At 35.7% G+C, this 72,089-nt stretch overlaps 1 protein-coding gene and 1 long non-coding RNA gene across 2 annotated transcripts; one reads left to right on the top strand and one right to left on the bottom strand.

Annotated features, from left to right (window-relative positions):
* The first annotated feature begins 21,306 nt into the window (after nucleotides 1-21,306).
* Nucleotides 21,307-56,316, top strand: LOC119087294. Its single transcript, XR_005090716.1, has 4 exons — nucleotides 21,307-21,394; nucleotides 23,966-24,042; nucleotides 51,998-52,123; nucleotides 56,240-56,316. It is a non-coding gene; the product is annotated as an uncharacterized LOC119087294 (long non-coding RNA).
* LOC114685243 (probable alcohol sulfotransferase) lies at nucleotides 43,247-70,018 on the bottom strand. The gene is made up of 6 exons (XM_028859828.2): nucleotides 69,797-70,018; nucleotides 68,511-68,719; nucleotides 66,786-66,912; nucleotides 58,156-58,250; nucleotides 47,637-47,814; nucleotides 43,247-43,382 (listed from the first exon to the last, which is right to left on the bottom strand). The coding sequence occupies exons 1-6, from the start codon at nucleotides 69,927-69,929 to the stop codon at nucleotides 43,270-43,272; spliced, it is 855 nt and encodes a 284-aa protein (XP_028715661.1). The 5' UTR covers nucleotides 69,930-70,018; the 3' UTR covers nucleotides 43,247-43,269.
* Between the last annotated feature and the right edge of the window lie 2,071 nt (nucleotides 70,019-72,089).

Raw genomic sequence — 72,089 nt, 5'->3', positions numbered from 1 at the left:
CACATAATTAGAATTAATTTTAAAAGGTGTTTTAAAAGTTGCTTGCATAGTTTGTAGAACTTTTACAAGTAAACCCTAAAAGGCAGAAAGAACAATTGAATTGTGCTTGGATAATTGAGATATGAAACTCTGTTAGGCTGTATAGAATGATTGAAGGATGTCTAGTGAGAAGGAGAAATAATCTGGACATTAAAAAATGTAGATCCAGTGTCTATGCTGTTAGATTGTTTAGTGGATATGTTGGTATAAAAGATGGTTGACATTACTTACACAGAGGTACAAGTCTGTTCCCATATTTTCAAAGCATAAGAATTGTTCTCCACAGAATAACTATTAGTTCTACTTTATTGACTGTGTAGTCCTATTTAAGCAGATGGTAAAATCATGTGAATAAAGAAGTGAGAGCATATTTTCAATCAACATGTACCTATCTATGTGTCTGTTTCACATTTTCTAGGCACAACTGGGAACTGGAAGAATCACTTTACAGTAGCCCAAGCTGAAGCCTTTGATAAAGTATTCTAGGAGAAAATGCCTTGTTTCTCTCCAGGGCTGTTTCCATGGAAATAAATCCTTAAAACTTCATAATCTTACATGAGCACTGATGTTTATTGAATTGTGTAGCTTTTTTCTAAAATGTATTAGTAGTAATAGTAGCAGTAGTACTAGTAGCCATAATAGTATAGTTGTGGTGGTTGTTTTATGTATGTGTGTGTGTTTGTGTGTATGTGTGTGTACATGTACATTTTTGTGAGTAGTACTTTTAGGGATGAGAAAAATGCATTGGCTCCCATGAAGTTGACATTAAGTGTGCTGTAAGCTCCTTTCTTTGCATCCTAGGAACTAAATTCAAGTTTTTTTGTAAGGGTAGTATACATAGCCAATTAAGTCCAATGTGCTTCACAGAATTGCAGTTTAAAATAACACTTGTAATATCTGAAATGTAAAACATACTACAGAAATTTGTAGATAATTTTTGGCCTGTGATATTTGGGTGAAAAATAAATAAATTATATTTACAGACATTCAAACCTAATTTAACTAGTCTATCGTAGAAGATCTTTAAAACTTACATTTCTGCTCACAATTGTGTATTTGTATTTCAGTTTTTTCCTTCATTTTCTGTCAATTTTTACTGTGTGTATACAATAATGGGTTTCATTATAAAACTGTTTCATACAGGCACATCATTGTCATTTTCTCAGTATTGCTCCTCTACTGCCAAGTGCCATACATCCACTCATGTTAGTACTTTCTCCTCCCACACAGCGCCTCTCAGCCTGGGGGTCCTATAGACACTTATATTTAAACATGGATGTTCAGAATGGAGAAATGATGCAATGTTTTCTTTCCTTTTTGTGAATATAGGGAAGTTATTTATTTTAGGTATGATGGATAATATACCTAGGGGCATCTAGAAGAGTCCAGAGCAGAGAGAGAAAGTGGTAGACAGATCATGGCCAGCAGAATAGGTCAGGCCGCTAAGTGGGGATCAAGAAAGCAAGACTAAAACAGAATAAGGTGAGAAAGAGTGGCCAAGAAGATCAAGAGAGCCAAGAGTGGGCATTGTCAAATTGACTGTTTTATATACAAATGAGAGGCTAGGGAATAGAAGTCTATGACCTGGATAAGTTCAGGATAGGGACTGGGGTGAGAAGAGTGAGAAGAGCAGAGAGGAGCCAGGATACTGGATACTTGTGTGAACTCTGTAACAGTATTTGCCATGAGAGCATGGAGGCCAGCACCACAGTTTGGTATGCTAACAGGCACCAATTTAGCCATTTATCCTAAGAATTATTTTGACCCTGATATCCCAGACTGTTTTTTTTTTTTTGGTGATGAAGGCCAATATAATCTGTTCTGTAACTGTTTCTTGGCTAAAATTACGTTGGTGTTGTCAGGACCTTGGATGTTTGGAGTGCTTATCAAAGATTGGAAGGAAGGAGTTGAGTTAAGGTTGAAGACATCTGTTTTGATATCCAGGTTTACAGGGACAACCTGGGGCAGGCAAAATACAGAGAGCTTTAGAGCAGTATGAAAATTCTGGTTATAGCCAGAGGCTAAGGCCAGTTTGGAATTCCATCAGAAATGTCAAGTTTATATGGTTTACGGAAAGTGTGGGGTAGCTGATTTTAATTTGGAGCAGTTTATTTTTTAAATAATTAGAAATCTGACGGGATAGATATAGACTAAAAAAATAAAGCTAATGAGCATAGTAGAAAAACTTTTTTTCTTGGGTATATGCTTGAAACTTCCAGATCTATAGGTAATTGGGTTTGCAAGTTGTCTGAAGACTAAGGGTATCAGAGGTAGATAGCTAGATGGATAGATAGGTAGATAGATAGATCCCAATGTTAGGAATTGACAGTAGGTAAGTAGGGAAATTTCTGCTGTTGATTGACAGGAGTACTTATCTAGAGTATGAGTTGTGACAGATAGATCCAAGATGTTAATCCTTGAAGCATACATGAATTTCTTAAATTTACACAGGGAGATAAAAATTTTGGATATATTAACATTGCTGCTGATTATAATCTGTACTCAAATTATCACTGTTGAAAAAACAGTTAACAGGTGTGTAACACAAATTTCTAAATTGTCTTATTTATATAAAAAGAGACAAATATTGAGGTAAAAGCTGAAAGATCAGAAAAACAGAACAAGCCAGCAACATTTTTACCTGTACAAAATCCTCAGCCTCAAGAGGGAGACTTCTTCTTTACTCAGGCCTTATATACCCGTTTTCTGCCCTGGCCTCTTACTTCCTAGGATTAAAGGATTGTATGCTTCCCAAATAAAGGCATGAGATCTCAAGTTTTGGGAATAAAAATGTGTCCCACCACACCTGGCTCTTTTCCCAGTGTGGACTTGAAGTCACAGAAACCCTGACAGATCTATGTCTCCTGAGAGAGAGGATTAAGTCTGTGTGCCATCACTATCTGATCTCTATGTCTAATCTAGTGACTGATTCTGTCCTCTGATCCCCAGGTAAGTTTTATTGGGGTATGCAATGTATAACCACATTTCCCCTTTTTGTCTAAAACAATAAAAGATTATTTCTCAAGTTCTTTTTTAAGTAGACTCTCAGGCTGCATCATCTCAGCTAGCCAACTTGAAATTGTCCTGAGCAGTTTGTAGTCCAAAGCTGATCTTTGGGTGGTTATTATTGTCTTATTGGTATTATCCTCCTGATGGAATCCTTGTTGTGGGCCCCCATCATCATTTCTGGAGACTTCAAAATCACAGTTATGTATGGTCATGGTATTCTGCAGAAAACTGATGGAGACTCATACCTGGAAACATGTACAGGCAGGTAAATGATGCCTTTTTTTCTGGCATTAGTTAATACCCTATCACCACTAATATCATGTCAAAAGTTTAAAATGTACATATACACATATATATGTACAAACACACAAACTATATATAGTTATATATATATATATATATATATATATATATATATATAGTTATATATTAAGAAAAGTTTTAAACAGTCAAAATAAAACCAAGGATTTATGAGATTAGTGGCATTAGAATATTCCCTTATTTTTTCCCTATCCCGGCAGTGACGGGCAGAGGCAGGGCAGGTAGGCCCGGCAGCAGCAGCCCGGCAGATGTAGACAGGCCCAACAGAGGCAGGCAGGACCGGCAATGGCAGACAAGCATGGCATGGAGGCAGGCTAGCCAAGCAGGCAGCGGCTGAAACACACTTGCAATAAAGACAAGAAACAGAGCTATTACTCACTGAAGAGGTAGTGAAAACAAGCTCTTAATCAAGAGCTTGGAACAGGGATGCCTTTAATCCCAACATCCAGGGAAGAAGCTATCTCCGTGGGATGGAACCAGAACAAATCTGAGCACTCCGTCTGAGGCCAACCCAGGGCCCACCTGCTGATCCTGCGAAACCCAAAAACTTGGAGGTGTTGGTGAGACTACGCTGCTCAGCTGAAATCCATCTGGGAGAGGATTCAGATCCCTACACTTTGAAATCTGAAGAAACAAGATCAGCTGAGGAATCGATGAATGAACAAACCATGACCTGGGAACACAGAAGAAAGCGCTGCCCAGCCACTGAACGAGATCACCAGAATCATACGTATATACTTCACTGACTGAGATGAACTGCTCCTAAAGAAACAGCTGAACAGCACCAATTTAACCAAGAACTCCTAGTGAACCAAGACTAAAAATTAGAACAAGAGAGACACTCTTAGACACAGATACCAACTGCACCAAGCAGAGGAAGAGATGAGTAGATGCCAGTGCAAAAATAAGGGAACAACATAAAGACCTATATGGCAACATCAGAACCTAATGATTCTACACCTGCAAGACCTGAACATACCAAGACAGAAGAAACAGAAGCAATCAATCCTAAAAATGACTTTAAGAAGATGATAGAGACCCTTAAAGAAGAAATAAAACATTCCCTTAAAGAGGAAATAAAAAACTCCCTTAAATGGAAGAAAAAATGAACAAAAAAATGGAAAGAAATCAAAGAAAGCCAAGAAAAAGCAATTAAACAGATGAAAGAAACATTCCAAGATCTGAAAAATGAATTTGAGAAAATAAAGGAAACACATGCTGAGGGAATTCTGGAAATAGAAATCCTGACTAAACGAAAGGACACTACAGAAACAAGCATAACCAACCGATTGCAAGAGATGGAACAGATAATCTCTGACACTGAAGACACAATAGAGAAAATAGATTCGTCAGTCAAAGAAAACACTAATGACAAAAAAGTTATAACAAAAAACGTCCAAGAAATTTGGGACACCATGAAAAGACCAAACTTAAGAATAATAGGGATAGAAGAAGGAGAAGAATAACAACGCAAAGGCACAGAAATATATAATCAACAAAATCATGGAAGAAAATTTTCCTAACCTAAAGAAAGAAATACCTATGAAGATACAAGAAGATTACAGAACACCAAATAGGCTTGATCCAAAAAAAGTCCCCTTGCCACATAACAATCCAAACACTAAACACACAAAACAAAGAAAACATATTAAGAGCTGCAAAGGAAAAAGACCAAGTAACGTATAAAGGCAAACCCATCAGAATAACACCAGACTTCTCAATAGAGACTATGAAAGCTAGAAGGTCATGGACAAATCTTATGCAGACACTGAGAGACCACGGATGCCAACCCAGACTATTATACCCAGCAAAACTCTCAATCACCATAGGTGGAGTAAACAAAATATTCCAGGATAAAACCAGATTTAATCAATACCTGTCCACAAACCCAGCCCTACAGAAAGCATTAGAAGGGAAAATCCAACCCAAAGAAGATAAACACATCCATGAAAAATCAAGCAATAGAAAATCTCACACCAACATGCACCAAAGAAAGACAACACAATACAACCACAAAAATTAACAGGAATTAACAATCACTGGTCATTAACATCCATCAATATCAATGGTCTCAACTCACCTATAAAAAACACAGGCTAATGGAATGGATAAGAAAACAGGACCCATCCATTTGCTGCATACAAGAATCACACCTTAACTTCAAAGACACACACTACCTCTGAGTAAAGGGCTAGGGAAAGGCTTTCCAAGCAAATGGACCTAAGAAACAAGCTGGTGTAGCTATCCTAATATCTAATAAAATAGACTTCAAACTAAAATCAATCAAAAGAGATCAAGAAGGGCAATACATACTCATCACAGGAAAGATCCACCAATATGAAGTCTTGAATTTAAACATTTATGCCCCAAATACAAAAGCACCCACATTCATAAAAGAAATACTACTAAAGTTTAAAACGCACACCAAACCCCACACATTAGCAGTGGGAGATTTTAACACACCACTCTCACCAAAAGGCAGATCTACCAGACTGAAACTTAACAAAGAAATAAAGAACCTAACATATGTTATGACTCAAATGGATTTAATAGGTATCTACAGAACATTCCATCCTAACACAAAAGAAAATACCTTCTTCTCAGCACCCCATGGAACCTTCTCAAAAATTGACCACATGCTTGGCCTCAAAACAAATCTCAACAGATACAAAAAAAGTTGGAATAACCTCCTTTATCTTATAAGACCATCATGCCTTAAAGTTAGACCTCAACAACAACAAAAGTTATAGAAAACCCAGAAACTCATGGAAACTGAATAATGCCCACCTGAAACATCAATGGGTCAAGGAAAAAATAAAGAAAGAAATTAATTTCCTAGAATTCAATGAAAATTAATGTACAACATACCCAAACTTATGGGACACTATGAAAGCAGTGCTAAGAGGAAAATTCATAGCTCTAAATGCACACATAAAGAAGATGGAGCAATCCCATACCAATGAATTAACAGAACAAATGAAAGCTCTAAAACAAAAAGAAACAAACTCACCCAGGATAAATAGACACCAGGAAATAATCAAATTGAGGGCAGAACAATACAAAAAATCAATGAAATAGAAAACAAGAGAACAATACAAAAAAATCAATGAGACAAAGAGTTGGTTCTTTGAAAAAATCAACAAGATAGTCAAACCCCTAGCCAAATTAACCAAAAGGCAAAGAGAGAGCACCCAAATTCACAAAATCAGAAATTAAAAGGGAGACATAACAACAGACAACGAGGAAATCCAGAGAATCGTCAGATCATACTTCAAAAAACTGTACTCAACAAAAATGGAAAACCAGGAAGAAATGGACAATTTTCTGGATAAATACCATTTATCAAAATTAAATCAAGACCTGATAAAACATTTAAATAGACCAATAACCCCTAAAGAAATAGAAACAGTTATCAAAATCTCCCAAGCAAAAAAAGCCCAGGACCAGATGGTTTCAGTGCAGAATTCTACCAGACTTTCAAAAAGAAGAACTAATACCAATACTCTTCAATGTGTTCCACACAATAGAAACAGAAGGAACACTAACAAACTCTTTTTAGGAGGCTACAATCACCCTGACACCCAAACCACACAAAGATGCATCAAAGAAACAGAACTACAGACCAATCTCCCTCATGAACATTGATGCAAAAATACTCAACAAAATGTTGGCAAACCGAATCCAAGAATACATCAAAACAATCATCCATCACGATCAAGTAGGATTCATCCAAGGGATGCAAGGATGGTTCAACATACGAAAATCAGTCAATGTAATACATCATATAAACAAACTGAAAGAAAAAAACCACATGATCATCTTCTTAGATACTGAAAAAGCCTTTGACAAAATCCAACACCCATTCATGATAAAGGTCTTAGAAAGATCAGGAATACAAGGAACATTCCTAAACTTAATAAAGGCAATTTATAGAAAGCTAACAGCAAAGATCAAATTAAATGGAGAGAAACTCAAAGTGATACCACTAAATTCAGGAAAAAGACAAGGCTGTCCACTCTCCCCATATTTATTCAATATAGTACTAGAGGTTCTAGATAGAGCAAAAAGAAAACAAAAGGATATCAAAGGGATACAAATTGGCAAGGAAGAAGTCAAACTTTCAGTATTTGCAGATGATATGATAATATACATAAGTGACCCCAAAAACTCTACCAGGGAACTCCTACAGCTGATAAACTCCTTCAGTAAAGTGGCAGGATATAAGATCAAATCAAAAAAATCAGTAGCCCTCCTATACACAAATGATAAAAGGGTTGAGAAAGAAGTCACAGAAACAACACCCTTTACAATAGCCACAAATAATATAAAATACCTTGGGATAACACTAACTAAACAAGTGAAAGACCTTTTTGATAAGAACTTTAAATCTCTAAAAAAAATTGAAGAAGATATTAGAAAATGGAAGGATCTCCCATGCTCATGGATAGGTAGGATTAACATAGTAAAGCATCTTCAACAAATGGTGCTGGCATTACTGGATGTCAATATGTAAAAGATTACAAATAGATTCATATCTGTCATCATGCACAAAAATCAAGTCCAAATGCATCAGAGACCTGAACATAAATCCAGTTACACTAAACTTAATAGAAAAGAAAGTAGGAAGTACTCTTGAACACATTGGCACTGGAGACCACTTCCTAAATATAACACCAACAGCACAGACCCTGAGTACAACAATTAATAAATGGGACCTCTCAAAATTGAGAAGCTTTTGGCAGGGCAAAAGACACAGTCAATAAGACAAAAAGACAGATAACAGTATGGGAATAGATCTTCACCAACCCCACACCTGACAGAGGATTGATCTCCACAGTATATAAAGAACTCAAGAAACTAGACATCAAAATACTAAATAGTCCAATTAAAAAATGGACTAAAGAGCTAAACAGAGAATTCACAAAACAAGAATCACAAATGGCTGAAAGACATTAAAAGAAATGCTCAACTACTTTAATCATCAGAGAAATGCAAAACAACACGACTCTGAGATACCACCTTACACCTGTCAGAATGGCTATGATCAAAATACCAATGACAGTCAATGTTGGAGAGGATGTGGAGCAAAGGGAACACTTCTCCACAGTTGGGGGGAATGCAAGCTTGTACAACCACTGTGGAAATCAGTATGGCGGTTTCCCAGAATATTAGGAATCGAACTACCTCAAGACCCAGCCATCCCACTCTTGGGCATACACCCAAGGAATGCTGATTCATACCATAAAGATACATGCTCAGCTATGTTCATAGCAGCACTATTTGCAATAGCCAGAACCTGGAAACAACCTAGATGCCCATCAATGGAAGAATGGATGAAAAAAATGTGGTACATATACACAATGGAGTACTACTCAGCAGAGAAAAACAATGAAAGCATGAAATTTGCAGGCAAATGGATGGAACTAGGAAAAATTATCCTGAGTGAGGTAACCCAAACCCAGAAAGACAGTCCTGTTATGTACTCACTCATAAGTGGATACTAGATATAAAATAAAGAACAATCAGACTACAACCCACAGAACCATGGAGGCTATTTATATAGCATGGAGGTCCCTAGGACGAATATGGCTTATAATAAATTTCAGTTTTACTCAATTACTGAGCAAAATTCAATGAAACATCTCACTATTTAGATAAGAATACATACTCTATCAAGCTGATAATAGAAAAATTAATTAATTAATTAATTTTGAATAGTAAAAAATAAATAAAAATAAAAGAAAAATTTGAAATATTAAACAAACAAACATTTTATGAAAGTTAAAAAAAGGGAGAACTAGCAACTCATCATTCCTCTCCACATTCTATTCTTTCCCTTGTTTTATATATTTTAAATAATTTTTCTGTGTATTCTCTGGAGTTTATTGGTGGATTCTGCTGGAGGATCCGATGCAGATAACCACTGGAGGGCTCCTGTTGCAAATCACTCTCTGGATCGCTGGAAGGATCTTTCTATTAGCACATGGAGGAGACCTGATCTAGTATTGGTGTGGCCCTGGAGTTTGGTTTATGTATTTCCTCAGGACAATGAGGTTCCTCTTTGGATTCCTGAGCACTGAACGTGCCCTGTGGCTGCTGTTGAAGCCCAACATGACAGAGAACTAATGGGTCTTCATGAAAAAAATATACCCTTCTGATGCCAATGGAGATTGAGAGCCCAATATGGCCAGCTTTCGCAAGAATTAATGTAAGCCTAGGAACTGTAGCCATGAGATTGGGTTCCCCAGAAGAGCTGCCAGCTAAAGTCATGCTGGGATCAAGAAAAATGGGCCATGGCATTTTGTGTTCCTGGAGTTGTATCCATGCCAGTGGATGTCCACACAATCCAGAAGAGAAATTGACATTGCTGCTGCTGCTGTGGCTATTATAGCAATGGCGAACACTGCTGCTACTGTTTCTGGGATTACCATTTCATAATTGCTTACTACAGCTAGCAGAGTGGAGACCCTGTCAACAAAAGTAGCTACCACAGTTAGTTAATCTTTCATTCAATTGGGCATGATAAATTTAATTCAGTAGTTATATACATCTCGATTGGTTTTGAAAATTATAAATTTATAAACTCAAGTTCCAGTTGCTTTTGGGATACTATCTTACAAGGACTCCAACATACAGCATGGCTCATTAAGGAAGGGAATGCCTCAGTTGCCTTTAGCCTACTGGATATGGGTGAGATAGGACCTCTGTTGGTCTTTTCTGTATCAAACCACAGATTGCAAGCCCAGTGCCACTTTGAGATCTTTGGCAGCAATTAACCATGCAGCTCACACATGATTGAGCAGGTATGATAATGAGTATTCAGAGACAGGTAATGCCTGGGGGCACTCACCAACCTACAACAGAGCACCTGTGTGGCCTTGGCAGGTGTCTCCATGACAGGTAAGGTGACCTGCTGATGTCCCACGCAACCAAAGTCTGAAGCTGATTTTTTAATAAAAGGGGGACCTGCAGGTGCCCTGGCCCCCGTTTTGGGTAACTGTTGCCTTGCTTGCAGACCTTGACCTTGATATCCTCCCAATGCCAATTCCCTGCCAGGTTCCACCTTCCTGAATGCTTAAGGGAAGTTCCTTGTCTATGTATCCTGAATAATGGGCGTTAACAGCTTGCAAGATTGTAAAACATCAGTAGCTATCTTCTGCCCTCCACGGTCCTCCCATTATGCTGTAAGCCTGTATTTAACCTTTTATGTCCTTCAAGAAATGACTTTTGACATTTAAAATTAAAATATACATATATGTGTGTGTATATATATATATATATATATATATATATATATATATATAATTGAATGAATACTGTGATAGCAACCTATGAATACCACAAATATGATTAATATCATGACTGTAAGTAATGAATATCATGAGTGTAATTTAAAAAATAAATAAGTAAATGAAAATTAAAAAAATTAAAAACTTATGTGGAAAAAATCTCTGACTTGATTTGGAAAGGAAAATTGAGGCTTCGTCAATTAGCAGGAATAGACCCAGCAGAAATTGTTGTACCTTTAACTAAGGAGGACATTGAAAAATTGTGGAGAGAAAGTGAACCTTGGAAAAAATCTTGCAGTAATTTTTGGGAGAAATTAACAGCAAATATCCTAAAATTGATAGAATTAATCTTATAAAGAGAACTGATTGGATCTTGCCTAGAATTATATGGGAAAAACCCATATCTGGAGTTCGTACATTTTATACAGATGACAACAAACAAGGAAAGGCAGGTTACAAATCAGAAAATTTAAGTAAAGTGGTTCAAAGTCCTTATAATTCAATTCAAAAATTGGAATTGCAAGCTATTCTGTTGGTATTAATGGATTTTTCAGAACCTCTCAACATAGTAACTGACTCTCAGTATGTTGAAAGAGTAGTATTACATATTGAGACTGCAGAATTTATCCCTGATGCTTCAGAATTAACTTCACTATTTATTCAATTACAAGATACAATCAGGAAAAGGAGTCATCCTTTATATGTAACTCACATTCAATCCCATACTTGTCTGCCAGGCCCTCTAGCACAAAGCAATGATGAGATTGATAAATTATTGATAGGAAATGTGCTGGAGGCTTCAGAATTTCATAAAAAAAATCATGTCAATAGTAAAGGTTTTAAAAAGGATTTTTCCATAACCTGGCAACAAGCCAAAGAAATAATAAAGAAATGTCCTACTTGTTCCTTCTACAGTCAAACGCCATTACCAGTACTGGTACAAGTAACAATTAATCGGAAAATAACTTGCCAAAAAGAAACATCCCCAAAATTAGTCTTGGGGAAAGGTTTTTGTTTTTGTCTTTTAGGAGAATGAAGGTTAAGGAATCTGAAGAACACTGGACAAATGAGACAACTGAAGAAAAGGGACAAATCATCTATCCCAGGAAACAGAGTGAAACAGCGTATGGGTATATATTATCTAAAAAAAATTTTGTCTTCCTAAAAGTTTGTTTCTGCTTTTCTCTAAAGATTTAACAATATTGTTATTCTAATAGTCCCAGTTCAATTAAAATTTAAAGCTGACTTTGGAGTTAGAGAATGGCTCTCTCCTTCTTTAACCTCAAGCATGTTGATAAAAGGAAAATGCAAACTCCCTGTATCATGCCAGAAGAAAAGAGCCATCTTCTGATATGGGACCGAAGAAAAGCCAAATTAATTAGGGATCTATTCCATTACTAATCTCAACTCTTTGATTCTATTCTGATTCTTTAAACTTTTCTTAAATTATAAATTTTATGTCAAAATTTACTATATATGTACATATATATATATATACATTTTAAACTTTCTTAAGATATGAAATGTCATATAGAGTACTAACTAATTCTAGAAAAAAGGCTTCAATTAGCTGCATATATATGTCTTTGTGTTCGAGTCTCTTATCAGTTTTCTGCAGGAAATCACGGCCAGGCCTAACATCAACTGAAGTCTCCTGAAAGAAGATGGGGGCCCACAACAACAACAATTCCACGTGGACAATAATAATAATATAATATATTATTAATATATATTAATATAATAATAATAATAATATCACTAAGCTGACAAACATCATCTTAAGATCAGCTTTGAACTCTAAGGTGCTCAGAGCAATTTTGAGATGACTAGCTGAGATCATCCTTTCTCAAAGACTACTTGAATAAGGACTTGAGATAAACCCTGAACCTTGGCATTATACACAGACTGGATAATGAAGTACCTTTCCTAGAATTTGACAATTAGCCTAAAATTTTTCTTTCAGGATTAAGATAACTTCGCCCATACCCAGCAGGAAGCAATTTTAAGAATACGATGCCCACATTCCCAAAGAAGTGGTGTGGGGCTGGTGGTTTTTTGGTCTTTTTAATGGGTTTTGGGTCTGGAATAATTTTCATTGTTTAGGTAGATTGGTTACAAGTTGTTGTGAAGGGTTAGGAAAAAGGCTAAGCAAAGGAGATTAGATTTAAGGTTTTTTTTTTTTTAAAGAAAGAAAGAAAAGGAAAGAAAGAAAGGAAAAGACAATTACTAGTTTTAAATACTTTACATTGGATTGGATTGTTTTATATTGTATACAAAGTTGAAATTGATATTGTTAGAAAATGCTATATGTATATTTCTAATTGTATTTATAACATTTATTTAACAATGTAAAGCAATTTTCTGATCTTTGAATGTTATTATTACCAACTATTAGGATATAAGGAAATGAAAGTTAGTAGTTAGACATTACAATAGAACTTGTAGTCATATTAGATATGTTTTAAAAATTGAGCACATATATTTTAGATAGACAGGTCATCTTCAAACCCTTAAGAGATCTACAGAATATGGCATTTAAAATGTTTTAATAACTTAGAAATTTTTTTTTGTTTGAGACATGTCAGCTCCTTGCAGTACCAATCTACTTCATAGAAAATATGGGCATTGAAGAAACTGCATATGGAGTTAAAATTCATTATGGCAAAAGTTAGCCACTGGACAACAAAGTATCCTCAAATCAACAGGACAAAATGGACAGACAGAACACGAAACAAAGGCCTACTGATTCTTGCCCAAACAAGTGTGGATATGGCTTTATCCAAAGGCATCTTCTGAGGCCAGGACAATATGGCACCATGCCTGAAGTGGCCTTCGCAATTCAGCAAAGGTGCAGTGCCCTTTTCTTTGAAGGCAGCTGAACAGGCAGTGGCCTGATGGCTTCTGATGTGCAATGGAACAGCAGCTGAAACAGTTATTCCTGAAGAGTAACTAAGCTCACGCCTCTCAATAGTAGAATGGCATTTAATAGAGCGATATGGAGAAGAAGGGGATGCTGAGATGAAGCCATATATACACAGTCAAGAAGAATGGACAGCTGAATTAAAAAACTATCAACAATTTTCAGAATTTAAAATCCTGAATCATGACATGACACTAGTGGAGTTCAGGTGTTTCTGGTACACGGACTGCTCTCACACAATGTGAGGTTGAACTGTTGACCTTGTATACATCCTACCTCACAATGAGTCTGTCAGATATGCTAAGCCTATGGACTGAAGATGATGCCCCAACACTGCAGAGAAACCTCAGGTGACTGTCCAGGCAGCTGGCTATCTCTGTCAACTCAATGTTTTTTTGGAAGTTGCTTGCATGTACTTCCTGATTTTATTTTTGTTCACAAATGAGTCTGTCAGATACGCTATACCTATAGGCTGAAGATGATGCCCCAACACTGCGGAGAAAACTTACATGACTGTCCAAACAGCTGGCTGTTTCTGTCAACTCACAATTATTTGGAAGTTACTTGCATGTACCTCCTGATTTAATTTTTGTTTGCTAATATTATTTCCTTCTTGGGTCTCTGAGGGAGTTGAAGCTTAGTTAGTTATAGTTGAAGATTAGGTAATTATAGTTGAAGGTTAGTTAGTTATAGTTGATTAATTAGGATAGAAAACGAATTAGATACATTTTGGACTTGCCAAAATAGGATAGATAATGAAATTATTTTCTCTGAATTTATCAAATACAAATGCACTAGACATTGTTTAGGTATTTATTACTTGTGTATATTGTGTATAGTTATTGTACTTTTGTATATATATTTTCTTTTGTTAGTTATAACCTTTTGCTTTTTTTCTTTTTATTAAAATAGAAAGGGGGAAATATGATGGTATTTTATTTTTTTACTGAAATATGATATTTATTGTATGTTAATAAATAAAGTTGCCCATGGGTCAGAGCTATTAGAGCCATAGCAAGAGTGTGGCGGTGGTGGTGAACGCCTTTAATCCCAGCACTTGGTAGACAGAGCTAGGTAGATATCTGTGTGTTCAAGGATACAGCCAGCATTGGAGACACACGCCTTTAACCTCAATCCCAATCATAGAAGACCTGGAATTCTCTACAGACAGGCCGTGATGAGGCAGTCATGTGTTTGGGTTTACAACTAATGAGAAGGCAGAACAGAAAAACTATATAAAGACAAACACACAGGAAGTAGCTCTTTTTCGGAGAGGTCTATTGGCTAGCTGCAGCAGGCAGGTAAGTCTCTTAGCTCTGATCTCTTGGCTTTTTCCTTTGCATTGGTTCTGTGTTTCTTATTTAATAAGACAGTTGGTTACATCTACAAACACACACACACATACACACATACGTGTGTATGTGTGTGTATGTGTGTATGTGTGTGTGTACATGTGAAATCAAGTGTGCAGGTGGATACCAACGACAACTTACAGCAATGTATTCTCTCTTTTCATCATGTGTGTTTAGGTGATCAAGTTAGACAGCAAATAGCTTTTCTTGCTGGATCATTAAACTACTCTTTGTAATATTCTTGATTTTGATTATAAAGTATCTTATTGAGTAGTTTTGTATCTGTGTTCATCATGTATCTTTGCTTGTAATTTTCTTTTTTGTTGAATATTTGTCTACTTTATGTTTCAAGATGATACTTCATAAATGTACTTTGGTGATGTGTCTATTTTTCCTTCTTTTTTTTGGTTTTTCAAGACAGGGTTTCTCTGTGTAACTTTGTGCCTTTCCTGGAACTCACTTGGTAGCCCAGGCTGGCCTCGAACTCACAGAGATCCGCCTGGCTCTGCCTCCCGAGTGTTGGGATTAAAGACGTGCGCCACCACTGCCCGGTACTTTTCCTTCTTTTATGGAACAGATCAACAAGCTTTGGTCAGATTCTCCAAAGGTCTAGGAAATTCCATCTTTCTGATTTATTTTAATTTGGTGGTTGATTTTAGTACTTCTGGAAACTCATTGCTCATTATTGGTTCTCTATGAATTGACCACCATGTACCCCAATCCCACTAATTTGCCAGGTCTTCCATACCTGCTCCCCATGCTTGTAACCTCCCCCCCAATAAAATAAAAAATGAAAATATTTGTTTTAACAAGAAAGGAAAGTTGAATATTGTTCTTTACTGAATAAGAGATCAGGAAAGCGGAAGTTCTCCCATGCTCATGGATCTGTATGATAAACATAGTAAAAATGATCATCTTACCAAATACAAGCTACAGATTCAATATTATTCCCATCAAACTTCCAACATAATTGTTAAGAGAACTTGAAAGAACAATACTCAATTTTATATGGAAAAATTAAAGATGCATAATGGCTAAAACAATCCTGTACAAAAACAGGACATCGAGAGGCATCACCATCTCTGATTTCAAGCACTAGTACAGAGATGTAGTAGTAAAAATTATATGATATTTAAAAAAAAAAAACCCAGAAAGGTGGATCAGTGTAACTTAACCAAAGATGAAGACATAAATCCAAAAAACTATGGACACCTGATCTTCAACAATTAAGCAAAGATTATACAATGGAAAAAGAAAGCAAATGATGGTAGTCTAACTGGATATCAGCTTTTAGAAGAATGCAAATCAATCCATAGTTATCACTTTTCACAGAACTCAAGTCTTATTATATATAAGACCACAACATGAATCCAGATACACTGAATCTGATAGAAGAAAATGGGAAATAGCCTTGAATGACACAGGAGACAAATTCTTAAACAGAACACTGATAGCACATTCACTGAGATAACAAAAAATGGGACCTCATGAAACTGAAAATCTTTTATAAAGCAAAGGACACCATCAATAGGGACAAAATGGCTGCCCGAAGATTAGAAAAATATTTTCAACAACTCTGCATCTGACATAGGGTTAATATTCAAAATATATAAAAGAACTCAAAAACCTTGACACCAAGAAACTAAATAATCCAGTTTAAAAATGGAGTACAGATTTAAATAGAGAAGTCTCCACAGAGGAAAACAAAATGGCTAGGAAACACTTATAGAAATGTTCAACATCCTTAGCCAACAGGGGAATGCAAATGCAAATGACTCTGCAATTCTTTCCTAACCTGTCAGAATGTCTAAGCACAAAACTCAAGTAACAGCTCTAACTAGAATATTTTTGTGTTTGCTTGTTTCTTGTAGTTGTTTAGGCCTAATTAAACACATGAGACATATTATTTATAAACTGTATGGCCCAATGGCTCAGGCTTTTTGTTAGTTATTTTTATATCTTAAATTAACCCATTTTTAAAATTAATTTATAAGTTGTTATGTGGCTGGTGGCTTTCTGGTATCTTAACTTTTTTTTTTTTTTTTTTTTACGGTGGATGGCAGGATTATTTTGTTTTAGTCTTTTACCTTTAGAATTTTTTTTTGTCTGGCCAATATTTTTTGTTTGGCTACTGGCCAATTAGTATTTTATTCATTAAGCAATCAGAGCAACACATTTATACCATAGAGAATATTTTACAGTATTTTTTAAAGGGAGGTTTTAACTTTTACATAGTAAAATTATATATAATAAATAATTATCAAGTATGAATTATAGTTATATTAGCTAGGCTATTTGTATTTGGTCAAATGAAATAAATATTTTATCTATATTATATTTGTGAGTCTAAAGTTTAATATCTAACCTCTTATCATAACTATGGAAAATTATAAGTATCTAGTCTTTAACTATATCAAAGACCTTAGAAGTTCTTAATATTACCTGAGATACAGGTGAAGGACATAAGTAACTTTCAGGAGTCTTGTGAGAGTAGACAGAGGCAGCTGGCAGCCTGGAAAGTCATCCAAATTTCCTTTGTAATGTTGGGGCATCTGTCTTTAGTCCACAGGCCTAGAGTTTCTGTGTTTTTCTTTTTTTCTTTTCTTCTTTCCTTTTTAGTCTTGTAGAATGTCTGTGTCTGGCAGGTTTCATTTTTGTGTGTGTGTATGGGTGTGAAGCAGGAACTTGAAGCACCATTTTGTCAAGCAAATTTTAATGGTCATCTTTTTATGGGTCTTGCATGTCCAGTTGATCAAGCAGTCCAGGCAAGAATAGTTTTTTGCCCAAGTGGCTATTTTTGTCAAGAAGAAGATAAACTTTTTTAGAGTGTCTTTGATGTCCATCTTCCCTTCTGAAGTAAATTGGTGTTATCAGGAGCAGACATGTTTCACTGTCCACAATGTTTAAATTTTTAAAATATTTTAAATGTCTTATTTTGTAGGTCTTTGAAGCTTTTGATGATTATCTATCTAACTGAATTATATCTATGTATATCTAGAAAATGTAACAGGAGTATAAGTTTGACTATCATAGAAGACTAATTGTTTTACTATAATTTAAATGAGTTGTATCAACATAATACTCTAAATACAAGTTAAAATATATATACAGTATAACAAAATTAAGTTTAAATTTGTATCAGTAAACTAAAATCCATAGCAATGTAAAACATTTTAAAACAAGTTGTTGCTTTTTAAAAGTAGATTAAACATTCTACCATTTTATCTTATATCTATATCCTGTATATCTATATCAAAGAGCTTATGCTGGACAGGAGGTAGAGTAAGGGGAACACTCTTCCATTGCTGATGGGAGTGCAAAATTATACATTCTCTTTGAAATTCAGTGTGGAAGTTTCTCAGAAAACTGGGAATCAACCTACAAAAAGACCCAACTATACTCTCTTGGGTATATACCCAAAGGATGCTCAATCATACAACAATGATATTGCTCAACTATGTTCATAGTAACTATATTTGTAATAGACAGAACCTGGAAACCTAGATGTCTCTTAACCAAGGAATTGTTAAAGAAAATGTGATGCATTTACATTCAGCTCAGCTGTGAAAAAGCAAAGCCATCAGGACATTTGAAAGCAAATGGATAAAATAGAAAAAAAATCATCCTGAATGAGGTAACACACAGAGAGAGAGAAAGACAAACATGGTATGTACTCACTCATAAGTGGATATTAGCCACAAAATAAAGGATAATAATGCTATAATCCACAGACCCAGAGAGACTAGGTAACAAGAGGATTCATGGGGGCTATACCAAGATTTCCATGTAGAAGGAAAATAGAAGAGAATTAGTGAGTCATCTGAAGGTCGGTTGGGTTGGAAACATGAACAATCAACTTGAGGGAGGGGGTAAAGGTATAGAGTAATGAAAAAGACTACTAGAAAGGGGAGGCATTTCCAAGTTAGGTAACAATATGGCTTAAGGGAATCCCCAAAGAATATATCAGGAACATTCCTTAGACTCCTAGAAATAGTAGATATGCAGTCTGAACTGGCCATCTCCTGTGACCAGATTGGTCCCTAACCCAATTGTCATGAGAGAAGCTTTATCCAGCAACTGATGGAAACATATGCAGACTCCACAGGTGGAGTTCAGAATACACTGCAGAAGAAGAGGAGAAAGGATTGTATTAGCCACAGAGATCAAGGACACCACGAGAAAATTTACAGAATCAACCTGGGCTTATAGGTGCTCACAGAGTCTTAACTGCCAACCAACCAGTTTGCCCACATGAGACTGACCTATGCCCTCTGTATATGTGTTATAGTTTTATAGCTTGGTGCTTTTGTAGGACTCCTAAGAGTAGTAGAGCAGCTGTCTCTAATTCTTTTATTGGCTTTTGGGACCCTACCCCTCATACTGGGTCAACTTGTCCAGGTTTAATACATGGGAAATTGTTTAGTCTTACTGTAACTTCATAGGCAATGATTTGTTGATACTCATGGGAGACCTGCCCTTCCCTAAACAGAAATGGAGAAGGAGTGGTTTGAGGGGCAAGAACAGAAGGAGGTTAAAGGTAGTTCCTGGGAGGAGAGGATGGATGGGAAACGGTGGTTGGGATGTAAAAATATACATAAATTTATTTTAAAATGAAAAGAAAAACAAACAAACCAAAAATCAAACTACCAATGGCAAAAAAATCCTGAGTTATTAGAAAATAACTGAACATTTACTTATCTTTCTGCTACCCTGACCATTAGTAACAATGTTTTGTGGTTGGGTTGCTTAGTTGGGTTGCTTAGCAACTCAACAGTCCCCTGATTTTTTCCCAAAGAAAGTTTCCTGGTCTGCTTGCTTTAAAACCCACCTAAGAAAATTAAATTTTTTTTTTTTTTGTTTTTGTTTTTGTTTTTTGTTTTTTGTTTTTTCGAGACAGGGTTTCTCTGTGTAGCTTTGTGCCTTTCCTGGAGCTCACTTGGTAGCCCAGGCTGGCCTCGAACTCACAAAGATCCTCCTGCCTCTGCCTCCCGAGTGCTGGGATTAAAGGCGTGCGCCACCACGCCCGGCGAAAATTAAAATTTTATAGCTTGATCAGAATACTGTCTTGCTGTCAATTCATTGTCTCTTGTCCCTTTCATTCACCATTCACCCTTATAGGGTCTCTGCTGAAGATCCCGCTAGCTGGGATATCAAACCATTTTGTCAAACACTCTGGGCATGGATATGCTCAACTGTCAGTGGCAGTCTTTTCTCATACTAGTCAAAAATGTCATGCTTCCAGTTCCAACATACTTTTCCCAATTTAGTGCTCCATTTTTCCAACATCTCCATTAATTATTTGTTCATCATAATGGCATAGGGAAGTGGGGAGTGTCATGCAGTATATCGTTTTGCCAAAACAGCTTTACTTACTGATAATGTACATTGCAAAGAGCTGTTGGTCTGGTTCAGGGCCTCTGCATTCTGTTACACAATCAATACTGTACCTTCACCTAGACACATCTTGGATATGTTACTGTCACTCACAGTCATGGATATCCTGTGACTAGGTTCTGAAGGACCAGCCCTTTTCACCTTCACCACCAGCTCACACATAGTTACAAGGTTGGGGTGACCCAATTCAAAGCCCTAGATTGGGCTTCAGTGGTAGCTGAGTTATTTAGTGCTGGTCTTTGCTGTGCCTTTTCCCACCCCAGAGGTGATGGGCAAGGGGCAGAGTCAGTCCTGACTATTTTTAAGTTTCATTTTATTTTATGAGTAGAAGTGATTTTCTTGCATGTATGTATGTGTTTGTTGCATACCTGTCTGGTGCCCAAAGTGTCTAGGCAAAGGCATTGTGAGTTGTCATACAGGTACTAGAAATTCAATCACATTCTCTATTAGAATGGTGAATGCTTATAACTGCTGAGCCTTATCCCCATCCACACTTGATTAAATGTTTAAAACATCATCTTAGTTTAATTTTGGTAGTTTTTAATCTATCTAGAAATTCATTCATGTGTCTTAGATTTTCCAGTTTAGTGGAAAGTTCTTAAGGTAAACGCTAATAATTTTCTGAATTTGACTGTTGCTTGTCATAATGACTCCATTTTCATGTCTTACTGTATCAGCATTGGCATTCATTCTTCCTTTTGTTTAGTTTATCTAAAGTTTGTCAATATTGCTTATAATTTGAAGGAGCAAAGTCTATTTCATTGACTCTGTGGTTTGTTTCCTTTTCAGCTGTTTTCATTTCACTGATTTCATTAATGTCAGTACTTTCTTTCCAGCTCCTGATTTTGATGTGTAACTTGTTCTTTTTCCAGATCCTGAAGGTGAAACATTAACTAAATTATTAGAAATCTCTTTGATTTCTTAATGTAGGCATGTTGACCTTTAAACATCTCTCTAAGGACTATTTACATTGCATCTCACAGATTAAAGGACATTGGTTTTAATTTTTATGTTATTGTAGGAGTCTTTCTACTCTTGGATTTTTCAAAAAAATCATTCATGATTATGTTGTGAGTATTTAATCTCTATGAGTTCATTTACCTTTTAGAGTTTCTCTTGATTATTTAAAATGATTTTATTGTTGTCATGTAGAATATATGGAAATATTTCAGTTTCCCCATATTTGCTCCGATGTTCTTTTTGTCCTAATAGATGATCTAATTTAAAGAAAGTTCCATGGGCTGCTGAGAACAATTTGTATTCTGCAGTGTTTGGATACAATATTCTATAGTTGCCATTTCAGGCCATTTTACCTTTGATTTTATTTAATTATGTCTACTTTATTTTGGGATGATGGGTTAATTCTTAGAATGAACTCTTATAATACCCAGGGATAGCCTGTGGCTTTATATCTAGTAGTATTTTCTGTATAGCACTAGGTGCACCTGTGTGTGGAATTGTACAGTTCTCTACATGAATTGTTCCCTTAATCAGTAGGAAATGATATTTATCATTTCTCATTAGATGTGTTTTTAAGTCTATTTTTTTTTCATTTTGCATCAGCAAAAGTTTCTTGTTTTCAAGCTCCATTTGCCTCCAACATCTTTTTTCATCATTTCATTGTAAGGTTATATATGTCTTTTATGGTGGAATACAAGAAAAAATACTTCATACTTTATTATTCTAATCTCCTAAGCCATGTCTTTTGAATAATGAATTGACTTCTTTATAATGAAGATACTACTGAAAGGTGCCTACTGATGAATGCAATTTTGATGATTTTGCCAATGTTCTCAAGCTGTTTTCCTATTATTATTATGATTATGATTATTATTATTATTATTATTGATATTTTTTAGTATTTGTTAAGCTGTTGTTCTAGTTTGCTTTATGGTTTCTGTGAAAAAACACTCTTGCTAGAATCATTGTAGGGGAAGAAATTATTATACTTTCTGGTCACAGTTTATATATGGGAGAAGTCAGGACAGTATCTCCAAAAGGAACTGAAGCAGAAACCATTTTACTAATCTGCTTGTTAACTTCATCAGTGTTTCATGCTCAGTTTCTTTCTTATACAACTCTGTCTCAGCTACCTATGTTGTGGGCCCAAACACACTGATCATGAATGAAGATGATATCTCAAACACCTGGTAACATGTCAGTCTGATGAGGAAAATATCTTAACTGGGGCTTTCTCAGATAATTCTATGTTGTGTCAAGTTAACTGGTGAAATGTATTTTGCTTGTTGCACTCTTAAGGATACACCTATATTTCTCTTAATTGTAAAAGACTCCTTTAAATATATTTCATAAAGCTGTGTTTGTGGTCATAATTTCATTTTGCATATTTTTAGCATATAAATTTTTATATCTCCTTGAGGTATGACAAACAGCTTTGATGGGTAAAGTAGTGTGAATTGTCATTAGCTGTCTTTTAGAACATGAAATACTGCTTTCCAGTTTCTTCTGCTTTTCAAAATCTCAGCTAAAATCTGTTATTCTGACAGACCTTCCTTTAATTTTGTCTTGATGTTTCTCTCTTGCCAATGTCAATACATATTCTTTATTTAAAATAATATTTGGAGAGGTGGCTCTTTTCTGGTCTTGTCTGAGGTTCTAAATTCTGCCTGTATCTGAATGTGTATCCATTCTAACAAAATGCAACTTAGCAAGCTTGTTTGTTTTAATTACAACTCCAGAGTACAGTATATCATTGATAAGAAGTCTTCTTAGGAAGTTAAAACACTGTATTCACAGTCAAAATCAGGCAATGTGTTTACTCTTGCTTTCTTACCTGCTAATAGCTTTCTCTTCCCTTATACTTTTGTGGACTCCTATGAGTAGGGAATGATCCTGCCCACAATGTGATTCATCATTCTACATTACAAATGAACTATCAGGAACCTCTTTCAAAGACATGCCCACAGGCCAATGTAATCTAGATGATTCCTCATTGTAAATCTCTTCTAAGGTGGCTATAGGTTGTATTAAATTAACAATAAAAGCTACTAAACATAATATCTCACTTCTTAATTACAGAAAATGATCATAAAATATTTTCTATACCTATGAACTTATATTTTATCTTTGCATAGGATGACAGATATCCTGGAATTCCCACTTTTATCTTCTTATTGTGTTATCTTTGTTATTACAGGATTGTCCCAACTCCTCCATCTTGCCTTCACACTATTATTTTTCTTTAAATATACCTTTTTAAAATCATCTTTATTTATTTTTTCATTTTTCTTTCAATTTTTTTTGTTTTGTTTTGGTGACTAATACTCTTTCCATTTTCAGGTCTTGGATTTTTTTTTTATTTCCTTGTACTGTTTGTGTTTTCACAGATTACTTTATGAGATTTATTATTTGCTCTTTAATGACCTCTGTCATCTTCACCCAAACATTTTAGTGTTGTTTCCTTATTTTCCAATTTTATTAGAATATTCAGAGTCTGTTATAGTATATTTCATGTTCTGGAGTGAAGGTATACTGTCCTCAATGTTATTGACTGTGTTTTTAGTCTGGTGTCTAGGCATCTGGGATTGGGGAAATTGTAATACTACATGCTAATATCTGATCCTGTCTTTGCTGGGTTGGTATTTCCTTCCTTAATTTCTGTTGCTCTGTCTGGTACTTAGGGTATTGTGTTGGCTATGTGTTGCCTGGTAGAAAATTCTTCTGGAATCCTGATAAGTGTGGCCACTTGCAGTTTCAGGTAAAAGGTCTCTATTTTTATAATGCTTGCATTTAGGATTGGGAATGATCTAGGAGGAAGGCATAAGAAGATTCACAGAAGGGAAGATAAGAGATTAATCAACAGGAGCTACTTAGTTAGTAACCTGGGAATGGGACCACTGAGTGAAGTCAGATCACAAGAGAAGATTTGAAATCAAGCTGTGAATGAGACTGAAGATTGGACTTGGAAGAATAGAAGGAGAGATCAAGATCTGCAGTTAGTCTACTTGTTTCCTGATTAGACTGGCCAGTAAGTGCTTAGATAGTATCTTCTAGATTTCATCGTTTGCTAGGACGAAAAAATGAGAAGGGAGAAGAACTTTTGTTGTTAAGATCTGTGTTATCTACATGAGACAGGGACATATGTGGGAGGAAGGCTGCAGCAGGTGTTCCACATAGAGCTTGAAAGATAAGACTAGCAGACTGGACGTGGAGAATCAAATGGAGAGGTGAAGATCTGCATTTAACCTGTCTCCTTGCCTAGGTTGTTTTGGATGTTTTTAGGGAATAGTTGATTGAGTTGAGGTATGGGGCAAATCCTTGCATTGTGGTAGGGATGTTAGCAGGGATCTCAGACATCCACTAGAGATGTGGGTGGCTAAGGCAAGTGCTCTGCTGCAGAGCTGGGGGTAAGGCTGGGGGATTGGACTCAAAGGAATAAGGAAGAGTGAAGATCTGTATTTAGGTTAGCTCTTCTTTGGCACAGTGGTTGGTGGGTTCCCAAGGAGGCCGCGTTGGAGTTAAAAGTTGATAGAGTACTCCAAGTTTGATTATTGAGTTTAGAAATTTTGTTGGATTCAACCTAGATGAGGGAGATACAACAGATTATTCTCTATCATAAATGAGGATGAGACAGAGGAATTGGAGCTGAAAAAGCACAGGAACAGGTAAAAAATCTTCAGTCAGCCTACCTGCTTCCCTAGCAGGTATTCAAATCTTATTAAACTTATTAAAACTGGGTGGTGGTGGTATATGTCTTTAATCTCAACACTTGCTAGGCAAAGGAAATTTGTTCTCTGTGAGTTTGAGGCCCAACTGGGTTACTGAGTGAATTCCAAGAAGGGTGAAAAGCTACACAGAAACCCTGCCACAAAATTTAAAAAAAAAAAAAACCTGTCTTATTAATAAAAATCCATTAGCCAGATAATGGGGTAAAATTTGAAAGATCAAAGAAGCAGAGAAAGCTACAGCCAACTTACCACACCAACTCCTCAGCCCGTCCTGAAAGCCTCTGAGTCATAACTGTAAAGGCATAGGCCAAAAAGAGCCTCTAGTTCCTGTCTCCTTGTAACTTTTTGAACTTTCTACATCATGACATAATACATCCTGGGATTAAAAGCATGTGTACTTCCTCACCAAAGGCATGGGATCTTAAGTGTTAGGATTAAAGGTGTGCACCATCACTATCTGTCTCTGATTCCTCTCTTAGACTGAGTCAGTCTCTTGTAGTCCAGGGTGTCCTTGAGCTCACAGAGATGCAGATGAATCTCTGTGTAGCTGGAGATTTCTCCAGTCCTGCTTGACCTAATGTCAGGACAAATATCTCTCACCTGCCAGTACTGCAGCTGCTTAGACCCAATTGAGTAAGTACACAGAGACTTATATTGTTTACAAACTGTATGGCTGCAGCAGACTTTTTCTTATCTAGTTCTTACATCTTAAATTAACCCATTTCTATTAGTCTATAAGTTACCATGTGGCTTGTGGCTTAGTGGTACCTTACATCTTGCTTGTCATGGCAGCAGCTGACAGTGTCTCTATGCCTTAGCCTTTTAATTTTTAGAATTCTCCTCCCTCCTTTTCCCACCTATACTTCCTGCCTGGTTACTGGCCAATCAGTGTTTTATTTATTAACCAATCAGAGCACACATTTAACATACAGAACATCTCACAGCATCTCTGCCTCCCAAGTGCTAGGATTAAAGGTGTGTGCCACTACTGCCTGACCTCTATATCTAACCTAGTGGCTGGCTCTGCCCTCTGATCTTCGGGCAAGTCTTATTAGGGTATACAATATATCACCACATTTCCACATTTTTGTCTAAAGTAATAAAATAAGATTATAACTAATATAAGAATACTATATTCAATAAATATAATAAGTATATACAATATATCCAGTCGAGAATTACAGTAACATTGTCCAGTCCATTAACATTTGACAGATTCAGAGAAATTATTCCATTATTCATTCCATTTTGGTGAGTTCAGAATGTTGTACCTAATTCACTTTCTATCCTAACTTTTATTACCAAATGAATATTCTCTTTCAATGACTTTCAAACATATACACTTTATACCTATTTAGTGAGGTTCTTTTCTCAATTAGTTAACAAGTAAAACTGTAACTATCTAGTCTTGACCTCCCTCAGAGACCCAAGAAGGAAGTAATATTCACTAAGTAAGCAATAAGTGCAAGCAGGCAACTTCTAAAACATGTGAGAAATGACAGAAACTGATGGCTGCCTGGACATTCATCCAAGGTTTCTCAGTTGTAGTATTAATTTTTGGCTCACAGGCCTAGTATTTGGGACAGAGTCATCCATGAAGCAGGATGTTCTAAAGGGCCCTCCTAACTTGTCTATGCAATGTTCACCAGTCCTGTCTTTTGTGTCCTCCTTGTCCATTGAGACAGTCTGCTGTCAGCACTTGAGGCAAGGGCCCTTTCTTACCAAGTGGCTAACATTTTGCAACAAAGGAAGTAAACTCCATAAAGAGTTATTAAGTGCCCCCCATCTTCTTTGAAGTAGATTAATGCTGCCACGAGTACACATGGCTCACAGACATGAAACAGAATATATGTTATTAAAACATCACAAATACCATATTCTGTAGATCTCTGATGTGTTTGAGATGACCTATCTAAAATATATTTCAGTTTGAATTTGAAAATGTACCTAATATAAATACAAGTTCAAATGTAACAGGTGACTAACAACTAACTTTCATTTCATTATATGCTAATTACATGGTAATAATAAATTTCAGGGACTAGCAATTTGCATTACATTTTAAATGAGTTGTATAGGTACAAAGCCTTGAACAAGATTAGAATAGTTTGTACAATATGGTCTTGTAGACAAATTTCTAAAGGGTCTTATTAAATGAAAACAAGGAACCTAATATAGAGGTTAAACCTTAGAGAGATCAGGGAAATAGGAAAAGCCAACAGCCAACCTCACCTCACCAACTCTGTGGTTTCCAAATGCAATCTACTTCCTGTCTACCCATGCCTCTTTATGCCTTGCTTTTCTGCCCTCTTATTGGCTCTTATACCAACTACCTCAATGCCTTGTCACTGTCTGTCTGTACAGACCTCCAGATGTCTATAGTTGGTAATGGGATTAAAGGCATGTGTCAACACACTTGACTCTGTTCCCTAGTATGTCTTTGAAAACTCAGGGACTCTACCTGCTAATTGATCAGATTAAGGGCATTGTGCTGCCTGACTTTGTTTACTTAAAATGGTTGGCCTTCCACCCTGATTTCCAGGAAAACTTCATTTCTAAAAGCACAAATAAAATATCACCACACTTTGCCTTTTCTTATCTAATAAAAATTTTCAAAATTAAAAATTTATAATTAATATAAGAAAAACTATATACTATAAGTACAATAACTTCATACAATACATACAAGCAATAAATACATCAACAATGTCTAGTCCATTTACATTGGACAAATTCAGAAAAATATTCATTTATCTATTCTATTTTGGTATGTCCAAAATGTATCTAATTCACTTCTTATTCTAACCTAAATTACCAATACTAAACTATCTTATGATGTCTTTCAGACTTATACACTACATCTTAGTGAGTTTCTTTTCTAAATTTCTTAAGTAGGAAATTTGTAACTACACCTATCTATTGTTTAACTCCCTCAGAGACCAAAGAAGGAAATATTACCTAGTAAAACAAGAAATGTCAACAAGCAACTTCCAAAAAATTGAGAGTTCACAGAAACTGTCAGCTGTGTGTACAGTCATCTGAGGTTTCTCTGCATGTTAGGGCATCATCTTCAGCTTATAAGCTTATACTATCTGACAGACTCATTTGTGAAGTAGGGTGTATGTAAGGCCTCCAGCTTAACCTCATATTTAGTGCAAGTATTCCATGTTCCATATAAACTTGAATTCCACCAGTGTCCTGTCATGATTCAGGATTTTAAATTCTTGAAATTGTTGTTGTTTTTAGAATTTGGTTGTCCATTCTTCTCAACTAGTTGGTGGCTTCATCTCAGAATCCCATCATTCTGAGCTAATGGGTGGTTTCATCTCCTTTCATCAATGCCAGTCTATCATTGAGAGGATGGATGCCATCAGCCTAGTTACTCCTTCAAGAATAACTGTTTCAGTTACTGTTTCACTGCACACCAGAAGCCATCAGGCTACTGTTTGTTTGGTTGCCTTGCAATAAAGAGGCACTGTACCTTTTCTGGAATGCAAAGCCACTTTGGTAATGGTACCACATTGTCCTTGTCTCAGAGGACATCTGTTGACAAAGCTGCAACTACACTTGTCTTGGCAAGAATTGGTCATCCTGTGTTTTGTGTACTATTTCTCCATTTTGGATATAACACTGTCAGCAGTCAATGTGAGGTTACTTTGTTGCCCAGTGGCTAAGTTTTGCTACAAAATAGTTCACTCCATATGCATTTCTTTCTTTGCCCATATCTTCTCTGAAGTAGATTGGTGCTGCCAGAAACTGACATGTATAGGCAGCTTAATGAAACCTTTTTCTAGAATAAGTTTGTACTTTATGACCATTAATATCATGACATAAGTTTAATATATATGTATATATATTATAGATATATATATATTTATACATATATATTAATCTTATAAATTTTGACATAAAATTCATACCTTAAGAAAAGTTTAAAGACTCAAAATAGAAGCAAAGAATTGATATCAGTGGCAGTAGAAAAGTTCTTAATTTTTTGGTTTTCTTCTGCCCCATATCAGAAAATGTTTTTTTCTTCTGACACAATACAGAGAATTTGCATTTTCCTTTTAACAATATGCTTGGGTTTAGAGAAGGAAAGAACCATTCTCCAACTCCAAAACCAGCTTTAATTTTTAATTGAACTGGGACTACTTAAAGAACATTTGTGTTAAGTGCCTGTAGAGAAGTTTAAAAACAAACATTTAAAGAAGATTTATGAAATTTTACATGTGATATACCAATAGGCCAATTTTCTCTGTCCTACTTTTTTCTGATGTCTCATTTGTCCCATATTCTTCAGATCCCTTAGCCTTCATTCTTCTGAAAGACAAAAACTAAAACCTTTCCCCTAGCCTTCTAGCTAGTTATATATGATTAAATGAAAGTTGAAAAGAAAAGCATTTGTTACTTGCCTAAGTCAGTTTCAAATTGGATGGTCATACTGGTTGATGAACTATTCCCTCTTCTAATTAAGAGGTCTCTCCTGTTCAAATCAATCCTTTATTACTTTTAATGATATCCAAAGCTTTTCTTCTTCTGTAGAAACAAAGCAAAACATCATCCTCAATGTAACACATATCCTGGTTTCCATTTTGGGGTCATCATATCTTTAAAGTATATAGGCTAATATAATACTGTTGATTTTTCTATTATCCAATGTCTCTCCTGTAGATGTATCCATTGTGTTAAATAAGAAATACAGAGCCAATTGCAAAGTTAAAAAGCCCAAGAGGTCAGAGCACATGCTAAGAACTAAAAACCTTACCGTTCATTGCAGCTGCTGTCCTACTCCGCAAGAGACATCCTTCCTGCGTTTTTGTCCTTTTTATTGACTTTCTATTCTGTCTTCTCATTTGTTGTAAACCCAACCACATGACCTCCTCATCACAGCCCATCTATACAGACCTCTAGATCTTCTATGGTTGGTATTGAGTTTAAAGGTATGTGTCTCCATGCTGGCTGTATCCTTGACACACAGAGCTCTGTCTAGCTCTGCCTCCCAAGTGCTGGAGTTAAAGGTGTACACCACCTCAACCAGGCTTCTGCTATGGCTTCCTATTAGTTCTGACCCCCAGGCAACTTTATTTATTGAGACATTTCAATACAAATAAAATATAACCATACTCTCCACAGCTGTTGCTCCTTTCTTATTAGCACTGAGAAGATTCAGTGCTAATAGAGCATTACATAATCTATTTCTGGGGGGTTGTGTTTCTTTTTTTCTGTTTATTTAGCATATTCTTTAGGGCTGTATTTGATCTTTATGTGACTGCTTGGCTTGTAGGATTATGTGGTATACCTGTAATATGCTTTATCTTGTAATACGCCAAACACTGTTTCATTTAAACATAGAGATATGTTGGAGCATTGTCAGGTTAATTTCGTATAGGTGTACCCACAATAACCATCACTTCTAGTAAATATGTGATTACAGAATCAGTCTTTTCAGAACCTAAAGCAGTTGCTGTGGTGGTATTATGTTCCCCAAAATATTGTGTACTCTAATAAATTTATCTGGGGTCAGAGAACAGACAGACACTAAATACAAAGGCTAGAAAATGGTGGCACTCACACCTTTAATCCTAGCATTCCAGAGATAGAAATCCCTCTGCATCTCTGTGAGTTCAAGGTCACATTGGAAATAGCCAAGCATGGTGACACACACCTTTAATCCCAGAAAGCCAGCCTTTAATCCCAGGGAGTGGTGGTAGAAAGCAGAAAGATATATAAGGCATGAGGACCAGAAACTAGAAGATTTTGGCTGGTTAAGCATTCAGGTTTTTGAGCAGTAATTCAGCTGAGACCCATTCCACATGAGGACTCAGAGGCCTCCAGTCTGAGGAGACAAGACCAGCTGAGGATCCGGCAAGGTGAGATAGCTGTGGCTTGTTCTGTCTCTCTGATCTACCAGCATGGAACCCAATAACTCGCCTCAGGTTTGATTTTACTAATAAGAACTTTTAAGATTCCTGCAACAAGTTGCCCATTGAAATTGTGAATAAGTATCAATGATATGGTGTACATAATTCAATTTTCCAAATTCTGCAAAGTGAAATATTCATCTGACAGATTTCATTGCTCTGAGTATCCTTTGGGTTAAATCTTGTTGGCAGTGGAGTCTGCTTTTAAATACAACAAGTAGGACATTTCCTTGGCTTCTTCCCAGCTTATGGAAAAATCCCTTTTTAAAACTGTTACTATTGTTATGATGTTTTTTAATGAATAATGAGGCCTCCAGTACATTTCGTATCATTAATTTATTGATCTCATCATTACCTTGTGGTAGAGGGCCTGACAGACCTGTATGGGATCAGATGTGAGTTACATGTGAAGGATGCTTCCTATTCCTGATTATATGCTGGAATTGAATAAATAACAAAGTTGATTCTTATTCATCATGTATAAATTCTGCAGTCTTAAAATGTAAGACCACCATTTCAGCATACTGAGAGTCAGGAACTATGTTGAGAGGTTCAGAAAAATCCATTAATACTAACAGAATAGCATAGAATAACAGTTTTTGAACTGAATTACATTGGTTTTGAACCACTTCACTTATTTTTTTTTTAATTTGAATCCTGCCTTTCCTTGTTTGTTTTCATCTGAATAAAATGCATGGGCTTCAAATATGGGTGTTTTTCTGAACAATTTAAGCAGAATCTAATCAGCTCTCTTTATAAGTTATACTCTATCACTTTTGCGTTATTTACTGTTAATCTCTCTCCAAAATATACAGCAAGTTTTTTGCCAAGGTTCACTTTCTGCCCATAATTTGTCATTTGTTTTTCTTTAGTTAAAGGTACTACAGTTTCTGGTGTGGCCATTCATGCTAATTGAAAAAGTCTGAATTTTCCTTTTAAAATTAAGAGATCTTTTCCACATAAATTTTTAATTTTTTACCCATTTGCTTGGTAGAAATATTCATTCCAGTATATTATCTTCCCTCTTCACAAAAATTCCTGTAGGTTAATGCTTAGACTGCAAAATAACCAAAATTGATCAAGCTTTGGATCCACACGATATGCATGTCCTTCCTGTACTATCTATTAAAACAAGGCTAATTCTCTCAGCTTCCCCTAATAATTCTCTTGGAGTATATAAATTCTTACCACCTTCTAAGGTTTTGAACAAATTACTCAGTTCATCATATTTTTTTACCCGCAAAATAGTTTGTGGATGGGAAGTGTTTCCAAATAAAGTTTGAAATTAATTAAGAGTCTATAATAGATCTCTCCTAATTTGTACCTATTGGGGTCTAATTTTTTGTATACCTATGTTATATTCAAAATAATTAATAGAATCTCCTCTTTGTATCTTCTCAGGAGCAATTTTCAATACCCAATACGGCAAAATTTTATTTACTTCTTCAAACATTTTTTCTAAATTATCTGCATTTGAATCAGCTAGTAAAATATTGTCCATGTAATGATAACTTACAGATTTGAGAAATTATGTATTTATTACTCCAATGGCTGTTGTACAAAATATTGGCTCAGGTTTGGGCTATTCTACATTCCTTGTGGGATAACCCTCCATTGATATCTCTTAACCATCTGGGAATTATTATAACAAGGCACCATGAAGACAAATTTTTTTCTGTCCTTTTCTTGTAAGGGTATTGTAAAGAAACCGGCTTTTAAATCAATACCTATAATAGGCTAGATAACAGAGTAAGCAAAAGAATTCCAGATCGTTGAGATCCCATTGGCTGAATTACTTTGTTAATTGCCCTGAGGTCTGTTATCATTTTCCATTTACCAGATTTCTTTATAATACCACATACAGGAGAATGCCAAAGGCTGTTTTACTCTTTGATATGCTGAGATTCAACTGTTCTTGTACCAGGTTTTCTAAAGCCTGCAGTCTCTTCATTGTTAAAGGCCATTGCTAAACCCATACATCTTATCTGTTAATATTTTAAAGGTAGAGCTGTTGGTGTCTATGAAAGATCAACAGTCCCGTACTTGTACAATCTGGATGACCAGTGATCTCTCTTTGTAATAATACCTCCTAATATTTCTCTCAGAAACATGTGTTAGTTTATAGTTTGCTTCTGAGGTTGGAGGAATGCTAATCTGAGTATTCCAATGTTGTAATAAATCATGTTCCATCAAATTCATATGTATATTAGCCACATATGGCTTTAATTTTCTTCTCTGTTCTTTTGGATCTATACATTCTAGCCATCTAGAGCTTTGTTTCACTTGAGATAATGTTCCAATCTCTAACAGCTGTACATTTACCTCCTGAAGAGGCAAATTTGGATGCGAAAATTCTGGTGCAATCAGTGTAACATCTGTGCCTTTGTTTAACAAATCTTCCAAGAGAATGACATTTTTCATATTCTTAATTTGGTATTTGTTCATTTATAGAATTTTGCTGAAAAAAAATGCTTATGGTTTCTTCTGCAATTTCTCTTCTCTCTGCTACAGCTGTTCTATTATTCTGAGCACCCTGGTTTATTCCAATAGGCATTTGGTTATTTAATTGCTCTGAGAAGGGTTTTCTTCTATGTTGACAGGAAAGTTCTGAACATAATTTGCTATGGGTACCTGCATGAGACCCCTCTGGGAATTTCCCAAGGGCAGATGAAAAGGATTACCTTGTCTGTCCATAGTTGATCTACATTTGTTGGTCCAATGTTTATTCTCACCACACTTTCTCCATAATCCAGAATGGAGGGGCCTTCTGTTGCTGCTGTTCCTTGAATTAACATTCTTTCTAGGAAAACCTTGTTAACACTCCCTTTTCAAATGACTTTCGTTCTTAAACACAAAACAGCTCACATTATTTTTCCTCTCTTATGCATATCTCATCATGGTCCTGAGACTCAATATTAATTGTATCCCTGATCCAATACTCTAAGGGTGCTGATCTGGTCTTTTGTGCCCTGATTATTCTTTTCCATACTGCATTCACATTCTCAAAAGCCAAATATTCAATTATTATCTGTCTGTCTTCTGAATTTGGTATCATTCTATTTACTGCTGAAGACAGCCTTTGTAACAAATCCTTGAAGGATTCTCTGTGGTCCTGTATAACTTTTGTAAATGATTCAATTTTCTTTCTTGCTTCCTCAGTTCTGTCCCGTCCATTCATGCCTGCCGCATAGCATAGAATTAAGGTTTGGTTGTCATATAAACATTATCTTTGTACATCAGTGTATGTGCCTCCTCCAAGAAGCTGATCCTGGAAAATTTCCACACCTCCAGGAATACATTGTTGCTGTATTGTTTTAGCTTCCTCTTCAAATAACATTCTCCATTGTAATTGTGCCCCAGCTTCTAGGACAGCTGTAAAAATTACCTTCAGGTCCTGAGGGAAAATTCTGTTAAAGTTGACCAAAAATTTAACATATGCTTTACAAAAGGAGAATGCATACCATATGAGACTATACATCTCCTTAAATCTGATATTTCCACTGTAGTCCAATTAGCTTGTACAGGTCCTTGAACAGGTAATTTCTATAAGGTTACCAGTAGATTAATAAGTTTGTTTGTTTGAAAACAGGCTGTATCTCTGTAAACATATAATTCAATTCTGAAATAATTTTACCTTTAAATTATTCTGTCTGGCTCTTAAATTTCTCTATAAGTCATTTAAACTGGTTTTTCTAAAGTCAATTGTAGAAGAATTTCTAATAAGTCTTTTAAATAAGAAACACAGAGCCAAATGCAGGAGTGAAATCAGAGAAATATGAGTATCCACCAGCTAACCTTAGATCACCATGATGTTGTAGCTTCCAAATCAGGCCAGTTTCTTCCTGTCTAACCTGCACCTTTATTGCCTTGCTGTTCTTCCTTCTCATTGGCTTTTAGCACAGCCACCTCACATCCTCATCACTGCCTGTCTGTAAAGACCTCCAAGTCTCTATGTTTGGCATTGGGATTAAAGACTTGTCACCACACTTGGCTGTGTCATTGAACACACAGAGACTCTGCCTGCCAGGTGACCTGATTAGGAGTGTGTGCTACAACTGCCTGACTTTTCTTTATGGCTGGCTATGTCCTCTGATCTCCAGGCAAACTTTATTTACTAACATACAAATAAAATATCACCACAGTCAATCCTGAGTTAGGTTGCCATTTAAATTCTCCTCTCTGGGTCTGAATTTATATGATTCATTTTAACATGTTTTTCTGAAACTCTTATATTGGCACTTAAGTTGACCAAACATTTTAATACTATGATAAAGATGATTAAAAAAATAATATTCAAAATTGATGTTATGCGCATCCCATGAACATTAATTTTCCTCTCATTTAATTGTTCCATGTTCAGACTGCCTAATGTGTTATCAAACTGCAACCAAATTCCTTCTCTTATAAAAATGTTTCCCATTTTTAATGTGGGAAAATTTCTCTTTTAACTAATTTCACCCTTTAAGATATCTTTATTCACTTACCAAATCTGTCTTTTGCATAGAACAGTAGAAGTCTGAGGAAATTTCAAAGCAGTTACCAAGTGTTGTGGCAGTACAAGGTGGAAATCCTGAGAGAGACAGAGGTGATGGAAGTCTGCTACCCACAAGTAGAGAAACCACCAAAGAGATTCTGGCCACATGCTTGGGCCTGAGTAATGCAACTGTTTCTGGAGCCAGGGGCTCTGTAAGTTCAGAAGCAGTCTGGCGGCATGTAGCTCTGGCTACTTGCAGCTCCAGCTAAGGGCAATGCTCAGCTCTAGTGGAGCTGGGACCCTGCAAGGCCACAGGCAATTGGATTTTCTGTGAATTACTGCCCCACAGTTGGATGCCAAATGTAGATGACTGTCTAAATGGTCTTCTTAAATAAAAAACATGAAGGCAAATATAAGGGTGAGAGCCTTAGAGAGATCGGGGAAATAGGAAAAGCCACTAACCAACCTTACCTCCTCAAATCTACAGTTTTCAAATGTGAGCTACATCCTTTCTACCCACACCTTTATATGCCTTGCTTTTCTGCCCTCTCATTGCCTCTTAGTCAAGCTGCTTCAATTTCTTGTCACTGTCTGTCTGTACAGAAGCCATGGTCTCTATAGTCAGTACTTGATTAAAGGCTTGTGTCACCACACTTGGCTCTGTTCTCTAGTTTGGGCTTGAAATCACAGAGATCCTGCCTGCTAACTGATAAGATTAAGGGCATATGCTGCCTGATTTTGTTTACTTAAAATGCTTGGCCTTTTAACCCTGATCTCCAGACAAGCTTTATCAAAGCACAAATAACTATCACCACATTTCAGCACAAATAAAATATCACCACATGTTCTAAAAAAATTAATCTCAAATTTGTATTAATATACAAAATTAGTTTACAACATACAAAAATCCAATCTGGTGTAAAATATTTAAAACTACTAGTTGATGTTTAAGATTAGATTCAGTAACCTACCCATTTTTCCTATCATTTCTATGACATTTTTAGAGAAGATTCAGTAATCTACCTCTTTTCTATATCCTCTTTTTTCCTTTTGTAGTAGGTTCAACAATCTACTTTTTTAACTTATTTCTATATTTTTATAGTAGATTCAATAATCAAATTTCTTAACTTATCATTTCTATATAACACATTTCTCTATCATACCCCCTTTCTTATTTTAGAAAGATATTGACTTTGACCAATAACAATTTTAGCCAACCATAAATATAGACAAACACCATAATCTATTTTTGGGAATATCCACACAGTTTTTCAGGCTACATCCTTATTTGGAGTGTCCTCCATAATTATAGGAAAGGATTCAACTGAAATTGACAATGGGGACTGTGAAAGGCCCCTCAGGAAGTTTCCCAATGGCAAAGGCTAGGGATTACTTCATGTGTCCATTGTTGATCTCCACTCATTATTACTCTATGGGCCTTTGCTACAACATAATCTGCATAATCCAGCAGTTCTGTTGGGATTATTCCTCAATAAAAGATTATTTATATTATATATAGATTATTTCAGTTGCTTTCTTTGGTGACCTTGTGTAACTCAATTAAGACATTATATATAAAAAATTTTTCTTCAAACTCCCGAAAATCAGCTTTCCTTTCTAAGCATCATCATGGTCATGAGATTCAATATTTATTGTAACTCAGATCCATTCATCAGAGGGTACCTGTATTGCCTGTAACAGCCTAATTACCCTTTTGTATAGTGCATTATAATTTTTAAAAGCCAGAGATTCAATTATTATCTGTCTAGCTTCTGAAATTGGTGTAACTGTATTTACTGCTAAAGGCAGTCTTTTTAAAAATCAGTGAAGATTTCTTTTCAGCCCTGTATAACTTTAGTAAATGACTCATTCTTTTTCCTATGTCTTCAGTTCTATCCCAAGCACTCAAGTCTGCCATTCGACATAAAGCCAGTGTTTGGTCCTTATATAAAGTTTGGCTTTATATAACAGAATAATCACCTTGTCCAAGAAGTTTTTCTTCAGAAATTTCTATACCTCTAGTTCTATTTTGTTGTTTGAGGTCTTAGTCTCATCTTTCCACCAGATTCTCCATAGCAATTGAATACAAGCCTCTAAACTGCTATAACCAACTTTCTCCAGTCTTGAGAGATAATTCTTTTACAAATTGATTATGGATTGAACATCAGCTTCATGAAAGATGAGTGGATGCCATATGAGATGGTTGCTTCTAAGTATCTCCTGAAATTTAGCATTTGCTCATGAGTCAAATCAGTTCTAACAAAGTCTTGAGGATATCAAATCACCTAGTAGTTCCTGTAAGATTTCTGGATAGATTAACGTTGGCTATTTGAAAGACTTAGGCTGTTTCTCTGTTACTGTATAATGCAATATTGAGATTGGTTATTTTTAAAATCTTTGGTTTGGTCTGAATATCTCTACAATCTGTTTAAACATGTTTTCTAAAACCTTTATCTTTGGAATCATATTAACTAATTTTTAATGATAAAATAGAAATGACCAAAGACATAATATTTATCAATGATGTTATGTAAATCCCATCAGCATTAATTATCACTTCATTTAATTGTTCCATTTCTAGAGCATCAATTGCAATATGAAGCAGAGACAAAAATTCCCCCATTGTAAAATGTTTCACATATTTAATGTGGGAAGAAATCCTTCTATTAACTAATTTCTCCTTAAGAAATCCCAACGGTATCATCAAGTCTGCTAACAATGAGATTCAGATGACTGTGTGGCAGCAGCCAGAAGTGTTTGCCAAGAGAAAACCAAAACCCACAAGGAGAGGAAGAAGCAAAATATCCAGTCATTTGCATGGGCAAAGTGTTCAAAAGTGGCTAACTCCTGTCATTTTTGGAGTCAAAAAATACCTATGGAATTTGCTGCAGAGTGTCTGCAACAAAAACTAAGCAAGACAGTATAGAACCCAGCACAACTGATGTGAAGACTCTGGCCGAATGCAAATCAGGCCTGAGCAGGGTACTGCAAGACCACAGGCAAGTGGCTTTTAAGGGAATTCATGCTTCACAAGCTGTATGCCAGATGTTACTCAAATTCTACAAGGTCTTTTAATAAAAACCTGGAGCCAGTAATTAGGGTAAATACTAAAAGTTCAGAGAGACAAAAGAACAAGCCACCTTTTACAACTAGGACTCCTCAGCCTGAGAAACTTTTCTCACCTGAAAGGTTTTAGATCTTATTTTCTTAACCCCCATAGACTCGTTTTGTTACACCATATTAATTCTTGGGGTAAAAGGCATGTTTGCTTCCCAAGCAAAGTCATGAGATCTGAAGTGTAGGGATCAAAATGTGTGCCACCACTGTTTGGTTCAATTTTTCTCTGAGATTGAGTCAATCTCACATGGTACAGCGTTGCCTTGAGCTTACAGAGGTGCAGATGGATCTCCACCTCCTGAGAGATAGATTTAAAGTTGTGTGTTACCATTACCTGAACTCTATGTCTAATCTAGTGGCAGGCTCTTTCATCTAATATTTAGACAAGCTTTTTTATGGTACACAGTATATCACCATAGGCAGGAGTAACAAAAGTAAATTTGTTTTTAATAACAAATATTAAGGAGCAATAAAAACAGAAAAACTGGATCACTGAAAAGAAATTGATATTAATCTTATCATCCAAGAAAGAAAGTTCCCCATGTAAGTAGCAACACCAGCAATTGTTTAGTCTATTGTAAAACAGTTTACTTTCTCATTATAAAATTCAGCATTCTCCAGGAAGCTTCCTTACACAGCTGTCTCTGTGGTTTAGTAGTGCTGTTTCTCAAAGGTCCCCTGTGCAACCATTCAACACATTCTTTTCAGTTATTGCCATGGTTCTTTCTTTCCCAGGAAATAGTAATGTAACTTGTGATAAAATATGTAATAAAACTATTGAGCCAATAATAACTTGAGGACTCAGGACAAGGGCTAGAATTCAAATAAATTCAATAAGAGATAAAATACAGGCTTTAGAACAGGTGATGCAAGAGAAATTAAATTCCCAGCATATTGAAGAGTCAATCAGACCTTGGAATTCTCCTGTATCTGTTATTTTAAAGATATCTGGTAGTTGGAGAATGGTAACAGATATAAGAGCTTTTAAAAAGCTAAATAAGCCAGTGGGCTCTCTACAATCTGGAATACTTTGCCTTCTCTGTTACATAAAGGATGACTTCTTATAGTTATTGATTTAAAAAGTTGTTTCTTTTCACTGGACAATGAAACATCTAAAGGAAAAAGACAAAACATCCAAAAATGTCCCAAGAAAAAGAGTAATTGGCCTGTTGGTATATGGTATATCACATATTTAACAAGATAAAATATCATAAGTCTTCCTAAAAGTTTGTTTTAGCTGATTTCTACAAACATGTAATGCAAATAGTCTGTAAGCAGTCCTAGTTCAATTAAAAGTTACACCTATTTTTGGAGGTGGAGCATGGCTCTCGCTTTTTCTAAATCCAAGCATGTTTGTTGAAAGAAAATGAAAAATCTCTATATCAAGTCAGAAGAGCATCTGGAAAAGGGATAGGGAAAACAATAAGGAACTACTCTGTTACCACTAATCTCATAATTCCTTGGTTTTATTTTGACTCTTTAAAACTTTTCTTAATGTATAACTTATATATAACTTAATGTATAACTTATATATATAAGATATATATATATATATATATATATATATATATATATATATATATTAAACCTTTGTCATGATATTATTGGTCATAGAGTATTATCTAATCCGAGAAAAAAGGCTTCATCTAGCTGCCTGTACATGATTTCAAGCTTGAGTCTCTATCAGTTTTCTGCAGCGTAACATGACCATACATAACAGTGATTTTGATGTCCAAAAATGATGATGGGGCTCCACAACAAAGATTCCATCAGAAAAATGATAATACCACTGAGATGATAAACACCACCTAAAGATCAGCTTTGGACTACAAGGTGCTCAGGATAATTTCAAGTTGGCTAGCTGAGATGATCCAGTCTGAGAGTCTACTTAAACAAGGACTTGAGAAATAATCTTTTATTATTTTATACAAAAAGGGGAAATGTGGTTATACATTGTACACCCCAATAAAACTTATCTTGGGATAAGAGGACAGAGCCAGGCACTAGATTATGACTATAGACTAGACAGTGATGACACACACCCTTCACTATCACTCAGGATACATAGATCTGTCAGGTTTTCTGTGAGTTTAAGGCCACACTGGGAACAAAGTCAGATGTGGTGGAACATGTTTTTAATCCCAACACTTGAAATCTCTTGCCTTTGCTTGGGAACTATACATGACTTTAATCCCAGGAAGTAAGATGCAAGGGCAGAAAAATGGTATATAAGACCTGAGTAAAGAAGAAGTCTCTCTCTTGAAGCTGAGGATTTTGTACAAGTAAGAACATGGCTGTCTTGTTCCGTTTCTCTGATCTTTCAACTTTTACCTCAATATTTGGCTCCGTTTTCTTATTAATAAGACCATTTAGCAATTTTTGTTACACACCTGTTAACTGACTTTTCAACAGTGAAAATTTAGGTACAGATTATAAGCAGCAGCAATGATAATATATCCAAAATTTTCTTTTTTTTTTTCTTTTTTTGAGACAGGGTTTCTCTGTGTAGCTTTGTGCCTTTACTGGAACTCAATTTGGAGTTCAGGCTGGCCTCAAACTCACAGAGATCTGCTTGGCTCTGCCTCCTGAGTGCTGGGTGCGCCACCACCACCCAGCTAAATTTTTATCTCATTGTGTAAATTTAAGAAAATTTAAAATTTTCATCTCATTGTGTAAATTTAAGAAATTCATATATGCTTCAAGGATTAACATCTTGGATCTATCTGTCACAACTCATACTCTAGATAAGCACTCCTGTCAATCAACAGCAGAAATTTCCCTACTTACCTACTGTCAATTCCTAACATTGGGATCTATCTATCTATCTATCTACCTCTGGTACGCTTAGTCTTTAGACTACTAGCACATCCTATAGATCTGGAAATTTCAAGCATATACCCAAGAAAAAGTTTTTACACTATGCTCATTAGCTTTTTTTCCTCCAGGCTATATGTCTCCCATCAGATTTCTAATTATTTAAAAACTATAAACTGCTCCAAATTAAACACAGCTACCCCTACACTTGCTGTAAACCATATAAACTTGACAATTCTGATGGAATTCCAAACTGGCCTTAGTCTCTGGCTATAACCAGAATTTTCATACTGCTCTAAATCTCTCTGTATTTTGCCTGACCCAGGTTGTCCCTGTAAACCTGGATATCAAAACCAATCCTTAACTCAACTCCTTCCTTCCAATCTTTGATAAACACTCCAAACATCCAAGGTTCTGACAACACCAGCGTAATTTCAGTCAAGAAGCAGTTACAGAACAGATTACATAGGCCTTCATCACCAAAAAACAGTCTGAAATGTCAGGGTCAAAAAAATTCTTAGGAAACATGGCTAAATTGGTGCCTGTTAGCATACCAAAGTGCATGCTGGCCTCCATGCTCTCATGGCAAATACTGTTACCGAGTTCACACAAGTATCCAGTATCCTGACTCCTCTCTGCTCTTCTCACCCCAGTCCCTATCCTGAACTTATCCAGGTCATAGACTTCTATTCCCTAGCCTCTCATTTGTATATAAAACAGCCAATTTGACAAATTCCACTCTTGACTCTCTTGATCTTGGCCACTCTGTCTCATCTTATTCCGTTTTAGTCTTGCTTTCTTGATCCCCACTTAGTGTCCTGACATATTCTGCTGGCCATGTTCTGTCTACTACTTTCTTTTTCTGCTCTGGACTCTTCTAGATGTCCCTATGTATATTCTCCATCATACTTAAAATAAATAACTTCCCTCTAATCATAAAAAGGAAAGAAAATATTGCATTATTTCTCCATTCTGAACACCCATATTTTAACATAAGTGTGTCTATAGGACACCCAGGCCAAGAGGTGCTGTGTGGTAGGAGTAAGTACTAACATTATTGAATGTATGGCTCTTGGCAGTAGAGGAGCAATAGTGAGAAAATGAAAATGAGGTGCATGTATGAACCAGTTTTATAATGAAACCCATTATTGTATACACACAGTAAAAATTACCCAAATAGAAGAAAAAAGCTGAAATACAAAAACAGTTTTGAGCAGAAATGTAAGTTTATGAAGATCTTCTACCATAGACTAGTTAAATTAGATTTTAATGTCTGTATAAATACAATTTATTTATTTTTTGCCCAGATGTAACAGACCAAAAATTATCTACAAATTTCTGTAGTGTGTTTTATATTGCAGATATTACAAGGGTTGTTTTAAGCTGCAATTCTGTGAAGCAAGTTGGACTTAACTGGCAATGTATAGTAAACCAGTCATAATAGGAACAAATATTTGATAACTCAAGACTACAAGATTCAGGGCCGGAGAGATGATTCAGAGGTTAAGGACACTGTACTACCCTCATAGAAGACCTGAATTTAGTTCCTAGGACACAAATAAAGGAGCCTACAGTACATACAATGGCAACTCCATGGGAACCAATGCATTCTTCTCATCCTTAAAGGTATTACACACAGAAATGTATGTGCACACCCATGTGCACAATGCAAACCTGCAACATGCACTTGTGCGCACACACACACACACACACATATACACACACACACAGAGTCTCACGTAAAACAACCACCACTACTCCAATACTACTCTCACTATAACTACTGCTATTATTACTACTAATATATTTTAGAAAAAAACCTACACAATTCAATAATAGGATGTATTCTATGACCATATCCACTCAGTCACTTGTACAAGGACAGGAAAACAAACACCAGTGTCCATGTAAGATTTTAAAATTTTAAGAATTTATTTCCATGGAAAAAGCCCTGGAGGAAAACCAGCCATTTTCTCCTGGAATACTTTATCAAAGTTTTCAGCTTGAGCTACTGTAAAGTGATTCTTCCAGTCCCCAGCCACACCTGGAAAATGTGAAACAGACACAGAGATGGATTAATGACGATTGTAAATCTGCTCTCATTCCTTTATTCATATGATCTTACCATCTGCTTAAGTAGGACCACACAGTCAATAAAACAGAACTAACAGTTACTCTATGGAGAACAATTCTTACGATTTGAAAAGTATGCAAACAGACTTGTATCTCTGTGTAAGTAATGTCAACCATCTCTTATACCAACATATCAACTCCACAATCTAACAACATGGACACTGGATCTATATTTTAATGTCCATATTATTTTTCCGTCTCACTAGACATGCTTCCATCATGCTATCGAGCACAACAGAGTTTCATATCTCAATTAACCAAACACACTTTAATCGTTCTTTCTTCCTTTTAGGGTTTACTTATAACTGTTCTGCAAACCATGCCACAACTTTTAAAACACCTTTTAAGATTAACTCTAATTATGTGTTTGTAGCTGCATATGAATGCACATGCCTGCAGAGGTTGAAGGTATCAGATATACACACAATGGTGAGCTCAATATCAGTCATCTTGATATTTCCAACAGATAAAAGAAACACAAAATACTGCCTGCTGAGAGCATCCCAGGATATCTGTTTTCAGTCAGTATGGAGTTTGCTAATGCATGAAGATGATTTCATCCCAGATATTTTTTTTTTACCATACCTTGGTTCTCATAACCACATTCTAGAAGGTCTGTAGGTTTGGACTTAGATATCTCCAATAGTCTAAATTCTCACATTGTATTACGTGTTCCTTATCCATGAAGTGCTGATGTGTTCCACATAGTCACTTCTTGTTTGTCTGTTTCCTTATTTGTGTGATGGTGAACATCTCTTGCTATCTTCTTTCCATGTAGATTTCTACAGGCCCTATCCTTGTTGTATTTTATTTCATATCTGTGATACTTTGATGAATTTCCTCTTTTTAAACATGCTTGAAATATGCATCTAATATGTTTGAAGAGTAAAATATTTATTAAATTATCAAAGGCTTCATTTCAAAATGTATCAGACATAAAAACACATTCTCAGTATGGAATTATTGAAAAGATTAGTGAATGAGTAAGGAAGATAGTGGCCTTGTTGTCATTTTGCTGATGAAGAAAAATTAGTTCTTGAGATCTTACCAGCAATATAGTGATACATGTAGATTTGAAACCAAAAAGACTGACAATAGAAGTCATGTTTTCTCCTTACTAAAATACAATCTTTGTGTATCACATAAGTTAATTTTAAATGCCCAGTGGTACACATTAAAGGAAATATAATTATTGATACACAATAGTCAAATAATATACCATTACTTGCAATGTCTATAAGAGTGTCATCTATTAATACTGGAATCTATCAATGCCCATTGCTACTTTCAGCTTCATTATAATACTCGTTATTGGAACAAGTTGCATTATTGTATCCCACAGCAATCTTGATCCTCATAAACCAGACTGGATGCTGAACTACCAGAATCTCAGCAAATTCACTATGTCTGCCAAATTGAATGAATCAGTCCAGATGAAAGAATCATGTTTGTGGAGGGGTACTCATAAAGTTCTCAGTCCAACCATCTCAAAATCTTGTGTACCTTTCATGCATGTATTTTTTCTTCAGTGCTTCTTTCTAAAAACCACCTCAAATTCTGTTGTGTCCAGGGTCAGTAAAACCTTAATGCATAGTGGCTTAACTCCTGTTGGAAAGGAAAATCCTCCTAGTTTCAGAGGCTGCAGGTCTCATAAAATGTTGTTGTCCTTACCCTCCTGGCTTTTTTGACCTGTAGAGTTGGGCTTCTCCATAGGTCTTCCCTCTGTGTCTCAGATTAATATCTTTTTTTGTACACCAGACAAAATGAGTACTGACTCAAGTACCATGTCTAGTACTTAGTACTACACTAAATATCTACTGTGAACTAATGAGTGTGACACCTTTCAAGTTTGTCAAAAGACATTTCCTCCCATGTGTCTTGATTGTTACAATGTCTGTATAAAAGTTATATCAACTAAACAGAACATATCTCTGGTCTGTATTTCCTAAAATATCTAAATATTGAATCATAATGATCAAAATTGTTTGTTGAAAATATTTCATTGGAGCTTCAAACTAAATTAATCCCATCTAGCTGGATAAGTGAGTCTCCTATGTAAAGAGCAGCTCTTCAGAGTATCTCTCTAGAGGCAAGGAAATGTATCTCTCTGGTGTCTTTAGAAAAGCAACCGAAGGACAACAAAAATAAGTAGAGATTATTCCTCTTGGTCAAAGCTAGTATAACATTTACCACAACTTTTCAAGCATTATGGTTAAGGATTAGGTATCTAATGGTAAGTAATGAAATAAATTTTAGAATTAACCTTTGATCTGCTAATACTTTCCATATTAAAAAAGGGATCAATCTAATATAGGAATTAAGAAGATCAACATTTTCCTCATTCTTCTTATTCTTTCAAAAAGGTTTCCCAACATATGCATCTCAGCAACTTCTATACTGAAGTCATGAATCAGGGTGAGGGGTGCAATGAAGTTTGTCTACCCCTTCATTGACCTGGTGTCATGTGGGATTCATGGCTTATAGTGAGTTTAATACAAGGAAAAAAAATTTAGAATAAAAGTTATTTTCAAATGAAAAAGAAATGGGTGTCTTATATGATCACTATGATAATTAAACCACATATGACTTTAGGGCCATATCAGTTTTTTGAAATAACTCCTATATATTTTCCTCCAAAAATATAATACATGAAAATTCCATGTTTTAGAAGAGACTAAACTAAAATCCCAATGTGGTTTCATTCTGGAAAAACATAGCTGGAAAAGAGGAAATTACAGTTTTCCTCATGTAATTTTGTTCCAAATTCTAATTCATCTTCTCCAGTGTGTCTCAGATAAAACTTTTGTTAGTTTCAGTATCCTTTCTCTATTAAACAAGCCACCTTTTTGTTTTGGCATTTCATTGAAGCAACTTATATACACATACTCTTTTATCTCTGCCAAATTGTTATTCATAACAGGAATCCAAAAATGGGCTATTTCTTCCCTTACTTGAGGTCTTCAGTTCTTGTACAGATAACTCTATCTCTATAGAGTCTGGAGCACAGGAGTCTGAGGTTATGGGTCAATGGCAGTAGACCCTCCCATAGGCCTCAGTCCTTAGTGTATTGATGACCATTTTCTTGAGTTGACATTTTTGTGTGCCCAAATATAAGTATAATTTCCTCCTGTGAGGATACCAGGAGTACTGAATTAAATGCAATACACTAATTACTTTAACTTACTTCTCTCTCTCTCTCTCTATATATATATATATATATATATATATATATATATATATATATATATATATTCCTGATGTCCTTAGAGTCTTATGACCTTGTGACCTTACCTTCACATGTAGGTTGGAGATTGACTGGAGATTAAGGCTGAAGCATGTAAATAATTGGAAGAGGAAAATTAAACCCATAACTCTCCACTTCCTGCATTTATACCCAAGTTTTTTAGTCATCCCCAAATACCTAACATCTAACTCATTCCTTCTTCAACCCTGAGTCCAATCTCACTAATTATTCACTAATTTGGTGTGGTGTAGTCTGGCAGTCACTCCTCAACTGCACAGGTATGAAACCATACACAAAATTTGCTCATAGCACAGAGAGATGGTACAGACATAGATAAGATGGATATCCCATTCCAAAGGAGACAATTTGAAAAAAAAGGACAGTCACTATGATCGTGAAGCAATCCAAATTTAGCTTGGCAAATGCCATCATATTTTAACACTGGAGGATAATTCACTTAGTACTTATAAATTCTACTCTTAGCCTGCCGTGGATCAGCAATCTTGACCTGTTGAACATCTTTTTCCAGCAGTGAATGGAAGTGTATTTTGTGGTTATCATCCAATATATCATCCAATATATATATATTTGCTTCTTTCCATTAAACATTTTCTTTAGAGTGTAGGGCTATGATACAGAGAGCCTAACAAAAACTCACAAAAACATGTCTCTCATTTTCCATTGAGGATATTGCACACAACCCTCTAAAATCCAAGGTCATCTCCCAGATGAAAAATCAATCTTTTCAGTGTTTCTGAAGTCCATGTCATCACCACAGAAGGATTCCTTTCAAAGGTATCTGAGAAACTATGATAGATTAGCAATGACTGTTGACACATTCACAACCATTTCTTAGAGTCTCATTGGAACAAAAACCCTTCACTTTTTCTTACATATTTTGGAACTAAAGAATTTCTTCACCTTTTCTCATGAGGACCAAACCATTAATATTCACATCATTTCGGATGAGACTAAAATTAGACATTTTGTTTTCTTTCATGGCTTGGAAGGAGCTGTACTTGAGGACCAGATCTAGCTCATCTGGCTCCAGTTTCTTTCCAAGGAAGTCACATATCTTCCTTATGGTTCCCCTTGTATTCTAAAAGAAGAAACAAAACAAAAATGAGGTTAATAATTAGAGAGCTATGAGAGAGCATATGCAGAGAAGGTGACTACAGCTGGTAGATGGAAAAGGAGACATGAAGAATGAAATGGCACCACGAAATGGGAAAGTATTTCACATGCTTTGTAAAGAGGGTAAGAGTCAAACACAACATTTGTCTATTTAGTTGGCTTGCAATATGACTGATCTCTGGCCCCTAAAATACAGAAGCTGTAATTTTTTATGGGGCAGTTGACATTAGATGAGTCTCATATAACTTAGAATGTCCTCAAATTTACTTTGTATTGAATGAAGAACATCAACTTCTGATTATCTTTTCTCTAACTGTCTATTGCTATATTCACAGGTGTATGCCAACCTACCTACTAAATACAATGGGATGTGTATCTTGAGACAGTATGCTATGGAGGGAGTCCTATCTGGTCTGATGAAAATTGCTGTGGAGACCAGACTGACCTCCAACACAAAGAGGCTTTTCCCCTTAAGTGCAAGCATTAAAGGTGTGCACCACCATACCCAACCTGCCCCCAGAAGTTTAAAGATACTTATAGAAATACTTCTAGAAAGCAGTCAAGGTGAATGAAGGCAATATGCACAAATAATTTGATGGAGGTTCATGTTTATGCCAAATGATACTTTTTCCTATGGGTAACTGAGAATAACACAGATTTAAAACACTTTCATAAAAAATGTTCTCAACAATTTTTACTTGGGACTACTGCCAATATTTGATTTTGTTTTGAATTATGATTTCATGTTTTTACTTAGATGGGCATCATATTCACAATCTTTTTACCTCAGACCCCTGGACTGGCATGATAACTGTGCACTGCCACAACTAGTTCAATTCTAGGAGTTGGTCATTAGAATGCAAACTTCTGGAATAAGAAAGACTTTGCTTAGAATCCAAGCCCTACACATGGGCTTTTAAAGGAATTTTTGGCTCTAAACTTTTATTACATATTGTATCACAGATTCTGTTAATCTTTAATATAAAGGTAAACAACCATGGAAATAACTGAAAATAGTGCATTGAATGGTTGTAAAGGAGACTTATGGGAAAATGAATAAGCATGCAGCAGAGTTGGGTAATGAAGTTTCCAGGGAAAAATTGAATTTTATAATGAAACATTCAAATATTTCTCAAAAGACAAAGAACACCTGGTATCATCTCTCCCCCCAAATTCCCCAATATAATGTGTATAACATAGGTCTTATTCTCCAAAGTTTCTTCTACCTACTCATTGCTTTCCCCTCACCTACAAATCAAGAAGACACTCCATAAGAACCCACAGGTCACTCTGACCAGGGAAGCAAGTAGGCTATCTATAGATCCTCAACTCTACCTCTGTTATCTCAAGGCCAATCATTCAGTTTCATTCACAGCGTTATATCAAAATTTTGCTGTGGCCTGTCCTCACTCATTGCCCCCATTTCCGGGTGATTATCTATGCAGTTCCTGTGGAAAACTGTGCTTTCTTCCAGCCTGGTGTCCTTCCTATAACCACCCATAGGCCACCCCCTTTTCTAAGTGCCATGGAATGTTCCTGTACACTGTATAAATTATGCCCAGATTGGTTTAATGAAAAAGCTGACTGACCCATAGCCAAGCAGGATATGGTTAGGCAATAAAACCAAATTATGGAGGAGGAAATGAGGGGCAGCCTGGGAGTGAGCCACTGAAGAAGCAAGATGTTATAGCCAGTTGATGCCACAGTACATGTGGCACAACAAAGATTAATAAATATGAGTTAATTTAAATGTAAGATCTAGTTAATTAGTAACAATCTTGAGCTATTGGCCGAGCATTTTGAATTTAATATAAACATATGAGTGGTAATTTCAGAACTGGCATGTTAGAGAGAACTGTTGATTTACATATGGCAACCACCATGTGTCCCACAGTGTGATAGGTCTTAAAAAGGCTTCTAGACACACAAAAACAGAGCCAAGACCAGCATTATCATCCATGCTTCTCATGTGGGCTACTATACAGAGACACATTCCCTGGCTCTGACATGTGGGTTTGAGCTGGAGCATGGCAAGTTATCACAGTTTCACACAGGATGAGGTGTTACAGAGAGGCATTTTCTAGCCACATGGTAAGTGGCAAATTTATATTTTTTGTTCATAAAGACAGAAAGTATTAGAGATACACAATAAGGACATATTCAGACATAAAGGCTTCTAAGTTGGTCACAGCATGTTTGAAAAATGTGTGTAGGCATGAGAGAGGAAGAGAAAGATTAGAAACAGTCATAGACTTAAAATGATTTAAAAACAATTAAGTAAAATCCTTTAAAAAGAATTATAATAATAAAAATTATTATAAGCCATATATAGATCAAAAAACACAGTCTAGAATCTATATTATGTTGTGTGTTGTATTTAGATTTTTTGACTTTTAATGAGTGAATGATAACGTCTGATAGACATTTGATTGTGAAAGCTATTAAATTAAACCAATCTATATATTTAAAATTATCTTGAATTCAAAATTTAAGTCAAAAGGTATGTTAATTGGGGGATAGGATATACTTTTGTTTCCACAGAAAATAAGAGCCTGTGGACTCATACTGAGTCAAAGGAAATCAGGTTTGATCAAGAAAGATCCCCTAAAATCCTGACTACAGACATGAAAAAACAAACCTAACGTAAATACAAGAAAAATGTTGTATATTTTACCTGCTCCAACATGAAACAAAAAAAACATTATTTCTGGCTAGTTTGTGTACAATGCACAGTATATATATATATATATATATATATATATATATATATATATATATATCCTTTAATATTTTAGACCAAGAGGACAAAACAAAAATAAAAATGTTGAGGGTGATCCAACATCCAAAATAGCTTTAATATTGCTAGGTGTGATGATCTAGCCTCATAAAATATCAAGCCAAACCTTAACAATGATCCAGATTTCCTCAGAGTTCTTGAATGTTTACCAGAACCCACCAATCAGGAGGAAATAGTCTAGAAATCTAGACATACAGTCCCAAAATATTAGTTATAAATGTTTTTTTTTTTCATTTAAGAAGGGTTGTTTACAAATTGAAATTGGTCATAATCTCTTCCTAAAAGAAGAAAGGGGATATGATATAGAAATGATGGGAAGAGTTTAGATTATTATGATGGGAAAAAAGAGTAGATTATGGAATATTTAATCCCCCAAAAAACCTGTTTATCTCTACATATTTTCTGTTGGAATGAATTTTTCTTTATTTATACAAATTTAAAGCTACTTTTGTTATAATGTATGTATACTACCACAATTGCTTAAGGTAATTCTTATGCAACTCAATAATAAATGTAATGTATAATTAAGCAATACAGATCCGGAGTCATCTATAATACTCAAATTTATAGTCTTGTTAGTTAGATGTTCTAGGTATTCAATAATGAATTTTAAATAGATAGGCAATCTTCAAAACATTCAAAGAAGTAAGACATATGACATTTTAAATGTTTTAATAATTTAAGCCTTTTGTGAAAGTGAAATATGTCTGTCCTGGCAGCACCAATCTACTTCAGAATAGATGGTGAATATCAAAGAAACTGTATGGAGTTTATTTTTTTATATGAATAATGCTAGCAATGTGGGCAAAGAAACGGCCTTTGCTTCAATTGCTGACAGTCACTGTAAAAACTGGATGGGGAAAACAACAAGTGGGGACAGCCAAACTTTGCCAAGACAAGGTAGGAAGTCTTTCAGAATTCTCTGCTGCACAGTAAAGTCGGTAGGATATTCCAGGCCTGTACGCAAAAGATGGATGCCCCATCATTGCAGAGGATCTTTGGCTGATTGTTGAGATAGCCTGATGTCCCTGTCATTGAGTTATATTTCATTCTTCTGGGATTTGATGGAGTTAAAAAATAAATATCTATAGATAAATATTCCTTAGTTACAATGGAAAAAAATTAGATACAAAACTTTAGACTAAGATAAGTTACATAATTATTTTATCTATTTTTGCCAAACCCAAATGAGTTGAGTATTGGCACTGTAATTCTTAATAACTTTTTCCATTTTATATAGCTTTAATATATTAATGCTAAAACCATCTTATTAATTTAAACAAAAAAGAGGGAAACGTTGTGGAATATTTCTATACCCTGTGTAAATTATGTTATGATTGGTTTAATACAGAAGCATATTGACCGATATCCTGGCTGGATAAGGTTAAGAGGAAAAACTTAATTACAAAGGGGAAGAAGAAGGACACAGTGGAGAGAGACATCTGAGATGCCCAAGGAGCAAGATGCTCGAGGACAGGTAAAGCCGCAGGACCTGTGACAATACAAAGATGAATAAAACATGGGTTAATTTAAATGTAAAAGTGAGAACTCAAACCAAAATTATTCAAAAGAGGTGGAGGATATTTTATACTTATTAAGGTAAAAATCCACCATGATGACATTTCAATTTTTAACATTTTTCTCCAATGCAACGGCACACATATTTGTAAGAGAAACACGATGAACACTTAAATCAATACCAAATCCCAAACACTTATAGTGGGACACTTCAGCATCAAATTTCTACAAATGGACATGCCTTCCAGAAGGAAATTAAACGGATAAATAATGGAATTATCAAACATTATGGCACAAATGACCAGGATATACATCTATAGTACATTTTACCCAAACACAAAAGGTTATACTTGTTTCTCATTCCCTCATGGAACCTTCTCCAAAATTAATCATATACTCAGTTACAAATCAATTATTCACAGATTAAAAAAAATTGAAGTAACCCACTATATAAAATGAGCCCACTGTGAGTAAAATTTGCATTTCAAAAACAAAAGAAACTATAAAAGTCAATAAAATCATGAAAACTGAAAAAACCCCAACTGAATTAACAATGGGTCAAGAAAGAAAGAAATATAATAAACACTTCTTAGAATTCAATTAAAATAATTCCATGACCTACCAAAACTAATGGGACACAATTAAAACTGTGTTAAGAGAAGGCTCATAGCACTTAGAAACTGATAGCATAAATTAGAGAATTCTCATACCAGAGAATGAACAACACAATTAAAAGCTCTAGAACAATAATAAGCAGACACAAATACTACAAAAGAATTCAGCAAATAATCAAATAGAGGATGAAAATCAATATAATAGAAACAAAGAGAACAATGCAAACAACCAATGAAACTTCAAGTTGGTTCTTTGAGGAAAAACAACAAGGTAGACAAACATTTATCCAAACTTACTAAAAGGCAGAGAGAGACTATCCAAATTAACAAAATCAGAAATGGAATGAGAGACATAACAAGTGACACTTAGGATATTAAAGAAATCATTGGGTCATACTTCAAAATGTGTATACCACACACTTGGAAAATCTAAAAGAAATGAACAACATTTGTGTTAGATATCACTTACTGAAGTTATATGAAGTATGAAAAAAATTATATAGATGCATAATCCCCAAGGAAATAGAAGTAGTCATTAAAAGTCTCCCAACCAACAGTAGCCAGGACTAGATTTTTTTTAGTATATAGTTCTACCAGACATTCAAAGAAGAGCTATTACCTATACTCCTCAAATTATTCTACAAAATAGAAATAGATGGAGTATTGCCAAATTATTTTATGAAGCCACAGTTACCTGATATCTGAACCACACAAAGAAGAAACAAAAATAGAATTACAGACCAATTTCCCTCGTGAACATAGATGTAAAATACTCAATAATGTACTCACAAACTGGATCCAAGAAAACAAAATGATAATCCACCCTGGTTAGATTGGCTTCATCCCAGAAATGCAACGATGATTCAACATATGAAAATCTGTTAATTTAATCCATCATATAGACAAATTGAAAGAAAAGCACCACAAGATCATCCTATTAGATGCAAAACAAAAATTCTTTGGAAAAACCGGAGCACCCCTTCATGATAAATATCTTGGAGAGATCAGGGATATGGTGACATACCTATACATACTAAAGGCAATATATTGAAAACACTAGCCAACATCAAATTTAATGGGGAGATAATCAAAGCAATTCCACACACACACACAAAAAAAAAAACCAGGAAAGTGACAAGGCTTTCCATTCTTTCTACATCTACTTAACACAGTACTTGAAATGTTGTATACAAGAATATGACAATTTAAGGAGATTAATGGGAAATGAATTGTAATGGAAGTAAAAAAAATACTATTTGCAGGTGATACAATAGGGTACATAATCTAAACCAAAAATTCTACCAAAGAGATCCAAAACTGATAAACATCTTGAGTGAAGTAGCAGGATACATTAATAACTAAAAAATTCACAGTCACCCTCGTATATACAAATGATAAATGTGGTGAGAAAGAAATCAGGAAAAGAACTTCCTTTACAATAGCCACAAGTAAGATAAAATATCTTGGTATAACTGTAAGAAAGCAAGTGAAAAACCTTTATGATAGGAACCTAAAGACTCTGAAGGAAGAAATTGGAGAAGATACCAAAACATGGAAATATATCCCATATTCATTGATCATCAGGATTAACATAGTAAAACTGGTCAGCTTATCAAAGCAATCTACAGGTTCAATGCAATACCTTTCAAAATTCTAATACAATTCTTTACTGACCTTAAAATAAAAATACTCAACTTTGTATGGATAAATTTAAAAAAGTAGGATGGCTAAAACATTCCTGGACAAGAAATTAATGTCCAGAGATAAAACTCTCCCTGATTTAAAGCTGTACCACAAAGTTCTAGTAATAAAACTCATATGCTATTGACATAAAAACAGAGAGATTGTACTTTTGAATAAGATCAAGTACCCAGAAATAAATACACACAACTGTGGACATTTGATTTTTAACAAAGAAGCCAATATTACACAATGGAAAAAAATAGCATTTTCAACAAATGGTGCTGGTAAAACTGGATGTTTGCATGTATAATAATGCAAATAAATGCATATTTATCATTGTACAAAAATCAAGTCCAAGGAGATCAAAGACATCAACATAAATCCAGATACACTTAACCTGATAAAAGAGAAAGTGGGATATAGACTTGAACACATTGAAACAAGAGACAACTTCCTGAGCAGAATACTAATTGAGCAGGCACTAACACTGACAATTAACAAATGGGATGTTATAAAAATTGAAGCGCTTGTGTAAGGCAAAGGAAACTCTAAATAGGACAAAGGGCCATTCACAGAATGGGAAAAGATTTTAACCAGTTCTACATTTGACATAGGTGTGATACCTAAAACATATAAAGAACACAAAAAATTAGATATCAATAACATAACTAATCCAATTCAAAAAAGAAGTGCAGATCTACACAGAGAATTCTCAACAGGGGAGTATCAAATGGCTGAGAAATAGTCAAAGAAATATTCAAATTCTTAGCCATCAGCGAACTGCAATTAAAAACAACACTGAAATTTTATCTTACCCCTGTCAGAGTGGCTAAGATAAAAATTACCATTGACAGATTTATGATGAAGAGCACGTAGAAAAAGGGGAATGTTCCTCCACTGCTGGTGGGAGTGTAAACTTATATAGCCACTTTGGAACTAAATATGGCAGTTTCTAAGAAATTTGGGAATCGATCTATGTCAAGACACAGTTATACCATACTAACTCTGGGCATATGTCCAAAAGAACACTCCATACCACAGGACACTTGTACTATTATGTTTACAGAAGCTTTACTTTTAATAGTCAGAAACTGTAAGTAACCCCAATAGAAAAATGGATACAGAAAATCTGGTATATTTATATAATGCAGTATTACTCAGCTGTTAAAAACAATGACATCATTAAATTTGAAGGCAAACTGATGGATGTAGAAAAGATAGTCATGATTAAGGCAATTCTGACCCAGAAATACAAGTATGGTATGTACTCAATCATAAGTGACTGTTGCATCAGAAGTAAAGGAGAACCAAGCTACAACTGACAGACCAAGAGAAACTAAATAACTAGTGTATGCCCAAGGGCGTATGCATGAATCTCACTGTGAGGAAGTAACATGAACATTGCTAGTGTATGGGGGAGGGACTTAGAATGGAGAATGCAAATGGGAACAGGAGGGATCATGTGTGTGGAAGATGGGTTGAGAGAGAATTAGGAGAGACAATAGAATATGAGAGCATCTCTCTAAATTTAATGGTCTTATTATTAAATAAAAAACACAGCCAAATGCAGAATTAAAAGCCCAAGAGGTCTGAGCAGTTGTAAGAGCTGTGACTTAAAACCACCTTCTTACCCTTCCTGGCACTGTTTTCCTTCCCCTAAGCAAAAGACCTATTTCCTTTGTATCTGTGTTTTTATTGACTTTCTGTTCTGCCTTCTCATTGGTTGTAAACCCAACCACATGCCCTCCTCATCACTGCTTGTCTATACTGACCCTCAGGTATTCTATGGCTGGTGTTGTGATTAAAGGCATATGTCTCCATACTGGCTGTATCCTTGAACACACAGAGATCTGTCTGTCATGTGATCTGGTTTGAAGGTATGTGCCACCACCACCCCACTCTAAGGACAGAATGATAGGGACAGAGACACAAAGTCAAGATTCTGATCAAGGTGCAACTTTATTTTTCTCCAGGAGGGTTTATATATTTCCTGCAGAGTGGGGGGAACAGGAAGCTATTATCTGCATAGGGTGGGGCAAGCCAACACAGCTGCAGGATGTTTGTATAGGATGTTTATGCAGGATGTTGACAGGGTGAAAAGGTCAAGGGTTCTGAATCAATGTCCTTATGCTAGGCAACCTGTCCGTAAGATGTTCTAGTTCCCTGTCTTATCAGGGGTCTGTATTTTTCCACTAACTAGAGATTCTGTCCTTTTCCCTGACAATGAACTATGAACCAATAGCTGAGGAGCCCCCAACTGGTCAGGCCCTCTGGATAAGTGAGACAGTTGATTAATTAGCTTGATCTGTTTGGAAGGCATCCAGGCAGTGGGACTGGGACCTGTCCTCAGTGCAAGAGGTGGCTGTGTGGAACCTGGAGCTTATATAGGGACACTTGGCTCAGCCTGAGAGGAGGTGACTGGACCTGCCTGGACTGAATCTACCAAGCTGAACTCAATCCTCAATGGAGTCTTTGTCCTGGAGGAGATGGGAATGGGGGGTGGACTGAGAGGAAGGTGGGGTGGGGGTCAAGTGGGAGGGGAGAAAACAAGGGAATCCATGGCTGATATGTAAAATTAAATTAAATTATATATAATAAAACTGCTTCTCCTTAACTAAATTTTTAAAGAAGTCTAACAGGGGACAAGTTTACTCTGCACTATTTTGTTTTGCTCAGTAAAAAATACATTTGATATCTTTATCATTGGTATATAAATGTGTAAATGATGGTTACATTTCACATAAAACTTTCAAACTACTTAAATTTTAGAGTTGCTAATCAAATGAGAATACTTTTTTGCTTATATACTTGGTTTCATTATTATGTGCCCATCATTAGAGGGAAGAATATTTCATTTCATGAAAATAAAATAGAAAAATGAACTTCAAAATTATTTTCCTTTGTAGTTTTTTGAAACAAGCTCTCTTGTACCCAAGGTTGGCTTCAAACACACCAGACAACCAAGGATGACCTGTAGTTCTAAATCAGTCTCTACCTCTCAGAGCAAGGTTTACAATCATGTGACACCCTGCCAAGATAAGTTTTTTTTTTAATTTTTAAAGTAAGAGATATTTGTGACACACACATATTACTCAAACATATTTATGACTTTCAGTGGGACATTTCAATGAAATGAAACCTGAAAAATAACATAAGGGTGTGGCCTATCAGAATATTTAGATATATTTCATTACTTAGTGTTGAAACATTTTAGATATTCTCTTCTAAGAGTATTGAAATTTCCAGTGTCTTCTAGCTCACCATGCAGAAACCCTCAGTACTTCAGAGCACAGGAAACCCTCCTCCTGAAAGATTGAATGCCTTTGTCCCTTTTCTTTTCATCAAAGGGAGATGGCATACATTTCAGCACACCAGTGACATGACACTTTTTACCCCTTTCCCACTACCACTGGGTTATCAGTTGTATCAAAATTGTTGCATAGACAGAATTAAAACACCACTAGAACAAGTTTCAGCTTTACCAACTTCTTCAGGGTCAAGTAGAGTGGACTAGGAGGCTGGAAAGTAAATGACAGACCACCTTAATAAAGAAATAGGGTATAATCTCACATTTAGTGACTCTTCATGATTCTACCAGTGATAGAGAAGGGGAATAGGGATACCAAACAATGTGGGGTGCTGCATTGGGTGAATTGCCAAAGGATCTTGTGATTTCTGTAAGAATGACAGTTACCTTTTTCATGTCTTCATAGTTCAGTAACAGGAAGTTGTCATTTTCTCTCATAGACAGCCAGTCACGGGTGTGCTCAAACCATGATCCATATGGCACTGTGTGAAAGGGGAAGGAAATTATTGATTACAAAGAATAAAATTGAGGTCTGCCTATTATTATTCACTTTCCACAAATGGCAGACAACTTTACTAAGAAAAACAAAACCAGTATTTACTACATTTAATGTGATATTTTATGTAGCCATGTCAGACGAGCAGTAGGTGGCAACTGAAGATCAGTAGGTTGGTCCACCAAGAAGGAAAGTTCTAATGGGTGAGTCTCAGATAGTTAAGGCTCCAAAGACTTTGGATCTAGAATGTCTTCTTCTAATGTTCCACCTTAACATTTATGCCACTGCTATTTTCCTATGATATCTAGCATGGTGTGAATTCATGTGGAAAGATCCCCACTTCCCTTAATTTATTATGTCTATCTCCAGGAAATATCCCATTCTACTGTGCATTTTTATTTGTGGATTATTATAAAAGTGATTTCATCCTAAGCTATTCTGTTTAAACCAATGATTTTCTACAAAATAATAGTGTTTAAATTTAGTTTAAATGGGGTTTTGGTGATTTGAGTTCTTTAATAAATATAGTAATTGATTATGATAGAGTTTAGTTTAGTGGGGAAACTAATAAAGTCAAAAGCAAGATATGGTATTTCCCCTGCTCATGATAAAGCATGGGCTTCAGAGGAAAGAAAATAAGAACAAGGAATTTTCACATACCTAGTTTCTTTTGAGGTTCCATATGGGTTGTGGCTTAGGTTGATAATTAAGAAAAACAATTGTCATTCTGTAGGCTGTCACTAAACAGGACCCCAAGAGAGACATGAGGATTGCCCAATGATTGAGAAATGGCTGAGATCTACATGAACAGCCTGGACATGAGTGGGAGCAATAAAGGGCGAGGGTCGAGGGAAAGAGAGCAGGAGATCCCAGCTGGATCAAGAACAGAGAGGGAGAACAAGGAATAGGAGACCATGGTAAATGAAGACCACATGAGAAAAGGAAGAAACAAAGTGCTAAAGAGGCCCACAGAAATCAACAAAGATACCCCCACAAAAGACTGCTGGCAACGGTTGAGAGACAGCTGGGACTGACCTACTCTGGTGACAGGATGGCCAAACACCCTAAATAGTTGTGCCAGTAACCCCATCCAAGGACTGAGGGACCTGGATGCAGACATCCATGGCTATGCCCTGGGGTGGAGCACCGGAAGACTAATTGGCGAGAAAAAGGAGGGATTATATCAGTGAGAATTGTTGAAAGCAATGTTGGATAAAGCACAGGGACAAATAGCCAAACAAATGGAAACACATGAACTATGAACCAAAGGCTGAGGGGCCCCCAACTGGATCAGGCCCTCTGAATAGGTGAGACAGTTGATTGGCTTGATCTGTTTGGGAGGCATCTAGGCAGTGGTACCAGGTCCTGTGCTCATTGCATGAGTTAGCTTTTTGAAACCTGGGACTTATGCAGGGACGCTTGACTCAGTCTGGGAGGAGGGGACTGGACCTGTCTGGACTAAGTCTACCAGGTCAATCTCAGTCCTCGGGGGAGGCTTTGCCCTGGAGGTGGTGGGAATGGGGGTGGGCTGGGGGGAAGGGGAGGAAGGTAGGAAGGGGGAGAACAAGGGAATCTGTGGCTGTTATGTAGAAATGAATGGTATTGTAAAAGAAAAGAAAAGAAAAGAAAAGAAAAGAAAAGAAAAGAAAAGAAAAGAAAAGAAAGAATTATCCAAAATTTGAAAATGGGGAAGAATTTTCTCCACTTTCTCTCATATGTAGCTGGGCTTGATTAGAATCTCAAAGGGACATCTTTACAATGCTGGAAAGAAACATGATAGGAAAGAAATTTCTGAATGATAAATATAAACTCTCTTCTTGGTTTGGGGGAAAAAATTGTACCTTTGGATGTTAACTAGATTTAGAACAAAACCCTAAGGCTTATTCTAATGCAATTTTATTATATTGTCCTTAACTAATTAGTTAACCTAAGTATAACTAGTGTTAACATAGTATTTACTATGTCAGTTAATAAGTAAAATCAAATACTTTGAAAATTCTCATCATATAATATTTTTCTATAAATTCTAAAAAAATATTAGGAACTTATTCACAACTGAATGAAAATATTGCTGTGGAACTGATGCTATGAAATAATTCTTTAACTACTTCAGTTTTATTGAGGTCTCATATATGGATGTTGAATTCATGCTCCAAATGAAAGACAGTTGAAATAGAAAGATGGAGGACCTTACTGTAAGATTTGAAATTTTTGGATGAGTCATGTTGCTTTGATATGTGTATGTGCGCGCACGTGTGTGTGTGTGTGTGTGTGTGTGTGTGTGTGTGTGTGTGTGTGCATGTGTGTGTGTGTGCCTCATGCATGCATTTCTTGAGTTTTTGCATTGGGATTTTAACATCTGACTTAAATATATGGATTTTTCTTTTTTTTGTTTTAAAATCACCTATATTATTTTAGTAGAAGTATATGTAGTGTTTTAATGTTGTATTAGAGTTGAGGTGATATTTTTGTTCATTGTACTATATTTAAGTAAGTAACTATAATTAATATTAACTTAGTTTAGAAAATCAAAATTTTCTACTTTACTTGCTTTTAAAATTTCTTTTTTGAAATTTTATACTTTTATCTATTTATTTCTAGTGTGTATGAGTTTTTCTTTTCTCCATGTGTATCTGTGCACTACATGTGTGCCTAGCACCACTAGAAATCATCAAAGGGCATCAAAGCCCATGCAATTGGAATTATAGATGTGTTTGAGACAATATATAAGTGCTAGAAATTGAACCCAGATCCTATATAAAGGCAATGCTATTGATCATTAAAAAATTCTCTAAAAAAAGAGAAATGTTCAGACCAAATGAGTTTTTCCAGACCTTCAGAGAACACAAAGATTGTTGAACTGTTACATAAAAGAAGGAAAATAAGGCTCATTACCAAAGTATTTTTTGAAGTATCATCTTGATACAAAGATCAGACAAATATTCAACAACAAAAAAAATCCTCTCTACCAAGATCTATGATTAACATAGATTTAAAGTTTTGCAATAAAATACTTTGTTAACATATTCAGGAACTTATCAAAGGATAGTAAAATGGCTGAACAGGTAAAGTTGTTTATTGCCAAACCTGAAGACCTAAATCCACATGGTCAAAAGAAGAACACATACTTGTTACTTTTTCTCTGGTTTCCTCCTGCACATTTGGGTATACATGGACCCACTATATATATATATATATATATATATATATATATATATATATATATATACAAACACACACACACACACACACACACACACACACACACACTATATCAAATCAACCATTCACCATGATAAAGTTGACTTTACTCCAGAGACTCAGTGAAGGGCTGATTAATACACAAACATCAATCAATATAAATTACATATTATAAATGGACTCAAGAAAGAAAACCCCTTGTAATCTGTGTAGACAAAAAAAAGAATTTTGATAAAATTTATCCTTCTATCATGTATAAAATGCCAAAGAACTTAGAATAGAAGGAACATTGTATTGGCCATATATAGGAAAACTGTAGCTTACATTCCACTAGGTAGGGGGAAATCCAATATATTTCCAGTACAAGCAAGAAGAAAATGAAGTGACTTCCACCACTCTTTTTAAATATAGTACCAAATTCTAAGATAGAAAAAAAGATAAATGAACAAACAAAAGCTGTAAAAATAAGAAAAAAATCAAGTCAAAGTACCTATTCTTGAGTGATACAACTCTATCAGTGCAAGACTGAAAGTGTTTACCAGAATACATTTAGATCTGATAAAGACTTTTAACAAAGTGACAGGTACAAAAATTATCAAACAAACATAAATAGTTTTCTCTATACCAATGATGAACAAATTGAGAAACAATTAGAAACGTCAGTCTCTTAACAAATGTCTAAAGAAAATACCTCAGAATAAATCTAAACAAATGTGCTGGCTTGTAAAAATGTCCCATATAAGGTTCAGGTTTGAATACTTGGTTCACGGATGGTGTATCTTATGGGAAGATCAGCAAGCATGAAGTTGTTGGAGGAAATGTCACTGGGGTGGGATTTAAGTTTTCAAGGACTAGCACTGTTTCGAGTGATCTCCTTCTGCCTCCTGTTTGTGGGTTGAGGTGTGAGATCTCAGGTGTTACCCCCATGCCATGCCTGTCTCCCTGGTGCCAAGCTTCCTATAATGGTAATGATTGACTCTTATCGCTCTGGAATCATAAGTTCCAAACAAAGCTTTCCTTCAATACGTTGCTTTGTTCATGGTGTTTTATCACAGCAATAGAAAAGTAATGAATACACCCAGGAGGTAAAGGCCTCATTACTGAAAACCTCAACACATTGAAGACAGACTCTTATGCAGATATTACTATTGGAGAAATTATTTTGGCCACTCCACGTAGTTAAAAGGATATTTATTTAATGGTGTAACTCACAAATTAAGTGAAAGGTAGGTCGCAGAGTCTGGGGAAGGTGTATTACAATCCAGCGGTGTTCTCCGGAGCTTTGCACAGTCCACCTTCACCGTTCAGTGTCCAGGCACAGAGAGAGCGAGCGCACAGAGAGAGCACTGGCCCATCCAGCTCTCGGGTCTCCAGGTGCCTCCCCTCGCCCTGCATCTAGGCGTGACAGTTGCCAGAGTCTCAATGGGGGATGGAACTTCCAGATCCAAGCTGGAATGGCTACCCACTACATATTAGGAGATGGAAAATGTTCCCATGGTCGCAGACTAGAGAAATTCATGTTATAAAAAGGCCCATCCTACCAAAACAATGAACAGACTCATTACAATACCAATCAAGATTTTAGTGTTATTCATAGAAATAAAAAGTAATAATCTTCAAATTATTATGGAATGATTGGATGCTCATTTGTAAATTCAGAACTACAGAACTGTCTCTAATCCAATGGGGTCATTGCAGAAGAGGGAATGTAAATAATGTAAAAGTTGAAAAAAAAAGGATGCTATGGAAAATGCTGACATGTGGGCATGACAGAACAAGTGTACTCATGATCTTAAAGCAACTGAAGCAGCTACAAAGATCCTGCATAAGACTTGCTCAAAAATGAGGTATCATAGTGTGATGAAGATACTCACTGGACACTACAACTCCATAATGAAATTATGAATACTAAATGATTCTGGGTTGTAGGAAGACACTATCCTCAGTTGTGCCCCCAGTGAGGTGCCAACTAGGTTTCCATTGGTAGTTCAAACTCCACATTCCCACAGGAGATAAAAATCATGGTTAAATTGAATGGGTCACCAATAGAGAGATGTGAAAGTTATAACAGACAACTATAGGGAATGGGGGTTACTAAAGGTGAGAGGGAGATTAGAGAGGGAATAGGGTTTCAATAAGCAGAATATAATTTATACATCTTTGTAATTTCTAAAGAACAAATTCAAAAATAAATTCATACAAAACCATAAACAATTGCAGATAATCAAAGCAATCTTGGAAAAAGATAGTTCCTTATTTCAAGTTATACCACATAGATAGAGTAATGAAAACAGCAAAGCACTGACACAAAACAAATATGTGGATTAATTGAATAGAAAACCAAGACATAAGTTCATACAACTGCAGGCACTGTCTTTTTGACAAAATATCAAAAACATGCATTAGATGAAAGATCTTGGTATCTTCAGTACATGGTATTTTGGACATTAGATTGCTATGTGTGGAAGAATGAATTTTGATCTTAATCCTTCATCACACACACACACACACACACACACACACACACACACATTCATACCAATTGTAAATGTATCAAGACCCTCAACAGAAGACACAAAACTCTGAAGTGTACTTTGAGAGGTAATCACAGGTAAGGACGTTCTAAATGCTACTCATCTCACTCAGAAAATAAGGCAAATACTCAACAAGTGGGACCCCTTGAAATTAAAAGATTTCTATTCACCAAAGGAAATCATTAATCATGTGAAGATTCAGCTAATAAAATGGAAGAAAGCTTTGAAAGTTATATGCTTCTAGACAATGTGTATCTAGTATCTAACAAGAATTAAAGATAATAAAATATTCAATATAAAGAAAGAATTGGATCAAAACCTGTGGTATGGAACTAAAATGTATACCATAAAAGAAAGAGAATGACTCATATGAATTTTAAAAGTGTTCATCAACATTAGCTATCAAAGAAATACAAATAAAAACTAAAAACTACTTAGGAGTCCATCTTATCTATATCAGAATGGTCACAGTTATTAAAAAAATGCCAAAGCTGTAACATAGAGAAAATGTGTCTCAGAAACAACAACAAAAAGACAAAAAGAGGAAAAATAGTAAATGATTGAAATATATGTTGAAAATGTTTGAAAAGAAATGATAATTTAAATATAAAGGGATAAGAAAGGAGTAATGGACAAGACTGTTAAAAGAGAATATAGGCTAATGTTTTTCTTGTTCTAAATTTCTCATGGTTTTGGGGATTTTGTGGTCCAAAATTCAGTGAAATATAAGCAGTATTGAAAGTACAGCATTTAATATGGAGTTTCCCAGATTCTGTTTTGGATACCAATGCTAAATGTATATAAATTCATTAAATTGTATAGATATGAGTCTCAATAATTTTGTTGAATCTGGTTTTTTTTATGTGCAAGCTGCTTTATAATAAAATTTATTTTTTAATTTTTAATTTTTAAAAAAAACATGGGGAAAGAAAAACACTGCTGGGACTCAAAACTGCACAGCCATAATTTAAATCACCGTGGGAAGCATTAAAATGGCTGAAAACAGAAATACCATATGACCCAGCTATCAAATCTTAGGTATATATGCAAACTAGGTAGGTATATAGAACTATGGACTTATATATACACAACTACATAGGTACTTGACATTTGTGCTAATTGCAGCTCCATTCACAACAGCTACACAACAGTTTTAGCCTAGATGCCCATCAACTGAAAATAGATGAGATTGTGATATGTACACACAATACAATTTCGTTCAGCTTTAAAGATAAAATTACAAAATTCACAGTAAAATAGTTGGAACTTGAAAATATACTTAAGGAGGTAACACAAGCACAGATGGACAAGCACTGCATCTTTTGTCTCATATTTGGATTCTAGACAAATTCTTAGCATGGTTATCTGGATGTGTATATAAAGGAGAGGAAGGCAGAAAATAACAATTAGAAGAGTAGCAATAAAAAAAGAGACCTTAAGGAGCGAGAAGTACCAGGACACATATGGTATCAATATGAAGGAAGGGAATATGGAACTGATTGTTTATACAAATATGGGGTGTGTAAATTAGTGATAGAATTAACCAAAACCAAGAATATATGAAAATGCCATTAGCTCATAAGTTCATTTAAAAATTTATTAGAGTTTAAATCAAGGCAGCTTTCATGAGCAGATTTTACTGCTCTCAGAAGTTATTGGTTATAAAATGAAAGCTGTATTGCTATTATTGGAATACCTCCCTAGAAATTGTTGCCTAAAATGGACCTGGGGATCCAAATAATGTAGGCAATTGTCACTATTGTCAATTGCCCACAAAAACTGGTTGGTAAGACCTATTCCTTTCTTTTTCTCTTTTTTTGGCTTTGGAAACAGGGTTTCTCTGTGTAATTTTGGTGCCTGTCCTGGATCTTGCTCTGTAGACCAGGCTGGCCTTGAACTCACAGAGACCCACCTGGCACTGCCTCATGAGTGCTGGGATTAAAGATGTGCACCACCACTGCCCGGCTAAGACCCTATTCCTCAAGCCAATCTCATAGTCTTGTCACACAACATAAGGAAAGAAAACTGGAAATGAGCTGAAATATAAATTTCTGCTGAATAGCCCTCATTGTAACAAAAGGTTTCTGTAGGATTCTAGCAGGAGATTTTGTCAATAATATTACTCAGCTATGGACACTGATATCTCTACTTCAACCATCCATACACCATACACCCACTGGTGCAATAACTGCAATTGTGGTATTGGAGTAACCAGTCATTTTCTGATTGAGAAGACCACATCTGATACAGTTACCATGGTCAAATCTTCATGATGAGAAGGAAATATATCCTAGTGTTGTTGCTCTTACTGTTGCTCTGTTAACCACAAGGTATAACATCTTCCTTAGTACTAGAAAGACTAGATACCCCAAATATTGCCAGGATGGTTAGTCATAAGTCAAGCTGTAGCTGTGCCATTACGCAGTGGCTTGTGAGAACAGGAAGACTTCACAATTAGGTTTGTAATGGTAATGATCAACAGGTTGGTAGAGTGTAGAGGAATAAGATGGAGCCAAGAGAAAATTATAGAATATACTAAAGGCTTGAGTTGTAACCAAGTTAGATAACATAAATGACTTAGTGTTTGAATCCCATGATTAAATAAACAGAATGTTGAAGTGAGTGCTTATAGTCTTAAAACTCATGAAGTACAGGGAGGAGGAGCAGATCTTCAAGGTAATCCCTATCTGCACAGAGAATTCAAGATCAGGCTAAGCTATATCACTCCTTGTCTTCATAAATGTAACTGAGCCTCCCTCAACCCCTATATTTAACAGGACACTCACCATTTCCTCTGAGGAACCATTCAATGTAAGTTCCTAGTGACTCTGGATTATCAATAAATTTTGTGTTATGTAGGAAAAAATAACCAGACACAAGAACATCTCTGGGATTTCTGATGACATAGATCACCTTAAATAGAAAAACATGTAAATGAATGTCAATATACTCATAAACCAATTTGGTCTGGCTTAGTTTATATGAAAAGTAAATCAAATATCAATGAGGTTTCCAAAAATATTTATTATTTTTATTTGAACAAAATATGAACACAAGTGCAAAATGTCTATATTTGTCAGAATCTTCTTTTATAATTTTGATTTACAAAAATGTAACAGCAAAATGACTGAGGTCAGTAATACTATAGTAAAACCAACAGCAACAATAAAAAGACAAGATTGATTCAATACTTGTAAAGATCAATATTTTACAGGGTGAAAGACCACCCACTGTGAAAGAATGTTTTATATACATGGAATAATGCATACTATGCAAAATTTATCTGAAAAATGACAATTGGTTTCTGTTACTGTAACTATAAAAGAAAACTCTCAAAAGAATCATTATACAGAGTTTAATGATAATGTTTCATTGCAAAATGGTGAACACAAAGACCCATGAGCACCTAAAATATGCTGAGATGGAAAGATATGGGAAAAGCATAGCAATTGGTTATGCAATAGCAATTCCTTAGCCCTGAAAACATAATACAAGTAACATTGTATATACTGAGCAGACTGTACCAAGGTACTTAGGACTACGTAGATACATATACAGATGTAAGAAAAAATAATGAAAAAAAAACACAAATTTGAAAGACAGAAAAGAGGGTTATGATGATAAGCCTGGAGATAGGAAGAAAAAGGGGGAATAATGTATGTAATTATAGTATAATCTCAAAACAGAAGAAATAACTTAAAAAATTAATGAAATGAAATAAATATTTTGTCCCAATGCTCGTTGTGACATTATTATATAATTCATCTTTTGGGTCTTAATTTCTCCAGACACAAGTTTATAGCTTTATGATCACAACTTCACTGTGATAGTTTCAAGAGACTTTATTTTCTACATTTGTCATTGTGTTTAAGCATAAATAATTATAGTTTCTAAGGTGTGGGGATTTCCACAAAACTTTCTTATTAACAATGAGCAATGATGTGTCAGAACCTGGATATTTCTGATTCCCTTAGCAGATCTTCTATCAGTGATGTCAGTGATTTTTGTGGATACTGGTCTTAATGGACAGCTAGACACAATGGATACAGATAAGCCATGATTGTTGAATAATCTCCCAAATTACAGCATTCGTGCCTGTTCAGGCTGCATCCCCTATGAGCAACTCTGCTTGGGTAATTCACCCACTAGGTTTCGGCTATATATAGAACCAATTTTAGCTAAGTGACTTTGATGACAACAAAACAGTAATATCCACTGTACACTAGAGTTTGAGCTCTACTTGACCTGTATGTGTAGTCCCTGAATGCCCTACTGTGATAACACAATTTTTCGCATTATATCTGCCCAGCATCACTGAGAGGTGGTTGATATCCTGGTACTCTGATATAGTCTGAGGAGGGGACAGATTAACATCACCTAATGCATTAGAATCCCAACTTCCCTCTCCAGATCTACACAGAATGCATTACAGGCAGAGTTCCAGGGCCCAACACAATAGAATAAGTTCAATGAGCATTTGGCCAAAGATTTATCAACTACTGGACACTGACCTTGGCTTTGGATCTGAAGAAAGACTTGGGGAAAAGATGGAAAGGGAGGTGGGAGGACATGAGGCGTGGTCCTTCCTTATTGATCAATATTGGAAATCCCATGTTAGTCTCTATCCAGGGTGAGCGATCCCAGATAGGCACAGATTGGATCCATTTGGGATTTCCCTTGGTCTGAATCAAGCAGACAGTCTCAATCAGCCAGTTAGTTCCTGGACAAGAAGAAAAAGTTATTGACACTCATTTCAAAAGCACATCTGAAAAGCCTTAGATTGAATATACAACCATACAAATTACAATGTAGGTGTTTCCAAGCACAAAAGCATGTAGTATTTGCAATATCCACATTGTGTAAGTACAAAATATATTCTTCCAGAAGATTCAAAATACTTCACCTAACAAAACTGAGAATCTTTACTCAGTAAACCCCACCTGACTATTGAACATTCCCTTCAGTCAAGAACCATTGTGTTTCTGTGAATTCAACTATTACAGATATTTTTCAGGGATGCAGTCATGGCATTTGTCCTTGAGATTGTAACATTTTATTTAATACAGTGTGGTTAAGATTCATCCATCCTGCATTTTATGTATTGGTACTGCTTCTCTTTAACTTAAATAAATTCCATGGTCTATTTACCATACACAATGTATTTATGATTATATGCTCATTTGTCAATGAGAGTTTCTCTAGCATTATTCTCTGGGCTATTATCTGAATCCTTTTCCTGCAGTCCACTGTCCTTAGATTTCCCATGTTATTGCCCTTTGATGTAGCAACCTAATAATTAACCAATGTTTACTGCTCCTGCCACCCACCACACTCCTCCCTCGAATGACCATGATGCATTTCTTTTTTTCCTTGAGTTTTGATACTCTTTTTTCTACATGAAGAAGGTCCATGGTAATTCTTTTACCTGACCTCCTCCCCTCCACATATTCTTACGTCCGTGCCTTTTTTCTTGATGCTGTTTTATCTGTTTATTCTCATCATTATCTCTCTTCCAGACTGACAAACTAATGCCACAATCTGCTTTAGGAAACACTGCTATTGCCCCAAGGATCAGCTCAGGCACTGCTAGTGCCTTAGCTGCTCCTCTGACTACATTGCTTAGGTTAGAGTTCTCCCTCTGAGTGATAATGCTCTCAGATACAGCGCTCCAAGACCACAAACAACCATTTGAACACATGAGATATGTAAAGCATTCCATTCACCACCTAAATGAAAGATGATTAAAGCCCAAAATTTCCACAGACAGTTCAGGATCATTCTCATTGATGTTCCTTACCTGATTTAGGAAAACTCAGTATGACTGTGTCTTCATCTCTGATCACAAACTTATGACGAATTTCTTCAATAATTTCTCTTTTATACGCTAAATCAGGGAAAGGTATTCCTTCAAACCAAAAGTAGGCTGACATCCCAAAAAACTCTTTCTTGGTGCTGTGAGAATTCCAGCGTTGATCACCTGTTCAGATTAAAGCAAATGCTGAGGGTTAAAATTTATAGTGCAGTCAAAAAATCATTAACACCCCAAAGTTTGTACAAAATGAGCTGCTGATAGGAAGAAATACAGATTGCAGAAACCAGTCAAAGGTTGCTGTATTAAGCAACTGTGAAACTATTCAGAGATTGTTCTAGATAATTGTGAGCCTGAGGTCATGGTCCCAAACCAGAAACTCAATAACAAGTACTTAGACATTGAAATAAGGCTTAATTTAAAATATTTTCTAATATAATTAAGAATTCCCAATGTTTTCAAATGTGAAAAAAATTTACAAAGGCCATAAAAAATGTTGCCCTGAAAAAAAGTTGACATGTACAATCATTTTTTTTAAAGTAGGCATTGTTTTTGATAAATATTGTGCCTTTACTACACCTCAGCCTCATTTTCCCCTCCATTGCCTTCCTCTCTTTCCAATATTCTTGATCCCTTCTTTAATTTTCACTGCTATGTTGATATGATCACACATTTATATAACATACAGAGTCCATTTAATTCTCTTTGTATGTGAATATATCCTTCGATGAGCACTAGGAACTGAACAACCAATATGGGATTTCCCCTCTTGAGGCAGTTGATGCTACCTTCATTGACCCATTTTGATTTGTTTATTTTTTTCATCTAGGAATAAGACAATGTAAAATTTCCTCTATCATTATTTGGGTAAAAACTGGTACCATTATGGTGATTCTTTTGAGTAAGTACACTGGTAAGAGTTCAAAGGTGTATTGTTCTGTCATGTCTGTAGGATATATCCTATCAACAGATATCCTCAACCTCTGTGTTTTTCACAAGCCTTAGGTAGAATGGAGTCATTTTAAAAAAGTTTTGAAACTGTGGGTTTGGTCCTGGTTTTTGACACCAAAATGTAAGTAAGTTTTGCAACTCTGTATGTTTGGTCCCAGGTAATGATACCAAAATTTGAATTTTCCAACTCTGGGGGAAAGGTATCCTAACTATTTGGAGAGTCAGGTGACACCTTGAGCTGCTAGGACAGCCCTGACAGCAGGAGCTGCAATGAGAAACCTCAGCCCTAGAGGGTGAAGTATCTGGGATACCTCAAGGTGCTAGGATAGCTTAGCCCTGAGGTATCCCAGATACCTTGACTTGATTAGAACAGATCAGCCCTGGAGGGGAAGGTCTCCCAGATACCTTGAACTGCTAGGACAGCTCTGATGGCTGGATCTGCAATGAGACAGCTCAGCCCTGGAAGGGAAGGTATTCTGACTGCTCAGGAGAGTCAGGCCTGTAGCTGCTAGGACAGTTCATCCCTGGAAGGGCAGGTACCCTAACTGCTCAGGCCTGGAGCTTCTAGGACAGCTCATCATGAAAAGGTGAATTAATATCTTCATACCAAAAACACATTTGAGAAAGAAATTTATTTGGAAGGTGGAATCTAGACTAGTGGCCTCCTCTAACAGGGTTGAGAGAATAGCCCACAATTGAACATGCAGGGTGCTTTATGTAGACTATCTTGGGGGTGGAGTCAACCAAATATTGGTTAGTTTTTTTCTCTGCTCAGAGACTGGTTAGTTCTGTGGGTTAGGGGCAGAGTTGGCCTTGATCTCAGAGCCAAATTGTGTTTCTTTTACTGGCCTTTCTTGTTTTTTTGACACTAATCTAAGGCTAGGGCATATTTCTTTGACTGACTCTGATTCTAAGGACCAAGATTGTTTCTTTGGTACTGGTATTAGAGTCAGTGCATGTTTCTTAGGTACTGTGTTTCGGGATAGTTTTTTCTTTCTCTGGCTCAGTTCCCAGACCCAGGCTGTGTTCCATTCCCTAGTTCTGGGGTCCAGGATCAGGTTGGGTTACTTTAGTCAGCCCCTTTTCCCTATATTCATTGCAAATGTGTCAACTAGATTTGCATACTTTACAGTGAATTATTTTTGTAACCTTGTGAAAGTCTCCATATATTGCAAAAAAGAAGCATTGTTGGTGAAGGGTGAAAATTATATTTACCTGTGTGTATAAACGTAGGTATTTAGAAAACAGCTAGAAAGTATGCTGGTTAGTTAAACTGGCAGTGGCAGGTTCACCTCTTGGATCTATGCCCTCTCCATGCCTACTGGTTGTC

Source organism: Peromyscus leucopus, chromosome 1 (genome assembly GCF_004664715.2).
Source record: "Peromyscus leucopus breed LL Stock chromosome 1, UCI_PerLeu_2.1, whole genome shotgun sequence".
In the NCBI taxonomy this organism is placed as follows: domain Eukaryota; kingdom Metazoa; phylum Chordata; class Mammalia; order Rodentia; family Cricetidae; genus Peromyscus; species Peromyscus leucopus.
The sequence above is the reverse complement of the archived record's forward strand: the minus strand, read 5'-3'. Positions and strand labels throughout refer to the sequence as shown.

Coding starts and splice junctions, on each gene's coding strand:
- LOC114685243 (XM_028859828.2), bottom strand. CDS start 69,929: ATGTCAGCCTACTTTTGGTTTGAAGGAATACCTTTCCCTGATTTAGCG. Junction 66,913..68,510: donor TCTTCAGATCCAAAGCCAAG/GTCAGTGTCCAG, acceptor TTTCTATTTAAG/GTGATCTATGTCATCAGAAA. Junction 58,251..66,785: donor ATGGTTCCTCAGAGGAAATG/GTGAGTGTCCTG, acceptor CCTTTCACACAG/TGCCATATGGATCATGGTTT.